Genomic DNA, 72,089 nt, shown 5'->3' on the forward strand with positions numbered 1-72,089 from the left:
TACATCTTCAGCTATAAAAATGTAATAAAAGAATAGACACGAACATCGATTACTGAAGATGCAGCAAAAACGGAGATCCTTAACGATGTCCATCATTACTTTTAACTTGTTAAAAGGATTAACCATCATAAAATATCTCTATATCCGAGACCCTAAACCATCAACAGACATTCCCAGCAATCAATTACCAACCCTCATAGAATTCACCACGATGAAAACAAACTTCATGTTCAACAACCACAACTATATTCAAACAAATGACCTAAACATGGACAACCCAGTATCACCAGTTCCAGCCAATATTTTTATGACACAAGTTGAAACACAAGCAGTTAACACAGCATTACATCCACCACTATACTGGTACAGATATGTTGACTACACAATTGCAGGATTCACATCTACAGAACACACACTTAATTTTTTCAATCACATTAACGCTATACATCCCAACATCAACTTCACATGTGAACAAGAAGAAAGCAATCAAATATCATTTCTTAACCTCAAAATTACAAGAACCGACACACAATTCAAAACAGAAATCCACCGAAAAATCACCCATACTGGACTATACATTCCTTGGGACTCAGCACATGAAACAAAACAAAAACTCAACATACTAAGAAACCAAATAAACACAGCCATAAAACTATGCTCACCAGATAAAATTAACGATGAATTAGACAAAATAAAACAATACTTCATCAACATCAATAAGTTTCCTCCACAAACCGGAGATAATATTATAGTTCTAATTCTTGTGTTATTTTTTATATTAAGAAACCATGGGGTTTTCCTCTATACGGTAAAACGTTTTCAAGCCTTCGTTTCAAAAAGGCTTTCTTTTTATATTTTTAATTCATGGTTTAACGTGCTTTATTTGTTTCACTTCAACCAAACCTATTACTTAACTTCATAGATAGATATACATCATGTATGCTAATATTTCGTTTTTAGCCTCAACATCATTATGAGAAACGTTGGCCTGTGTTTACCTGAGTCAAATAACAGGTATAATTATATCGTTGGTCTAGATTTACCTGAGTCAAATAACAGGTATAATTATATCGTTGGTCTAGGTTTACCTGAGTCAAATAGCAGGTATAATTATATCGTTGGTCTATGTTTACCTAAGTCAAATAACATGTATAATTATATCGTTGGTCTAGGTTTACCTGAGTCAAATAACAGGTATAATTATATCGTTGGTCTAGGTTTACCTGAGTCAAATAACAGGTATAATTATATCGTTGGTCTATGTTTACCTAAGTCAAATAACAGGTATAATTATATCGTTGGTCTAGGTTTACTTGAGTCAAATAACAGGTAAAATTATATCGTTGGTCTAGGTTTACCTGAGTCAAATAACAGGTATAATTATATCGTTGGTCTAGGTTTACCTGAGTCAAATAACAGGTATAATTATATTGTTGGTCTAGGTTTACTTGAGTCAAATAACAGGTAAAATTATATCGTTGGTCTAGGTTTACCTGAGTCAAATAACAGGTAAAATTATATCGTTGGTCTAGGTTTACCTGAGTCAAATAACAGGTATAATTATATCGTTGGTCTAGGTTTACTTGAGTCAAATAACAGGTAAAATTATATCGTTGGTCTAGGTTTACCTGAGTCAAATAACAGGTATAATTATATCGTTGGTCTAGGTTTACCTGAGTCAAATAACAGGTAAAATTATATCGTTGGTCTAGGTTTACCTGAGTCAAATAACAGGTAAAATTATATCGTTGGTCTAGGTTTACCTGAGTCAAATAACAGGTATAATTATATCGTTGGTCTAGGTTTACCTGAGTCAAATAACAGGTATAATTATATCGTTGGTCTAGGTTTACCTGAGTCAAATAGCAGGTATAATTATATCGTTGGTCTAGGTTTACCTGAGTCAAATAGCAGGTATAATTATATCGTTGGTCTATGTTTACCTAAGTCAAATAACAGGTATAATTATATCGTTGGTCTAGGTTTACTTGAGTCAAATAACAGGTAAAATTATATCGTTGGTCTAGGTTTACCTGAGTCAAATAACAGGTATAATTATATCGTTGGTCTAGGTTTACCTGAGTCAAATAACAGGTATAATTATATCGTTGGTCTAGGTTTACCTGAGTCAAATAACAGGTATAATTATATCGTTGGTCTAGGTTTACCTGAGTCAAATAACAGGTATAATTATATCGTTGGTCTAGGTTTACCTGAGTCAAATAACAGGTATAATTATATCGTTGGTCTAGGTTTACCTGAGTCAAATAACAGGTATAATTATATCGTTGGTCTAGGTTTACCTGAGTCAAATAGCAGGTATAATTATATCGTTGGTCTATGTTTACCTAAGTCAAATAACATGTATAATTATATCGTTGGTCTAGGTTTACCTGAGTCAAATAACAGGTATAATTATATCGTTGGTCTAGGTTTACCTGAGTCAAATAACAGGTATAATTATATCGTTGGTCTAGGTTTACCTGAGTCAAATAGCAGGTATAATTATATCGTTGGTCTATGTTTACCTAAGTCAAATAACATGTATAATTATATCGTTGGTCTAGGTTTACCTGAGTCAAATAACAGGTATAATTATATCGTTGGTCAATGTTTACCTGAGTCAAATAACAGGTATAATTATATCCTTGGTCTAGGTTTACCTGAGTCTGTTTAGACCAATGTTAACGCACTAAAAATGCATTTCGTGTAAAATTAAGGAGGATCTCTAAAGTAAAGTAAGAACTCAGTAATTTTTGGTAAGGAGTTTTGAATTACTTTAGTAAACGTGACAGAGATGCAATAAACCAACGTATTTAGCATTTCTGGTAACACACGCCACCAAAAGTTTCCTGCAACTCACCGCAGAAAATTACAGAAGTGTGACATGTAGGACTATGCTGTTTTATAGTAGCTATGTTGGGGTCCTCCGCGTGCTATTAATTCATAATAGAATGTTTTAAAACCTACCCATATCTTCAAACTGTAACACGTGAACAGCCAAGTAAGTGTCATATGCATAGGAATTTTCTGGATGGAAAATCCAAATACAATTGTATCTTCGAATACGATCTCCAGAAACCATCTCCTTCAATATGATGGTACCACCAGCGTCTCTTACCAGGCCACCACACTCTATGGAAAAATCACAGTATCAAAGTAACAGTTGCAGTCGAAGAACAGAACATGTTAGATGTAAACTTTTTTTCTGAGTTCAACTACCAGATTTATAAAACACAGATTTATGCTTCAATATAAAACGGTTTTGTTGTCTATTTAGAAGTAATTCAGACGTTACAGTTCATTCTCTAATGCTTACTTTGTTGTTCCACACACAAAGGGATAGGAAAACCATTGGGACTAAGGTATCTTTCTCTGATCATTATAAAGTGTCGTTCGTATAAATTGAGATCGGAGCCACCGACAGTGTACAACTGGTTTCATTCTAATTCTAACTGTGAGTATACCGTGCTACGACAAAGAAATACTAAAAACCAGTTTCCAATACTAAAGATTACCTATTGTGAATTCTGATTTGATGTTAGACATATACTACAAATTCTCTCTTAACTGAATGTTATCTGATATTATGTTATATTGCAGATTCGGTTTTATCTAATATTCCGTGAAAACTGATTTAATCTTACCTTACATTCAGGTTTAACTGTTTCTTATGAGGATTGTTATTTTATAAACAATTTCATAAACCCTACAGAATATAATCACAAGTTAATATCAACAATCTCACAAAGTTAATATTTCATAAACCCTACAGAATATAATCACAAGTTAATATCAACAATCTCACAAAGTTAATATTTCATAAACCCTACAGAATATAATCACAAGTTAATCTCTACCAATCTCACAAAGTTAATATTTCATAAACCTTACAGAATATAATCACAAGTTAATATCTACCAATCTCACAAAGTTAATATTTCATAAACCCTACAGAATATAATCACAAGTTAATATCTACCAATCTCACGAAGTTAATATTTCATAAACCCTACAGAATATAATCACAAGTTAATATCTACCAATCTCACAAAGTTAATATTTCATAAACCCTACAGAATATAATCACAAGTTAATATCTACCAATCTCACAAAGTTAATATTTCATAAACCTTACACAATATAATCACAAGTTAATATCTACCAATCTCACAAAGTTAATATTTCATAAACCCTACAGAATATAATCACAAGTTAATATCTACCAATCTCACAAAGTTAATATTTCATAAACCCTACAGAATATAATCACAAGTTAATATCTACCAATCTCACAAAGTTACAATTTCATAAACCCTACAGAATATAATCACAAGTTAATATTTCATAAACCCTAGAATATAATCACAAGTTAATATCTACCAATCTCACAAAGTTAATATTTCATGAACCCTACAGAATATAATCACAAGTTAATATCTACCAATCTCACAAAGTTAATATTTCATAAACCTTACAGAATATAATAACAAGTTAATATTTCGTATCTTTTATTTCTGGAAATAAGTTATTTTTGTAAAAAGTCAGTAAAGATAAGAACGAACCAGAGGACGTGTCTGTGATCCAGTCTTTCTTTGAAGCTGAAATAAAAGACATCTGTATCAATATTCAGACATAAAGTGAAGGTGATGACAATTTTAACATTTCTTTATTATTTAACTTGACTCACAGACCTTTAATTAAATAAAACAAAGTTAACCGTAAGGTATGATATCGCTCATTGGTATACAAAGATTCCTGAACATACAACCACATAATTAAAAAAAATGCATAAGTTGAAAGGGGAAAGTTTATATAGTTAATACTTTGATAAAGAAAAAGGTAATATTGTTTATACATTTATAGAGAAAGAGTTATATTGTTTATAAGCTGATCAAGAAAAGGTTATATTGTTTATACATTGATACAGAAAAGGTTATATTGCTCATGCGTTGATATAGGAGATTATCTTGTTTATTCACTAATAAAGAAAAGGTTCTTTTTGTTTATACGGTGATATAGAAATGTTTACGTTACTTTACTTGATGTATACAAAGGTTTACACTGTTAATACTAATTGTTCGTGAACATCATGCTCATGTATTTTCTTTTTTTTGTGATCTAAGATTTATGTTCTATGTTCTAGCTGAAAGGCCTTAAATCTCTTCTTAGCGAATTATCAACTTAATATTTCATATGCCTGATGAGAGATTGTGTTAAAACTTCAACAAAGCTATGTTTGAACACACATACGCCTGATGTGAGATTGTGTTAAAACTTCACCAATGCTATGTTTGAACACACATACGCCTGATGTGAGATTGTGTTAAAACTTCAACAATGCTATGTTTGAACACACATACGCCTGATGTGAGATTGTGTTAAAACTTCAACAATGCTATGTTTGAACACACATATGCCTGATGTGAGATTGTGTTAAAACTTCAACAATGCTATGTTTGAACACACATATGCCTGATGTGAGATTGTGTTAAAACTTCAACAAAGCTATGTTTGAACACACATACGCCTGATGTGAGATTGTGTTAAAACTTCAACAATGCTATGTTTGAACACACATATGCCTGATGTGAGATTGTGTTAAAACTTCAACAATGCTATGTTTGAACACACATACGCCTGATGTGAGATTGTGTTAAAACTTCAACAATGCTATGTTTGAACACACATATGCCTGATGTGAGATTGTGTTAAAACTTCAACAAGGCTGTGTTTGAACACACATACGCCTGATGTGAGATTGTGTTAAAACTTCAACAATGCTATGTTTGAACACACATATGTCTGATGTGAAATTGTGTTAAAACTTCAACAATGCTATGTTTGAACACACATATGTCTGATGTGAAATTGTGTTAAAACTTCAACAATGCTATGTTTGAACACACATATGCCTGATGTGAGATTGTGTTAAAACTTCAACAATGCTATGTTTGAACACACATACGCCTGATGTGAGATTGTGTTAAAACTTCAACAATGCTATGTTTGAACACACATATGCCTGATGTGAGATTGTGTTAAAACTTCAACAAGGCTGTGTTTGAACACACATACGCCTGATGTGAGATTGTGTTAAAACTTCAACAATGCTATGTTTGAACACACATATGTCTGATGTGAAATTGTGTTAAAACTTCAACAATGCTATGTTTGAACACACATATGTCTGATGTGAAATTGTGTTAAAACTTCAACAATGCTATGTTTGAACACACATATGCCTGATGTGAAATTGTGTTAAAACTTCACCAATGCTATGTTTGAACACACATACGCCTGATGTGAGATTGTGTTAAAACTTCACCAATGCTATGTTCGAACACACATATGTCTCTTGTGAGATTGTGTTAAAACTTCAACAATGCTATGTTTGAACACACATATGCCTGATGTGAGATTGTGTTAAAACTTCAACAATGCTATGTTCGAACACACATATGCCTGATGTGAGATTGTGTTAAAACTTTAACAATGCTATGTTTGAACACACATATGCCTGATGTGAGATTTTGTTAAAACTTCACCAATGCTATGTTTGAACACATATGCCTGATGTGAGATTGTGTTAAAACTTCACCAATGCTATATTTGAACACACATATGCCTGATGTGAGATTTTGTTAAAACTTCACCAATGCTATGTTTGAACACACATACGCCTGATGTGAGATTGTGTTGAAACTTCAACAATGCTATGTTTGAACAAACATATGTTTCATGTGAGATTGTGTTAAAACTTCAACAATGCTATGTTTGAACACACATACGCCTGATGTGAGATTGTGTTAAAACTTCAACAATGCTATGTTTGAACACACATATGTCTGATGTGAAATTGTGTTAAAACTTCAACAATGCTATGTTTGAACACACATATGCCTGATGTGAAATTGTGTTAAAACTTCACCAATGCTATGTTTGAACACACATACGCCTGATGTGAGATTGTGTTAAAACTTTAACAATGCTATGTTTGAACACACATATGCCTGATGTGAGATTTTGTTAAAACTTCACCAATGCTATGTTTGAACACATATGCCTGATGTGAGATTGTGTTAAAACTTCACCAATGCTATATTTGAACACACATATGCCTGATGTGAGATTTTGTTAAAACTTCACCAATGCTATGTTTGAACACACATACGCCTGATGTAAGATTGTGTTGAAACTTCAACAATGCTATGTTTGAACAAACATATGTTTCATGTGAGATTGTGTTAAAACTTCAACAATGCTATGTTTGAACACACATACGCCTGATGTGAGATTGTGTTAAAACTTCAACAATGCTGTGTTTTAACACACATACGCCTGATGTGAGATTGTGTTAAAACTTCAACAATGCTATGTTTGAACACACATACGCCTGATGTGAGATTGTGTTAAAATTTCACCAATGCTATGTTTGAACACACCTATGCCTGATGTGAGATTGTGTTAAAACTTCACCAATGCTATGTTTGAACACACATACGCCTGATGTAAGATTGTGTTGAAACTTCAACAATGCTATGTTTGAACAAACATATGTTTCATGTGAGATTGTGTTAAAACTTCAACAATGCTATGTTTGAACACACATACGCCTGATGTGAGATTGTGTTAAAACTTCAACAATGCTGTGTTTTAACACACATACGCCTGATGTGAGATTGTGTTAAAACTTCAACAATGCTATGTTCGAACACACATACGCCTGATGTGAGATTGTGTTAAAACTTCAACAATGCTATGTTTGAACACACATATGCCTGATGTGAGATTGTGTTAAAATTTCAACAACGCTATGTTTGAACACACATACGCCTGATGTGAGATTGTGTTAAACTTCAACAATGCTATGTTTGAACACACATATGTCTCATGTGAGATTGTGTTAAAACTTCAACAATGCTATGTTTGAACACACATATGCCTGATGAGATTGTGTTAAAACTTCAACAATGCTATGTTTGAACACACATACGCCTGATGTGAGATTGGGTTAAAACTTCAACAATGCTATGTTTTAACACACATACGCCTGATGTGAGATTGTGTTAAAACTTCAACAATGCTATGTTTGCACACACATATGCCTGATGTGAGATTGTGTTAAAACTTCAACAATGCTATGTTTGAACACAGATACGCCTGATGTGAGATTGTGTTAAAACTTCAACAATGCTATGTTTGAACACAGATACGCCTGATGTGAGATTGTGTTAAAACTTCAACAATGCTATGTTTGAACACAGATACGCCTGATGTGAAATTGTGTTAAAACTTCAACAATGCTATGTTTGAACACAGATACGCCTGATGTGAGATTGTGTTAAAACTTCAACAATGCTATGTTTGAACACAGATACGCCTGATGTGAGATTGTGTTAAAACTTCAACAATGCTATGTTTGAACACACATATGCCTGATGTGAGATTGTGTTAAAACTTCAACAATGCTATGTTTGAACACACATATGCCTGATGTGAGATTGTGTTAAAACTTCACCAATGCTATGTTTTAACACACATATGCCTGATGTGAGATTGTGTTAAAACTTCAACAATGCTATGTTTTAACACACATATGCCTGATGTGAGATTGTGTTAAAACTTCAACAATGCTATGTCACACACATATGCCTGATGTGAGATTTTGTTAAAACTTCAACAATGCTATGTTTGAACACATATGCCTGATGTGAGATTGGGTTAAAACTTCAACAATGCTATGTTTGAACACAGATACGCCTGATGTGAGATTGTGTTAAAACTTCACCAATGCTATGTTTGAACACACATACGCCTGATGTGAGATTGTGTTAAAACTTCAACAATGCTATGTTTGAACACACATACGCCTGATGTGAGATTGTGTTAAAACTTCAACAATGCTATGTTTGAACACACATATGCCTGATGTGAGATTGTGTTAAAACTTCAACAATGCTATGTTTGAACACACATATGCCTGATGTGAGATTGTGTTAAAACTTCAACAAAGCTATGTTTGAACACACATACGCCTGATGTGAGATTGTGTTAAAACTTCAACAAAGCTATGTTTGAACACACATACGCCTGATGTGAGATTGTGTTAAAACTTCAACAATGCTATGTTTGAACACACATACGCCTGATGTGAGATTGTGTTAAAACTTCAACAATGCTATGTTTGAACACACATACGCCTGATGTGAGATTGTGTTAAAACTTCAACAATGCTATGTTTGAACACACATATGCCTGATGTGAGATTGTGTTAAAACTTCAACAATGCTATGTTTGAACACACATATGCCTGATGTGAGATTGTGTTAAAACTTCAACAAAGCTATGTTTGAACACACATACGCCTGATGTGAGATTGTGTTAAAACTTCAACAATGCTATGTTTGAACACACATATGCCTGATGTGAGATTGTGTTAAAACTTCAACAATGCCATGTTTGAACACACATACGCCTGATGTGAGATTGTGTTAAAACTTCAACAATGCTATGTTTGAACACACATATGCCTGATGTGAGATTGTGTTAAAACTTCAACAAGGCTGTGTTTGAACACACATACGCCTGATGTGAGATTGTGTTAAAACTTCAACAATGCTATGTTTGAACACACATATGTCTGATGTGAAATTGTGTTAAAACTTCAACAATGCTATGTTTGAACACACATATGTCTGATGTGAAATTGTGTTAAAACTTCAACAATGCTATGTTTGAACACACATATGCCTGATGTGAGATTGTGTTAAAACTTCAACAATGCTATGTTTGAACACACATACGCCTGATGTGAGATTGTGTTAAAACTTCAACAATGCTATGTTTGAACACACATATGCCTGATGTGAGATTGTGTTAAAACTTCAACAAGGCTGTGTTTGAACACACATACGCCTGATGTGAGATTGTGTTAAAACTTCAACAATGCTATGTTTGAACACACATATGTCTGATGTGAAATTGTGTTAAAACTTCAACAATGCTATGTTTGAACACACATATGTCTGATGTGAAATTGTGTTAAAACTTCAACAATGCTATGTTTGAACACACATATGCCTGATGTGAAATTGTGTTAAAACTTCACCAATGCTATGTTTGAACACACATACGCCTGATGTGAGATTGTGTTAAAACTTCACCAATGCTATGTTCGAACACACATATGTCTCTTGTGAGATTGTGTTAAAACTTCAACAATGCTATGTTTGAACACACATATGCCTGATGTGAGATTGTGTTAAAACTTCAACAATGCTATGTTCGAACACACATATGCCTGATGTGAGATTGTGTTAAAACTTTAACAATGCTATGTTTGAACACACATATGCCTGATGTGAGATTTTGTTAAAACTTCACCAATGCTATGTTTGAACACATATGCCTGATGTGAGATTGTGTTAAAACTTCACCAATGCTATATTTGAACACACATATGCCTGATGTGAGATTTTGTTAAAACTTCACCAATGCTATGTTTGAACACACATACGCCTGATGTGAGATTGTGTTGAAACTTCAACAATGCTATGTTTGAACAAACATATGTTTCATGTGAGATTGTGTTAAAACTTCAACAATGCTATGTTTGAACACACATACGCCTGATGTGAGATTGTGTTAAAACTTCAACAATGCTATGTTTGAACACACATATGTCTGATGTGAAATTGTGTTAAAACTTCAACAATGCTATGTTTGAACACACATATGCCTGATGTGAAATTGTGTTAAAACTTCACCAATGCTATGTTTGAACACACATACGCCTGATGTGAGATTGTGTTAAAACTTTAACAATGCTATGTTTGAACACACATATGCCTGATGTGAGATTTTGTTAAAACTTCACCAATGCTATGTTTGAACACATATGCCTGATGTGAGATTGTGTTAAAACTTCACCAATGCTATATTTGAACACACATATGCCTGATGTGAGATTTTGTTAAAACTTCACCAATGCTATGTTTGAACACACATACGCCTGATGTAAGATTGTGTTGAAACTTCAACAATGCTATGTTTGAACAAACATATGTTTCATGTGAGATTGTGTTAAAACTTCAACAATGCTATGTTTGAACACACATACGCCTGATGTGAGATTGTGTTAAAACTTCAACAATGCTGTGTTTTAACACACATACGCCTGATGTGATTGTGTTAAAACTTCAACAATGCTATGTTTGAACACACATACGCCTGATGTGAGATTGTGTTAAAATTTCACCAATGCTATGTTTGAACACACCTATGCCTGATGTGAGATTGTGTTAAAACTTCACCAATGCTATGTTTGAACACACATACGCCTGATGTAAGATTGTGTTGAAACTTCAACAATGCTATGTTTGAACAAACATATGTTTCATGTGAGATTGTGTTAAAACTTCAACAATGCTATGTTTGAACACACATACGCCTGATGTGAGATTGTGTTAAAACTTCAACAATGCTGTGTTTTAACACACATACGCCTGATGTGAGATTGTGTTAAAACTTCAACAATGCTATGTTCGAACACACATACGCCTGATGTGAGATTGTGTTAAAACTTCAACAATGCTATGTTTGAACACACATATGCCTGATGTGAGATTGTGTTAAAATTTCAACAACGCTATGTTTGAACACACATACGCCTGATGTGAGATTGTGTTAAACTTCAACAATGCTATGTTTGAACACACATATGTCTCATGTGAGATTGTGTTAAAACTTCAACAATGCTATGTTTGAACACACATATGCCTGATGAGAGATTGTGTTAAAACTTCAACAATGCTATGTTTGAACACACATACGCCTGATGTGAGATTGGGTTAAAACTTCAACAATGCTATGTTTTAACACACATACGCCTGATGTGAGATTGTGTTAAAACTTCAACAATGCTATGTTTGCACACACATATGCCTGATGTGAGATTGTGTTAAAACTTCAACAATGCTATGTTTGAACACAGATACGCCTGATGTGAGATTGTGTTAAAACTTCAACAATGCTATGTTTGAACACAGATACGCCTGATGTGAGATTGTGTTAAAACTTCAACAATGCTATGTTTGAACACAGATACGCCTGATGTGAAATTGTGTTAAAACTTCAACAATGCTATGTTTGAACACAGATACGCCTGATGTGAGATTGTGTTAAAACTTCAACAATGCTATGTTTGAACACAGATACGCCTGATGTGAGATTGTGTTAAAACTTCAACAATGCTATGTTTGAACACACATATGCCTGATGTGAGATTGTGTTAAAACTTCAACAATGCTATGTTTGAACACACATATGCCTGATGTGAGATTGTGTTAAAACTTCACCAATGCTATGTTTTAACACACATATGCCTGATGTGAGATTGTGTTAAAACTTCAACAATGCTATGTTTTAACACACATATGCCTGATGTGAGATTGTGTTAAAACTTCAACAATGCTATGTCACACACATATGCCTGATGTGAGATTTTGTTAAAACTTCAACAATGCTATGTTTGAACACATATGCCTGATGTGAGATTGGGTTAAAACTTCAACAATGCTATGTTTGAACACAGATACGCCTGATGTGAGATTGTGTTAAAACTTCACCAATGCTATGTTTGAACACACATACGCCTGATGTGAGATTGTGTTAAAACTTCAACAATGCTATGTTTGAACACACATACGCCTGATGTGAGATTGTGTTAAAACTTCAACAATGCTATGTTTGAACACACATATGCCTGATGTGAGATTGTGTTAAAACTTCAACAATGCTATGTTTGAACACACATATGCCTGATGTGAGATTGTGTTAAAACTTCAACAAAGCTATGTTTGAACACACATACGCCTGATGTGAGATTGTGTTAAAACTTCAACAAAGCTATGTTTGAACACACATACGCCTGATGTGAGATTGTGTTAAAACTTCAACAATGCTATGTTTGAACACACATACGCCTGATGTGAGATTGTGTTAAAACTTCAACAATGCTATGTTTGAACACACATACGCCTGATGTGAGATTGTGTTAAAACTTCAACAATGCTATGTTTGAACACACATATGCCTGATGTGAGATTGTGTTAAAACTTCAACAATGCTATGTTTGAACACACATATGCCTGATGTGAGATTGTGTTAAAACTTCAACAAAGCTATGTTTGAACACACATACGCCTGATGTGAGATTGTGTTAAAACTTCAACAATGCTATGTTTGAACACACATATGCCTGATGTGAGATTGTGTTAAAACTTCAACAATGCCATGTTTGAACACACATACGCCTGATGTGAGATTGTGTTAAAACTTCAACAATGCTATGTTTGAACACACATATGCCTGATGTGAGATTGTGTTAAAACTTCAACAAGGCTGTGTTTGAACACACATACGCCTGATGTGAGATTGTGTTAAAACTTCAACAATGCTATGTTTGAACACACATATGTCTGATGTGAAATTGTGTTAAAACTTCAACAATGCTATGTTTGAACACACATATGTCTGATGTGAAATTGTGTTAAAACTTCAACAATGCTATGTTTGAACACACATATGCCTGATGTGAGATTGTGTTAAAACTTCAACAATGCTATGTTTGAACACACATACGCCTGATGTGAGATTGTGTTAAAACTTCAACAATGCTATGTTTGAACACACATATGCCTGATGTGAGATTGTGTTAAAACTTCAACAAGGCTGTGTTTGAACACACATACGCCTGATGTGAGATTGTGTTAAAACTTCAACAATGCTATGTTTGAACACACATATGTCTGATGTGAAATTGTGTTAAAACTTCAACAATGCTATGTTTGAACACACATATGTCTGATGTGAGAATTGTGTTAAAACTTCAACAATGCTATGTTTGAACACACATATGCCTGATGTGAAATTGTGTTAAAACTTCACCAATGCTATGTTTGAACACACATACGCCTGATGTGAGATTGTGTTAAAACTTCACCAATGCTATGTTCGAACACACATATGTCTCTTGTGAGATTGTGTTAAAACTTCAACAATGCTATGTTTGAACACACATATGCCTGATGTGAGATTGTGTTAAAACTTCAACAATGCTATGTTCGAACACACATATGCCTGATGTGAGATTGTGTTAAAACTTTAACAATGCTATGTTTGAACACACATATGCCTGATGTGAGATTTTGTTAAAACTTCACCAATGCTATGTTTGAACACATATGCCTGATGTGAGATTGTGTTAAAACTTCACCAATGCTATATTTGAACACACATATGCCTGATGTGAGATTTTGTTAAAACTTCACCAATGCTATGTTTGAACACACATACGCCTGATGTGAGATTGTGTTGAAACTTTAACAATGCTAGGTTTGAACAAACATATGTTTCATGTGAGATTGTGTTAAAACTTCAACAATGCTATGTTTGAACACACATACGCCTGATGTGAGATTGTGTTAAAACTTCAACAATGCTATGTTTGAACACACATATGTCTGATGTGAAATTGTGTTAAAACTTCAACAATGCTATGTTTGAACACACATATGCCTGATGTGAAATTGTGTTAAAACTTCACCAATGCTATGTTTGAACACACATACGCCTGATGTGAGATTGTGTTAAAACTTTAACAATGCTATGTTTGAACACACATATGCCTGATGTGAGATTTTGTTAAAACTTCACCAATGCTATGTTTGAACACATATGCCTGATGTGAGATTGTGTTAAAACTTCACCAATGCTATATTTGAACACACATATGCCTGATGTGAGATTTTGTTAAAACTTCACCAATGCTATGTTTGAACACACATACGCCTGATGTAAGATTGTGTTGAAACTTCAACAATGCTATGTTTGAACAAACATATGTTTCATGTGAGATTGTGTTAAAACTTCAACAATGCTATGTTTGAACACACATACGCCTGATGTGAGATTGTGTTAAAACTTCAACAATGCTGTGTTTTAACACACATACGCCTGATGTGAGATTGTGTTAAAACTTCAACAATGCTATGTTTGAACACACATACGCCTGATGTGAGATTGTGTTAAAATTTCACCAATGCTATGTTTGAACACACCTATGCCTGATGTGAGATTGTGTTAAAACTTCACCAATGCTATGTTTGAACACACATACGCCTGATGTAAGATTGTGTTGAAACTTCAACAATGCTATGTTTGAACAAACATATGTTTCATGTGAGATTGTGTTAAAACTTCAACAATGCTATGTTTGAACACACATACGCCTGATGTGAGATTGTGTTAAAACTTCAACAATGCTGTGTTTTAACACACATACGCCTGATGTGAGATTGTGTTAAAACTTCAACAATGCTATGTTCGAACACACATACGCCTGATGTGAGATTGTGTTAAAACTTCAACAATGCTATGTTTGAACACACATATGCCTGATGTGAGATTGTGTTAAAATTTCAACAACGCTATGTTTGAACACACATACGCCTGATGTGAGATTGTGTTAAACTTCAACAATGCTATGTTTGAACACACATATGTCTCATGTGAGATTGTGTTAAAACTTCAACAATGCTATGTTTGAACACACATATGCCTGATGTGAGATTGTGTTAAAACTTCAACAAAGCTATGTTTGAACACACATACGCCTGATGTGAGATTGTGTTAAAACTTCAACAAAGCTATGTTTGAACACACATACGCCTGATGTGAGATTGTGTTAAAACTTCAACAATGCTATGTTTGAACACACATACGCCTGATGTGAGATTGTGTTAAAACTTCAACAATGCTATGTTTGAACACACATACGCCTGATGTGAGATTGTGTTAAAACTTCAACAATGCTATGTTTGAACACACATATGCCTGATGTGAGATTGTGTTAAAACTTCAACAATGCTATGTTTGAACACACATATGCCTGATGTGAGATTGTGTTAAAACTTCAACAATGCTATGTTTGAACACACATACGCCTGATGTGAGATTGTGTTAAAACTTCAACAATGCTATGTTTGAACACACATATGCCTGATGTGAGATTGTGTTAAAACTTCAACAATGCCATGTTTGAACACACATACGCCTGATGTGAGATTGTGTTAAAACTTCAACAATGCTATGTTTGAACACACATATGCCTGATGTGAGATTGTGTTAAAACTTCAACAAGGCTGTGTTTGAACACACATACGCCTGATGTGAGATTGTGTTAAAACTTCAACAATGCTATGTTTGAACACACATATGTCTGATGTGAAATTGTGTTAAAACTTCAACAATGCTATGTTTGAACACACATATGTCTGATGTGAAATTGTGTTAAAACTTCAACAATGCTATGTTTGAACACACATATGCCTGATGTGAGATTGTGTTAAAACTTCAACAATGCTATGTTTGAACACACATACGCCTGATGTGAGATTGTGTTAAAACTTCAACAATGCTATGTTTGAACACACATATGCCTGATGTGAGATTGTGTTAAAACTTCAACAAGGCTGTGTTTGAACACACATACGCCTGATGTGAGATTGTGTTAAAACTTCAACAATGCTATGTTTGAACACACATATGTCTGATGTGAAATTGTGTTAAAACTTCAACAATGCTATGTTTGAACACACATATGTCTGATGTGAAATTGTGTTAAAACTTCAACAATGCTATGTTTGAACACACATATGCCTGATGTGAAATTGTGTTAAAACTTCACCAATGCTATGTTTGAACACACATACGCCTGATGTGAGATTGTGTTAAAACTTCACCAATGCTATGTTCGAACACACATATGTCTCTTGTGAGATTGTGTTAAAACTTCAACAATGCTATGTTTGAACACACATATGCCTGATGTGAGATTGTGTTAAAACTTCAACAATGCTATGTTCGAACACACATATGCCTGATGTGAGATTGTGTTAAAACTTTAACAATGCTATGTTTGAACACACATATGCCTGATGTGAGATTTTGTTAAAACTTCACCAATGCTATGTTTGAACACATATGCCTGATGTGAGATTGTGTTAAAACTTCACCAATGCTATATTTGAACACACATATGCCTGATGTGAGATTTTGTTAAAACTTCACCAATGCTATGTTTGAACACACATACGCCTGATGTGAGATTGTGTTGAAACTTCAACAATGCTATGTTTGAACAAACATATGTTTCATGTGAGATTGTGTTAAAACTTCAACAATGCTATGTTTGAACACACATACGCCTGATGTGAGATTGTGTTAAAACTTCAACAATGCTATGTTTGAACACACATATGTCTGATGTGAAATTGTGTTAAAACTTCAACAATGCTATGTTTGAACACACATATGCCTGATGTGAAATTGTGTTAAAACTTCACCAATGCTATGTTTGAACACACATACGCCTGATGTGAGATTGTGTTAAAACTTTAACAATGCTATGTTTGAACACACATATGCCTGATGTGAGATTTTGTTAAAACTTCACCAATGCTATGTTTGAACACATATGCCTGATGTGAGATTGTGTTAAAACTTCACCAATGCTATATTTGAACACACATATGCCTGATGTGAGATTTTGTTAAAACTTCACCAATGCTATGTTTGAACACACATACGCCTGATGTAAGATTGTGTTGAAACTTCAACAATGCTATGTTTGAACAAACATATGTTTCATGTGAGATTGTGTTAAAACTTCAACAATGCTATGTTTGAACACACATACGCCTGATGTGAGATTGTGTTAAAACTTCAACAATGCTGTGTTTTAACACACATACGCCTGATGTGAGATTGTGTTAAAACTTCAACAATGCTATGTTTGAACACACATACGCCTGATGTGAGATTGTGTTAAAATTTCACCAATGCTATGTTTGAACACACCTATGCCTGATGTGAGATTGTGTTAAAACTTCACCAATGCTATGTTTGAACACACATACGCCTGATGTAAGATTGTGTTGAAACTTCAACAATGCTATGTTTGAACAAACATATGTTTCATGTGAGATTGTGTTAAAACTTCAACAATGCTATGTTTGAACACACATACGCCTGATGTGAGATTGTGTTAAAACTTCAACAATGCTGTGTTTTAACACACATACGCCTGATGTGAGATTGTGTTAAAACTTCAACAATGCTATGTTCGAACACACATACGCCTGATGTGAGATTGTGTTAAAACTTCAACAATGCTATGTTTGAACACACATATGCCTGATGTGAGATTGTGTTAAAATTTCAACAACGCTATGTTTGAACACACATACGCCTGATGTGAGATTGTGTTAAACTTCAACAATGCTATGTTTGAACACACATATGTCTCATGTGAGATTGTGTTAAAACTTCAACAATGCTATGTTTGAACACACATATGCCTGATGAGAGATTGTGTTAAAACTTCAACAATGCTATGTTTGAACACACATACGCCTGATGTGAGATTGGGTTAAAACTTCAACAATGCTATGTTTTAACACACATACGCCTGATGTGAGATTGTGTTAAAACTTCAACAATGCTATGTTTGCACACACATATGCCTGATGTGAGATTGTGTTAAAACTTCAACAATGCTATGTTTGAACACAGATACGCCTGATGTGAGATTGTGTTAAAACTTCAACAATGCTATGTTTGAACACAGATACGCCTGATGTGAGATTGTGTTAAAACTTCAACAATGCTATGTTTGAACACAGATACGCCTGATGTGAAATTGTGTTAAAACTTCAACAATGCTATGTTTGAACACAGATACGCCTGATGTGAGATTGTGTTAAAACTTCAACAATGCTATGTTTGAACACAGATACGCCTGATGTGAGATTGTGTTAAAACTTCAACAATGCTATGTTTGAACACACATATGCCTGATGTGAGATTGTGTTAAAACTTCAACAATGCTATGTTTGAACACACATATGCCTGATGTGAGATTGTGTTAAAACTTCACCAATGCTATGTTTTAACACACATATGCCTGATGTGAGATTGTGTTAAAACTTCAACAATGCTATGTTTTAACACACATATGCCTGATGTGAGATTGTGTTAAAACTTCAACAATGCTATGTCACACACATATGCCTGATGTGAGATTTTGTTAAAACTTCAACAATGCTATGTTTGAACACATATGCCTGATGTGAGATTGTGTTAAAACTTCAACAATGCTATGTTTGAACACAGATACGCCTGATGTGAGATTGTGTTAAAACTTCAACAATGCTATGTTTGAACACAGATACGCCTGATGTGAGATTGTGTTAAAACTTTAACAATGCTATGTTTGAACACACATATGCCTGATGTGAGATTTTGTTAAAACTTCACCAATGCTATGTTTGAACACACATACGCCTGATGTGAGATTGTGTTAAAACTTCAACAATGCTATATTTAAACACACATATGCCTGATGTGAGATTTTGTTAAAACTTCACCAATGCTATGTTTGAACACACATACGCCTGATGTGAGATTGTGTTAAAACTTCAACAATGCTATGTTTGAACACACATACGCCTGATGTGAGATTGTGTTAAAACTTCACCAATGCTATGTTTGAACACACATATGCCTGATGTGAGATTTTGTTAAAACTTCAACAATGCTATGTTTGAACACATATGCCTGGTGTGAGATTGTGTTAAAACTTCACCAATGCTATGTTTGAACACACATACGCCTGATGTGAGATTGTGTTAAAACTTCACCAATGCTATGTTTGAACACACATATGCCTGATGTGAGATTTTGTTAAAACTTCAACAATGCTATATTTAAACACACATATGCCTGATGTGAGATTTTGTTAAAACTTCACCAATGCTATGTTTGAACACACATACGCCTGATGTGAGATTGTGTTAAAACTTCAACAATGCTATGTTTGAACACACATACGCCTGATGTGAGATTGTGTTAAAACTTCACCAATGCTATGTTTGAACACACATACGCCTGATGTGAGATTGTGTTAAAACTTCAACAATGCTATATTTAAACACACATATGCCTGATGTGAGATTTTGTTAAAACTTCACCAATGCTATGTTTGAACACACATACGCCTGATGTGAGATTGTGTTAAAACTTCACCAATGCTATGTTTGAACACACATATGCCTGATGTGAGATTTTGTTAAAACTTCACCAATGCTATGTTTGAACACACATATGCCTGATGTGAGATTTTGTTAAAACTTCAACAATGCTATGTTTGAACACACATACGCCTGATGTGAGATTGTGTTAAAACTTCACCAATGCTATGTTTGAACACACATACGCCTGATGTGAGATTGTGTTAAAACTTCACCAATGCTATGTTTGAACACATATATGCTTGATGTGAGATTGTGTTATACCTTCACCAATGCTATGTTTGAACACACATATGCCTGATGTGAGATTTTGTTAAAACTTCAACAATGCTATGTTTGAACACATATGCCTGATGTGAGATTTTGTTAAAACTTCAACAATGCTATATTTGAACACACATACGCCTGATGTGAGATTGTGTTAAAACTTCACCAATGCTATGTTTGAACACATATATGCTTGATGTGAGATTGTGTTATACCTTCACCAATGCTATGTTTGAACACAGATACGCCTGATGTGAGATTGTGTTAAAACTTCAACAATGCTATGTTTGAACACACATATGCCTGATGTGAGATTTTGTTAAAACTTCACCAATGCTATGTTTGAACACACATACGCCTGATGTGAGATTGTGTTAAAACTTCACCAATGCTATGTTTGAACACATATATGCTTGATGTGAGATTGTGTTATACCTTCACCAATGCTATGTTTAAACACACATATGAGACAGTTTATTCGTTTGGTAAATTTTGTGCAAAGATATTCGAGAACTATCTGCGCTGTCCAACCATAACTTAGAAGAGATAGACCAGTGTAACCAAAAACTATATAGGTTCACGACGCCCTTGGACAAAAATAAAAATCTAATAGTTGTGTTTATTTAGTAGTTAGGTCAAAAAAACTTAATAAGCATTTATGTCGTAGCAACTTAGTATCCGTTTGACAGAACAACACACGCATATTGAAAGTAAACACTAAGTTTTTATTACATTTTTTAATTACCCCAATTACTTAATTGGAAATGTTCGTCTGTATGGCACTGCACAGCTTCTAAAACTCTGGAATCAGATTGGTCACCGCTACCTTTATTTCCTGTTCCACACTGATTTTCGCGCGTTAATTCTTTTTATTACAGCAATGTCGCGAATGGAATAAGGGTTCGCTGAGTTTTAGCACTTAGCACTTCATCTTTTACTGATATCCAAAACTCAGTTAGTTTCATGTTGCCAAATTTTGTTTTCAAAGTATTGTCACAAGACAGCTCAATAAGATTTTCTTCTTCTGCAGAGGAACATTTAGATGGAGCCTTAGCCTTGAATGGGTCATGGGTCCATTTTCTTCTTCTGCAGAGGAACATTTAGATGGAGTCTTAGCCTTGAATGGGTCATGAGTCAATGCAACTTCTCCATATCTTCTGGAAAGTAATTTTAAAACCAGTCACTGAGCTGTGTTAGGTGATCCTCAAAAACAGATTTCAGTTCGTGGGTCAAATCAACTGGCAAAGTCTTTGCCACTATCTTCATTTATTTTTCCCCCATAGTAGTAATTTTTTCTGAAGGCTGAAACCTTCTCTGCGAGTTCCAGAATGTGCGTGTTGCTTCCCTGCAGAGAGAGATTCAACACATTCAGTTTTTTGAAGTGATTACATCCGGTGTGCTAATTTTGACAAAAAAAAACAGTATTTAAGAAATTCTTAGCACACTCATGTCCTACTTCTTCAAGATAAGATAAGAGTTCCTGGGGACAGTGCATTCCCAGGAGAGAGTCATTGCGAGCTACAGTAACACAACAAAGATGTGTGCTCAGATCCCGTATCTTCACACAGTTTTTATAAAGTTCACCACTTTCAACACACTCTCCAGGACTAGGTTCAGTGTAGGACTCAGATACTTTGACGCAAGGGTTTCCTTGTGGATCATGCAGTGGGTCCACACTGCATCAAGAGCTTTGCTTCTACGAGTGCCTGCAGTCCTCCATAACAGCCGAAAAATAGAGCGACCGCCATCGGTACAGATGCCAACGCACTTAAGTCCAGTTTAAGTTGTTTTCACACATAAAAGTGTCTCAAGGATCTTAAATACGTCTTGAGCCTTTGTACCTACAGTGATACCTTTACAAAAGAAAAGGTCTTGCACAATTTTATCACCATCCACGAACCGTGTGTAACAAATCAAATGAGCATCCTTGTTTACTATCCGTGGGCTTATCTAGCTGGTGTAACAAATCAAATGAACATCCTTGTTATTATCCGTGGGCTTATCTAGCTGGTGTAACAAATCAAATGAACATCCTTGTTATTATCCGTGGGCTTATCTAGCTGGTGTAACAAATCAAATGAACATCCTTGTTTACTATCCGTAGGCTTATCTAGCTGGTGTAACAAATCAAATGAACATCCTTGTTACTATCCGTAGGTTTATCTAGCTGGTGTAACAAATCAAATGAACATCCTTGTTACTATCCGTGGGCTTATCTAGCTGGTGTAACAAATCAAATGAACATCCTTTCTACTATCCGTGGGCTTATCTAGCTGGTGTAACAAATCAAATGAACATCCTTTCTACTATCCGTGGGCTTATTTAGCTGGTGTAACAAATCAAATGAACATTCTTGTTACTATCCGTGGGCTTATCTAGCTGGTGTAACAAATCAAATGAACATTCTTGTTACTATCCGTGGGCTTATTTAGCTGGTGTAACAAATCAAATGAACATCCTTGTTATCATCCGTGAGCTTATCTAGCTGGTGTAACAAATCAAATAAACATCCTTGTTATTATCCGTGGGCTTATCTAGCTGGTGTAACAAATCAAATGAACATCCTTGTTATTATCCGTGGGCTTATCTAGCTGTAACCCGAATTCCATCACTTTCATTTTTTTCAATTAGCTGATCGTTGAGGCCTCCGGATATGTATTGGACTCTGTGACTGATAGTATTATTGAATAAAAGCATTTCTGAAAGCAGTCTTCCTGAAGATTCACCAACCACAATGTTCATCATGTATTCTGCAGCCGGTAAAATCAGTTTCTGCGATTGTGTCAGGCTTTTTACATTTAGCGACTCCATATGCCACCTTGTGGGATATTAACAAAGCATTGCTTGATATTGATGCTTGTTTCAAAAATGTACCTTTTGGTACTTTCAATTCTTGTAACTTTCTGGTAAACTAATCGCTAGCTTTACTCACCAAGTTAGGATGATTGATCTGTAAGTAGCGTTTTAGTTAACTTGGAAGCACGCACTCTGCAGCCAAAACGTTTAGACATAAAACACAAAGCGGACATTCTTCATGATTGACATCTACCGAAGTAAAACCAACATATAGATAACTATCCTCATATTACCAATACTTCCGTCTCTTCACAACTTTGCCACTGGTCTGTGGTTTGCCATCCTTTTCCTCACTACCACACTTCTTATTAATGTTCAAAAATCTGTTTTTATGTACAAGGACTAAAAATCAACAAAATAATCCATTGAACTTCGTTAGATACTTGATCACAACACCTTCAGTTATTTCAATTACTGACGGACCCGGAGAGTCGACAAGTATTTATATATACAGAATCTAATAAACGACAAAGTTCGAGAAGTTACTGGCGTAGCCGAAAGTACAAGTACACAAAAACATATCTCAAACATACAAGAACGTCATCGAAGGAAATGTAGCGCGATCTACTGTTAAAACTGTGAACTACCTGGAGCTAGCAGTTCGCACGATGTCCGATAGATGTTCGAGAAGTTACTGGCGTAGCCAAAAGTACAAGTACACAAAAACATATCTCAAACATTCAAGAACGTCATCGAAAGAAATGTAGCGCGATCTACTGTTAAAACTGTGAACTACCTCGAGCTAGTAGTTCGCACGATGTCCGATAGATGTTTATATCGATGTGTTCCTCTCGAAAATTTGAAATTTCCCGCGGCGCGAAATTTGATAACTAATGTCAGATAGACTAGAGCCATACCCCACAAACTGTGGGGCAGTTATAAAACCTCCCTACCGTTAATTAAGTAATACAGTTTGTTTTCTTGTTTGTTTATTTGTTTTCGAATTTCGCACAAAGCTACTCGAGGGCTATCTGTGTTAGCCGTTCCTAATTTAGCAATGTAAGACTAGAGGGAAGGCAGCTAGTCATCACCACCCACCGCCAACTCTTGGGCTACTCTTTTACCAACGAATAGTGGGATTGACCGTCACATTATAACGCCCCCACGGCTGAAAGGGCGAGCATGTTTGGTGTGGTGGGGATGCGAACCCGCGATCCTCATATTACGAGTCGAATTTCTTAACACGATTGGCCATGCCGGGTCATATTTTCTGGGACATGTTCTCATTCTCCGGTTAGCTACAGCTACTACGCTGTAGGTAGGAATTTTATATCAACTGGACAATATAGTGGAAAAGCTCAAGTTCTGGCTTTTGTTCGATTCATGAAAGATGGAAAAATCGTAAACGTTTACTTATTTTGCAAAGATTTAAAAAGTATAGTGAAAAACATTTTCGAGTTGGTGAATGAAAACATTTTGCTCTTCAAATTACATTGGAATAACAGTGTCAGTGTTTGCACCGATGGCTGTCCTTCAATGCAAAAAAAAGAAGGGATTCGTCACTCTGGTGCGACAACAAAATCCAAATCCATTAGAATTGTTTACTGTATGAACAATGACTCTGTGAGTCATGCAGTGAACTAAATCCAAACATTAGGATTGTTCACTGCATGATTCACAGAGGCGCTTGCCTCCAAATATTTGCTGAAGGATTTGCAGTCTGTTATGAGTCAAGTTATTCAAGTGGTGAATTTCATCAAGTCTCGGCCACTTCAATCTCGACTTTTCTCTCTTCTCTGTGAGGCGATGGATTCAGACTACAAAAAGCTACTGTATCACACTGAAGTTCGATGGCTTTCGAAAGGACAGGGGTTAAAGCGTCTTGCCCAACTAAAAACTGAAGTAAATTCTTTCTTGGAGGTTGAGGAAGCAGGTTTTGAATTTTCTTTTCATGATGAGATCTAGTAGCTGAAGGTTCAATATCCCTCCGACTTGTTTGACAAATTAAATTCTCTGAACTTAAGTCTCCAAGGACCATCTGAAAACATTATTACTGCAACGTCCAAACTGAAGGCCTCCGATGAAAAGGTGAAGCTGTGGAAGAATAAGATCTCGAAAGGAGTCCTGGATTGTTTTCCTTCTGTTAACGAATGTTCGTCAAAGAAGAAAATTGTCCCTCAAATTTTGGACACATTAAGCGACCTCCAGTCCGCACTAAAGCATTACTTCCCGTCACTTGCTGTCGACGAATATATTCGGGTGACCTATCCATTCGGAATAGACAACAAATCTTACAACTGATGACGAAGAACAGCTCATTGATTTACGAAACGACAACCAGGTATTCCTAGTTCACGTCCCGTTACCTCAAAAACTCGCATCCCACTCAAATGCCACTATTCGATAATAGAAAAGTATTCCATGAGTTGGAAATGGTTTCTGATGCCTCACCTATAGACCATCACCTTTAATTAGGTTTAGCTAAGCGTGATAAAATGTTGCTGAGTTTTGCGCGAAAATTCAAAAACAAATTTAAATTAAACAAAATCTACAAAGGAAAAATGAAAGAAACTTTGAAACATACACTTGTAGATGCTATACTTTGCTCTGAAACCTGACTTAGGATTGTCGTCATTAGCATAAAATTTCATTTTTAGAACATGACCGTTAGATGATATTACTGGCGGTCGGGACTCATCTCCATTATAAGCGTGCAAAGTAGACCCATTGTTCTCCATCACCTAGACATAAATAAAATTACACTTAACTTTACATAACTGTAAGGGTGTAAGAAACATTTTTTAAACTATAAGTTGGAGTAATGTTGCTCGACGTGAAAAATTATAACTCTAGTTACAAAAAATAAAAACTTACTCCTTTAACATTAATGGTTAATGTACCTACCTGAACCAACAGGTGACAAAGACATAAGAAGAAAAACATGTTACAACATAACTAAACCTGCTGCATTACGTTATCTCGAATGCACTATTTGAGGACCAAGTTTAGAAATCTGTGTTACACACAAGAAAGGTTAGTCATTATAATTCATAGGGAAAACAAACTGGTAATGAAAACCATACAAAACAAGAAAGGTTAGATCCTTATTCAATACGAAAGACTACAACATCTAAAATGGATTAAATGAACAGAGAGATCTAAATAAATGTTAGGTCCTTACTTATCACGAACGATTACTATTTCTAAAATGGACTAAATGACCAGCGAGATCAAAAGAAATGTTAGATCCTTGCTTAACATGAAGATTTACTGTATCTTTCATCGGCTAACCGGTCACGAAGATCTGGGTACGAAAAGAAACGTTAACTTAATATCAGTGACTACCATATCTACTGCTAAAAGTATATATATTAACCTCAGTAAATGACCAGGTACAAAGTAGGAAGTTCAACAGCACCAGCTGGATAAAATCCTTCTTTATTACAATAAAGTATTAACCTCAATAACAGCCCGGGTAGAAAGTATGAAAACCAGTTGGATCAAACCCTTCTTTAATGTTATAATAAAATACTAACCTCAATAAACGACCAGGGTGAAAGCAGAAAATCCAAGAACACCACTTGAATCAAACCTTTCTTCTCCAGATTCTTAATAATATATTCAGCACTGTAATCGCTAGGATATCTATCAGGGAAAAACGGTGTCTCAATGTATCCTGCCATTCCAGATTCATATAACATGTCACTGCCTTCATACACGTAAATATTATCTGTAACAAGAAGTAGTTTCTAAGATATTAGTTTTAAAATGCGATTTTAAATTACATAATCACGTTTATTTAAAAATAATTTTAGGTTCAATATTTACTTCTAATAAAATTAAAACATAAACCTTTGGGTTATTTCATACAAGAACAATAATTATTTTGTTTTTGTATCTTTAAAACGTTTTGGGTTCGTGACATTAAATATAATATATTGTAATAGTATGTGTTTCACATATGTGTTAATTGCGAATTAATAATAACAGCAATAAATCTTATAAACATTATTTTTATAAATAGGTATAATTTAAAACTTTGTTTCAAACCCGTACGAAGTACAATAAAATCGGTGTGACGTCACACAAGTAAGTAATTAAAATAAACCGAATTCCTATAACGAATTAAAACGTGTACAACAGAAAACATGTACTAATTCACCTGTTAATCTGACCAACAGAAAACACGTACTGATTCACCTGTTAATCTGACCAACAGAAAACGTATTAATTCATCTGTTAATCTGACCAAAAGAAAGCATGTACTGATTCATCTGTTAATCTGACAAACAGAAACCATGTACTGATTCATCTATTAATATGACCAACAGAAACCATTAATGATTCATCTGTTAATCTGACCAACAAAAAACGTATTGATTCATCTGTTAATCTGACCAACAGAAACCATTACTGATTCATCTGTTAATTTGACCAAAAGAAACCATGTACTGATTCATCTGTTAATCTGACCAACAGAAAACGTATTGATTCATCTGTTAATGTGACCAACAGAAACCATTAATGATTCATCTGTTAATCTGACCAACAGAAAACATGTACTGATTCACCTGTTAATCTGACCAACAGAAACCATTACTGATTCATCTGTTAATCTGACCAACAGAAACCATGTACTGATTCATCTGTTAATCTGACCAACAGAAACCATTAATGATTCATCTGTTAATCTGACCAACAGAAACCATGTACTGATTCATCTGTTAATCTGACCAACAGAAACCATTAATGATTCATCTGTTAATCTGACCAACAGAAAACATGTACTGATTCATCTGTTAATCTGACCTACAGAAACCATGTACTGATTAATCTGTTAATCTGATCAACAGAAAACGTATTGATTCATCTGTTATTCTGACCAACAGAAACCATTACTGATGCATCTGTTAATCTGACCAACCGAAACCATTATTAATTCATCTGTTAATCTGACCAACAGAAACCATGTACGGATTCATCTGTTAATCTGACCTACAGAAAATATGTAGTGATTCATCTGTTCATCTGATCAACAGAAAACGTATTGATTCATATGTTAATCTGATCAACAGAAAACATGTACTGATTCATTTTTTAATCTAACCAACAGAAAACATGTACTGATTCATTTGTTAATCTGACCTACAAAAAACATGTACTGATTCATCTGTTAATCTAACCAACAGAAAACAGGTTAAAAACAGATGAATCAGCTAATCTGACCTACACAGAACTTAAGCTGATTCATCTGCTAATTTGACCTCTATAAAACATGTACTTTTATCCGTTAATGTGAGCAAAACCTAATTTAAAAACGATTTCCACTCTGCAACATTCTTGATGTAAAGAAAGTAAAAATTGTGAGATGTTATTTGTAATTTACAAATAAGGTTATTCTGAGTCAATTTCTGTTTTTGATAAGCAATAATGCATAACGTATCTGGAAATGCTTTACGAAGAGTGCAAAAAGTACTGTAATACATATTCTAACCAAATTATACTCTGCTTCTTTGTTATTTCATATGCATCACTCGCTCCCAGCTTAAAGTATGATTCTATTCAACAAGGTCGTGTAAATAAACATTTAAACTAAGATTGTTAAAAGAATAACTGTATTTCGATTTCTACAGAAAGTATTCTACCGACATTTGAGTTAAAATAATAAAGTGATAAACTACCTACCAGCAGCTTTAAGTTCTAACTTGAAGGCACCGGTGTGTGACAAACTGTAAAAGAAATCTATCACTAAAAGCTTCGACAAAGACTCGAAACCCGTGGATGGATGTGTACTGATTCCACAAAACGTCTGACGAGACTGTTTATAGTAAGGTTCATGAATTCGAATGTAATCACACCTGTTTCAAAGAAAGTTTAAACACATTTGAAACAGTTGTTGATACATTATTTTATCGCTGTAATGGCAAGATGAGTTACATAAAAAAACCAGTAAAGCTGTAGATAAATCTTGCCTCAAGAGCTCTTGTTGTGGTTGATCCAAAATCCCACCCTCCTTGTCTGTTGTCTTGTTAGCCAAAATAAGTCATATTTTCCAACAATATAAAACAGTTAAAAACTAACTGAAATTTAAATTATTTGGTCTATTACGAAGCAAAACCAATAACTTGTAACATTTGTTAATTTTAGATTAATATAGCTTAACACATTCTACGTTATCCTTGACCCTAATTCTGCCTCATCAATCTTCAACATATTCTATATTATTCGTTAACCCTTATACCACATCATGGCTCTTCAATACATTCTATATCATTTGTTATCCCTAATACTCAATAATGACTGTTCAACCCACGTATTCGTTAACTTTAACACTACAGTATGCATATATGACTCTTGAAATATCTATTTTCTTACCTGAATAAAATAAGTATAATCAACGTATTTTTAAAAATACTTATCGTCCTAAAATAGAACCTCATAAATATTTGTATAATTTTATTAACCTTCATACAGGATATGTTGTCAGCATAATTCGTCTTTCCGTTTCTAAAAGTATATATTAACCATAATAAATATCTCTTTACGTATGTTTTAAAGTTGTCTTTAATCGTGTAAAATATACATTTTCAACGGTATTGTGCTGTTTAGTGACAATAATATCGTGCGTTTTTTCATAATTTTCTGTAAGCATTGTTAACCCTAAAACAGAAAAAATATTTTCAAAATATCATAGTATTTGTTAACTCTAGTACACTATTTAAGCACTTTAATATTTGTTGATCGTGATACACGCCGTTTCAACTGTATCTACAGAACTCTTTAATCCTTATATAAACGCGCTGCTTAAACAGCGTCAACTAATTTTTTATGTATACCTACATAAGTATTTTCCATTTTTTTGCACTATTCAGTATTCTTCCTGTAGCTCTCCTTATTGTAAGTTGCTAAATTATTTGATGTTTATTTTACTGTAAGGTTAATCACTAACTCTCTATTTCTTTCTACATTAAAATAAAGAACAGCGTGTTCGATTGGCGAAAATGTTTTCGTTACACGTAAAGTACCAGTTCATAGAATGATTGTTTGTTTGGAATTTCGCACAAAGCTACTCGAGAGCTATCTGTGCTAGCCGTCCCTAATTTAGCAGTGTAAGACTAGAGGGAAGGCAGCTAGTCATCCCCACCCACCGCCAACTTGGGTTACTCTTTTACCAACGAAAAGTGGGATTGACCGTCACATTATAATGCCCCCACGGCTGGGAGGGCGAGCACGTTTAGCGCGACGTGGGCGCGAACCCGCGACCCTCGGAGTACCAGTCGCGCGCCTTACGCGCTTGGCCATGCCGGGCCTTCATATAATGAGAGTAAAAAAAAAACACACATACAGAACGTTAAAAGTAATGTTTTTTACTGATGAAACCCAAGTGTGCAGGGAAAGTATTATCAATAAATTATTCAATTAGAATTCGAACTTTCCTTGCTAATCAAAACTGATCAAAGCCATCACATGTAAGATTATTTTCTTTAGCATTTATAAATTGTGATCCATGGTAAATATTCGAAATCTTACTTAAATTTCGAGCGAGAGGAACATAACGACCGCCTAGTCGTTCGTACTCAGAAAGTTCACAATGTTACAAGCAAGTACGCCTACACCGCGATCAATAGACGTCCACTACTTGTTATTTTAATAGCTTTCCTCGGTTTTATTGATGACCTGACTTTAGCGCCACATCTCATTTTAAACCATGGAAGTTTTCTTTGTGCCTTATACTGATTGTCAGGCCTAAAGTACTTCAGCTGATATTTAATAACAACCTATGACTGAGTGTGAGGAACTATTTCAAAAAAACTTATTACTTTCGTATTTTTACAGGAACATGTAAAAAACGTTTCCATTTCATTAAATACAATATAATGAAGAGCTATGTTTTATCTGTTCAGTAATAACTATTACAGATAAACAAGTCTATGATTGGCCTAAACACTGCATACATTTCAGCCATTAGAGATAGTGATTACTCCCTGGTAGCGTGACAATTAGCTTGAGGCTCATAATACTAAAATCTCAGTGATGGCTACAAAACAAGTCTCAGGATGTTTCGACCTTCTTCGGTCATCGTCAGGTTCACAAAGCGATGACGATGACCGAAGAAGGTCGAAACGTTGTTCGCTTTTCTATGTAAAAGTGTTTTCTCAGCCCAAACGAGCCGTTTTTGCATATAAATTTTCTCAACAAGTGGGTTTCTCGTCATCACTGAAGTCTCAGGATGTAGTTTTATCCTTCAAAGCAAACACACGAATAAAAGTAATAGTATTTTCTACAGTTATACGTGGATGAAAATAACATTATTAAATAACCGAGTTGTAGGCTTATATCATGTATCAACCACTGTAAAAAAGGTATACATATTACTCACCTTCATCATCCTCAGATATTTCACTTATAACTGTGCTTAACGAAACAAAGAAAATTCACACTTGTGTTCAACAATAGATGTTTGTAAGAGCCAGGAAATAAATACATCTAAGTATTCTTCAGTTTTAGAAGTTTAAGTATCAATTTTTAGTCGTTGTGAAAAGACGACGCTAGAACAAAAATACAGGTAGAGATAAATATCTCACCAGCACGAGTCATCACTGCTACATGTTGGTAAGTTCAAATAATGGAAACTAATTACGAAGTGGCAGGACGGGCATGTAATTAGTTCCACGCTACACCGTTGTGGGGCGCTTTGTTGACTATTATTTGGGTGCCCTGTCTCACTGGATAAATTACCCATTGTAATGATGTCTCTTTGTCCTGCTTCAAAATATTGTTTTTTCCCATTCATCTGTTGACAGATATCTAAACAATATGAAAGATAAATTGAATTAGCACTTGTGCATATGTATACTATTATGTGCATATATATACTATTATGTGCATATATATACTATTAAAAGCAGTACAACGTTAAAATAATTTATTTAAAAATGGGAATAGCCTAAAATCTCTAAAACATGAACATGATTTGAAGGGTTAGTTCCTGTTTTTAATAGTGTTTATTGGGCAATAGATTTAATGTTCTACTCATCTTAGTTCTACAATGTAAAATATGTTTTACATTGTTTTACATAGTTGTTATAAATGACAATAGATAGAACACTACGTAACTGTTGAAAGTAATACATGATATAACAGGTAGATCATTTCTTAACATAATACAAGTTCTGTTTTATTATATACAAATAATATCAAATACATCATAATCATAAATAACAGAGGATCACTGAGATACGTCATTATTATAACTAACAGGGGGCATCACTGAGTTACATCATTATTATAACTAACAGGGGATCACTGAGGTACATCTTTATTATAAATAACAGGGGGTATCACTGAGGTATATCATTATTATAAATAACAGGGGGTATCACTGAGGTATATCATTATTATAACTAACAGGGGGCATCACTGAGTTACATCATTATTATAACTAACAGGGGATCACTAAGGTATATTTTATTATAAATAACAGGGGGTATCACTGACGTATATCATTATTATAACTAACAGGGGATCACTGAGTTACATCATTATTATAAATAATAGAGGATCACTGAGTTACATCATTATTATAAATAATAGAGGATCACTGAGGTATATCATTATTATAAATAACAAGGGGTATCACTGAGGTATATCATTATTATAAATAACAGGGGGTATCACTGAGGTATATCATTATTATAACTAACAGGGGATCACTGAGTTACATCATTATTATAATTAATAGAGGATCACTGAGGTATATCATTATTATAAATAACAGGGGATCACTGAGTTACATCATTATTATAAATAACAGGGGGTATCACTGAGGTATATCATAATTATAAATAATAGAGGATCACTGAGGTATATTATTATTATAAATAACAGGGTGTAACACTGAGGTATATAATTATTATAACTAACAGGAGATCACTGAGTTACATCATTATTATAAATAATAGAGGAACACTGAGGTACACCTTTATTATAAATAACAGGGGGTATCACTGAGGTATATCATTATTATAACTAACAGGGGATCACTGAGTTACATCATTATTATAAATAATAAAGGATCACTGAGGTATATCATTATTATAAATAACAGGGGGTATCACTGAGGTATATCATTATTATAAATAACAGGGGGTATCACTGAGGTATATCATTATTATAAATAATAAAGGATCACTGAGGTATATCATTATTATAAATAACAGGGGGTATCACTGAGGTATATCATTATTATAAATAATAGAGGATCACTGACATATATCATTATATATAATAGGGGCTCACTGACATACGCTATTATTATAAATAAAAGAGAATCACTGAGTTACATTATAAACAAATGCCCAATGATCTATAATATTATTAATAGGAAAAGGCGGAAGTTCTCAGAAGCATGACAATATAATGGAGATTTATTAAGCTGTGGCACTGTTAGAAACAAACTAGGCTCTCTGATTTACGTTATATTTAAACTAACAAATACGTAATGATAAATATATATATATATACTATTAAAAGGAGTACAACGTTAAAATAATTTATTTAAAAATGGGAATAGCTCTAAAATCTCTAAAACATGTACATGATTTGTAGGGCTAGTTCCTGTGATTATATATTATATATAAATATACAGGGTGTTCAGTTTTGTCTGTTAATTATTATATAAGTGCACAGTGAATTTCCGAACACCCTGTATACATCAAAAAATATTTCCAGTATTCTAATCATTTTAGAACTGACGGTAGTTGGCACAGATATATTATAAATAAAAATTGGACGTTCACTTCAAAGAATATATTAATTCATCAGACTTTATATTCTTACTCAGGACATTAATTTCAAGTTTTAGATTTAAAGTCCGATGATGCTCGTTAACATCTAATAGCCTTCCACGATAAAAAAAAACTCACTTTTTTCTGGTATTAACTTGCTGGGTACGAATAGTTGAATAAGCATCAAAGAATTCATAACCACAAAACCTGGATAAACAGAGATAGAGTGATGTTAAGGTTACAAACTGTTTCGCATAAAATATGTTTTAAAATGCTATTTTATCCACTTAATATGATAATGGAGTTAATGAAACATGACATTTTTATCACTGTCTTTCATTTGTAAAGTAATCAATCTATTTGTAAGGCTTGTTTGTTTGTTTTTTTTAATTCACGCAAAGCTATTCGAGGGCTATCTGCGCTAGCCGTCCCTAATTTAGCAGTGTAAGACTAGAGGGAAGGCAGCTAGTCATCACCATCCACCGCCAACTCTTGGGCTACTCTTTTACCAACGAATAGTGGGATTGACTGTAACATTATAACGTCCCACGGCTGAAAAGGCGAGCATATTTGCCTTAACCCACCTGGCCATCCATGCCGGGCCCCTTGTAAGGCCTATCACTGAAGCACTGGTGAGTAGTCCATACTAGGGGTCACTGTTTATTACAAATTAAAAATGGTCAAGCCAGTATGTTTTTGTTTTATTTTTTTAACTTCATTGAAACGTAATCCATTTATTATAAAAATAGAACTTAATTTTAACAAAAAGGCTTAAAATCACATTTAACTACAGTTGTTTTTGCACGTCTCCCGCATGGTTCATTGCATGTTTCAAATCACAGTGATGTAAAAATAGCTGTTCATAACTCCTGCCCAGTCTTTGTGTTAAAAAGTTATTTTCATGTTTCGAGGACCAGTGACTTCAGATAAACAAAGAGTAAGTCTTTATATACTAATTTCACACAATTTTTGTGTGAGATGTGTAGTTAAGTGATTAATAGCCATGTGATAAAACCTGAGTATGGTATGGTTCTTTTTTTACCTTAATTAATTTGTTAGTGTTAACAATCTATTTTTTCATACGCTATATTAGGCATTTAACTCAACAAAATATAGATTTGAGTTAAAATAACTGATCTGAACTAACTACAAAAGTTACACATTTTAAAGTCTGAAGTAACACACCTCGTAGCTTCGCACCCAGACAGAACATTTTTGTTACTGTACGTCAGTCCTACCTGAGGAAAGAAAAAAACATATAATTAATTCTAAAAACATAAATTATTCCTGATAGAGTTTTGGGTGTTGCGTAGCTTCAAGTCAGGTCCGTTCAAACAATAAACATCTCTTTCTTTTCGGCGTTATTTATATTATTAACAGGTGTTAATGTAGACATATATTGTGCTAAAGAACCTTCACAACAAAATTATATTTAGTTAAGTTTCAAAGACTTCTTCAGGAACACCCTTAACACCAAGTGACGGTGTGGCGAACAGTTTCACTACTTCTAGCAGATCGCCCATAGCAACAGGCAGCTGTTTTACCTGGTTACTCGTAGCAAGCTGTACAGCAGCTGTAGGCTTCACCTTGATATCGCTGTTTTCCACAAAACTTTGTACAATAACAATATTATTTTGCATTATTTTCTGGCTACTTAACAGCACTTTGCACAAATCCGTTTCATTTTGCACCTCTTGGCTGCTATAACAGCACTTTGCACATCATCAAATTTTATTTCACCTTTTGTGGCTACTTTAACAGCACTTTTACATTATCAGATTCTGCACTATTTCACGACTACTTTAACAGCACTTTTACATTATCAGATTCTGCACTATTTCACGACTACTTTTACAGCACTTTGTACATTATTAGATTCTGCACTATTTCACTACTACTTTTACAGCACTTTGTTCATTATCAGATTCTGCACTATTTCACGACTACTTTAACAGCACTTTGTACATTATCAGATTCTGCACTATTTCACTACTACTTTTACAGCACTTTGTACATTATCAGATTCTGCACTATTTCACGACTACTTTAACAGCACTTTGTACATTATCAGATTCTGCACTATTTCACGACTACTTTAACAGCACTTTGTACATTATCAGATTCTGCACTATTTCACGACTACTTTAACAGCACTTTGTACATTATCAGATTCTGCACTATTTCACGACTACTTTAACAGCACTTTGTATATTATCAGATTCTGCACTATTTCACGACTACTTTAACAGCACTTTGTACATTAACATTCTTATTTTACCTCTCACATGATGTTATTTTAAAAGCACTTGTTATCACACGTCCACACTGTCTTATGCTTATGTTTATCTTATTCATAAACTTCTTGTCATTCATTATTACCTTCTTTTCAATTAAATGTTCTCGACCCCAAACTTAGGTTTCTAGTTTCGATCCTTCCAATCCTCTGTCACATTATTCTGTTCCTTCTGATTATACAACTGCAAAGATAAAAGATAAAAATGTTATATTTTTCGCAAAGATTTTCAGTATCAGGTTTTCAAAAGAATTAGTTTTGGGTTCAGTGAAGTACAAATATCGTACTGAGAAAAACAGCTTGATTTGTTAAGAAAAAACACTCGTAGAATAACAATATTTTTTTTATAAAAACGAGTTCTAAAAACTGTAGTAGGATGGATTAAAAATCCAACTTTCCCTAATATAAAATCTACCGACTGTTTTGGAAAAACTACAACATAGGAACGTTTTTGGTGTCTAGCTACTATGCTTTTAGTCTAGTTTCTCAGTAAGACAACAAAAAATCTTACGGATTAACACAAAAGTCTGAGGGCTGATTCCCTAATGTGGCTTTGCTCTAAAACAAACAAACAAACCTCTAGTCTATCAGTTCTAAACTAAGAACGTCTAGCGCAGTTAACCCCTGTGTAATTTTGAGCGGATATCCGAAGCAAACTATATCTTAACATCAAAACTAAATACTCCATGCTGATGACACGTTAATTGAGTCTTACTGTTTCGGTCTAGTAAAGGAATCATTTATACAAAAAAGTATTATTTTTAGTGTTGAAATAATTTAAGAGAAGCCCCCAGTGGCACAGCGGCATGCCTACCGTCTTATATTGCTAAAATCCGGGTTTCGATACCCATGGTGGGCAGAGCACGAATAGCCCCTTGTGTAACTTTGTGCTTAACAACAAATAACAACAAATTTAAGAAGAATTGTTTATGGTATAACACAGTACTGTTCCTCAACACACAGATGAAAAACTCAGATGGACTGCAATGGTTAGAATTTGATTCCTGTTTACAAAAACGAAAACTGTCTGACAGAATATTTATTAATCATTTCTCTGGTATGTCAGTGTATGTATAACCACAACTATCTGGCTATAATTCTATTCCAGAACAGTTTTTGGTTTGTTTGTTATCTGCGCTAGTCGTCCCTAATTTAGCAGTATAAGACTAGATGGAAAGCAACTAGTCACCACCATCCACCTCCAGATAAACACAAGCGTATTATTTATACAGATTGAATATATTATGCCAAGTTACTATGAATTTACCGATAATCATCAATAACAGTGAAAGCATACTAACTATCTAGATCAGAACTTACAAACAATGTGTATAATGTTCTGTAACGAAAAAACTAAGAATAGGTAATGTTATAAGACACTTCACAAAATTCAAGCGTAAGTTTAAACTAGTCCTTAGGCTTTATACTAAGCTGACAAAACAAAGCAACATTTATAATTATAAAACAAATAATATTACTAATATAAACATGTAGGTACATCAAACATTGCAGGTCCGGCATGGCCAAGTGTGATAAGGCGTTTGACTCGTAATTCGAGGATCGCGGGTTCGAATTCGGTCGCATCAAACATGCTCGCCCTTTCAATCGTGGGGACTTTATAATGTGACGGTCAATCCCAGTATTCGTTGGTAAAGAGTAGCCCAAGAGTTGGCGGTGGATGGTGATGACTAGCTGCCTTCCCTCTAGTCTTACACTGATAAATTAGGGACGGCTAGCGCAGACAGTCCTCGAATAGCTTTGCGCTAAATTCATAAAACAAGCAAACATTGCAACTATTAATATTAACAAAACTAATTTACGAACAATGAAATATATTTTTCTTTGTTTGTTTTTTAATTTCGCGCAAAGCTACTCGAGGGCTATATGCGCTGGCCGTCCGTAATTTAGCAGTGTAAGACAAGAGGGAAGGCAGCTAGTCATCACACCCTACGCCATCTCTTGAACTACTCTTTTACCAACGAATAGTGGGATTGACCGTCATTATAACGCCCTCACGGCTGAAAGTGCGAGCATTTTTGTGCGATCAGAGTTCGAACCCGCGACGCTCAGATTACCACTCGAACACCTTAACCCACCTGGCCATGCCGAACATATATATTTCTTCTTACAAGGCACATAAAAGCTAGTTGAAAAGCTGGGATAACATTGGAGGGTTAAATGTATTTCTGTTAGTTTAAAATATAAACATTAATCATCTAGTACCAAAAACATAGTGTCTTGTATGATGATATAACTGGTGCGTTTTTAAAATTACCTTTTATTAATTAGTATATTTCCTTTCATAGTACAAATATTTTCTGTAGACAGAAAAAATGTATATATTTTCATGCATTAAGCTGTACTTTCAAGAAATCGTGATTAAATACTAGTTGTTAACAGAAAATCAACATAAACACCACAATTAAAATTTCAGTACTTAACACCCTTTAGGCCTAACAGTATTAATATAACTTATATTTTATTAAAACTTCAGTACTTAACACCCATTAGGCCTAACAGTATTAATATAAATTATATTTTATTAAAACTTCAGTACTTAACACCCATTAGGCCTAACAGTATTGATATAACTTATATTTTATTAAAACTTCAGTTCTTAACACCCATTAGGCCTAACAGTATTAATATAACTTATATTTTATTAAAACTTCAGTACTTAATACCCATTAGGCCTAACAGTATTGATATAACTTATATTGTATCGAGTTCGAAAGGCCTATAATTTATATGGCATTGATTTATTTCTTTTCATCAGCGACATACTTAAACATTTATTTATACCACAGCACATTATAACATATTGAAGGAACTTAATAAATTTTGATACTTTTTCTAAAGGAAAATTATTTAATAAATATAAAAACCAGTTCATTAAAGAAATTGAATCAACCAACGTTTGTCATAGTTTTTTAAATATGTATTAAACGATGCGTTGCTGAGAGTTTTATTAACAGTAGTAATAGTAAGTAATTTCCATTTTTATTACTTATTCGGTTTCATTACATGGTTGGTTTCGTTGTTTTTTTAACCTCTGAAGTATTTTAGTTTAATTTGATATAAACAAACCTCCGCGGTATTCACTCATTCGGTCACCCTACTGCGCAATGATCATGCGCAAATAGAAATTTCCATGGAAACCCAACGTTTAGGTGTGTATTTAAGCAATCACTGAACATCAGACAACTGTTTTTATGTACAAATGTCATGCAACCTGGCATGGTTGTGTGCATATAATTATTTTAACTCACACTCTGTTCCGTTATTGTGAACATTATTTTCTCAACAAAGTCAGTTAGTATTACGATAAGTAACATGATAGTGAATATAACTTAAAATGTTGAAATATCTAACACACAATTATGTACATGAAAGTATTGATTCGATATAGTTATCCCATACCCTAGAAGCCTAGACAATTAGAATATTTTGTCATGGAATTTTAATAAAGCCCAAAAAATTGAAAAAAAAAGTATTCCTGTGGGCTCTTCTAACATTTGCAAAATACTTAATAATATCTAGTTTAGTTATATTTTACTCATTGAAATGTAATTTAATGTATAACATGACAATAATATTAGGAATTCGCCATGTTTTCTCCAAGCTGACTCTAATTCACGATGTTTTCTCTAAGCTGACTCTATACACTTGCTCTACTGACAGAGTTTGTTCGCTGGAGAGACATATATACCTGTCAATCAATTTCTCAGCAGCATACGTTTGTTTGGTCTTTAATCTCAGTTCAGCTTTGAACTGGTTTATTATTACTTGCTTTTCTAATTGTTACCAGAAGTTGACGGTGAAAATACTTAAAAATTCCAAACACATGTTAAACATTATATAGAAAACAGCTACTTTCTTCATGTTTGTTGTAACGGATTTACTATTACATATTTATTTTAAGAGCTATGTTTGTTTCAGTTTAATAGATGTTTAGAAATGCATGTAACTTACATTGTTAAATGTGTCCTGCAAAAGTCCCGCTTACTCTGTAAATTTGTAGAAGATTCTCGAGAGTAAGAATCACAATGTACTACGTGTGTGTGTGTGAAATAGTAGTAACTGACAATATAATTGTCAACTGAAATTTTGAGAACCTCGTCTAATGATTATAAAAGGTAGCCATCGCAACACGCGGAGAGACAGTTCAATATTGCTGGGTTGTTACAGTTAGATACTATAAATCTCGGAAGCTATAACTGTGATAAACACTTACTAATAGGAAAACTACAGACATTTGACTAGAACGTTTATAGATTTCGAACATTACAAACTGTTTAACTTCATAGAATTAACTTCGGACGCTAACACTTCTCCTAGGACATTAAACATCTTACTTGGTGAAAAGTAAACCACGTAAGACCAACCAAATACAGAGCTACTTAGCTTCCCATCAAGTGAATCGTATCTGTGTATCAACACAGAATTAATTCGTTCATTGTAAACTGTAAATATAATATTCAGTTTCAAACCAGATAGAAGACTTAGTATTGTTGTAAGTTTGTAACCCTTTTGTATATAAATCATTATTTGTAATAACGGTTATTATAAATCGTATTATTGTATGTACATTAAAATATATTTATGTTAAATAATAATTGTGTGTATCAATCTTTTTAGCAAATATCATAAATTTGATACATATAACAAGTTAATTAGCTTCTAAATTTAAATTTCAGGCTAACTTAAATCATAATAATCTTAATTAATAGGAGACTCGTTCGCGACAAATCATAATACGTAATATTGCTTTTAAATTCAGTGTCAGTGAAAACCACCACTGGCCTTTAATAAAGCACATGAGCATGTCCCTCTGTTGGCAGTACGTACAGTTTGGTTTGTTTTGAATTTCGCGCAAAGCTACACAAGGGCTATTTGCGCTAGCCGTCCCTAATTTAGCAGTGTAAGACTAGAGGGAAGCCAGCTAGTCACCACCACCCACCGTCAACTCTTGAACTAATCTTTTACCAACGAATAGTAAGATTCACCGTCACATTATAACGCCTCCACGGCTGAGAGGGCGAACATGTTTGGTGCAACCGGGATTCGAACCCGCGACCCTCGGATTACGAGTCGAGTGCCTTAACCACCTGGCCATGCCGGGTAATTCTTACGTACGGTATGATGTTCAATACTAATTACGGATTTATGCAATATATTTTATACAACGTCTTAACATATGATTGATTTGTTTGTACTTAAATACAGAGTGCTCTGCCCGCTATGGCCGTCAAACCTGATTTTAGCGTCGTAAGACCTGCAGACTTTTCGCTGAGCTACCTACGAGGCCACTGGCACATAAATATAAGCACCTTCGAAACTAGTGCTATTTTCCGAAATACCCACAATACCTGTGCGCCTATGATAGGCAAGACTCTACTAAACGAGAACCGGGTAGTAATAAGCCTATTTGTTCTTCGGTTGCATTGCAAATTGAAACCATCACAGTGAAGTATATAACAAGACTCCTCACTTCATTATGTGAACTTACTCTATTTATTCCTTCATCTACTTTTCATCTCTTGTTTCACCACTTCCTATACCCTCAATACCCTCTCGTTGTCATCATAAGCATGGCGAGATTTCAAAAGCGCCCTTCATCATCTCTTGATATCTGTCTCCAGCCTTGATATCATCTTTGGACATCCTGAAAGGTCTTCAAGTGAAAATAATATTCTTTCTCTTCGTAGCTTTCTCCACCTTGACATTATCCGGACATTTTGTGTACGCTGTATTTTCTGTATTCTAGTGGATAATTAAGTCAACTCATTCAGAGGATAAAAAGGAAAACCTCCTTAACCTCCGGAACGATAGATCAACATACGAGGTACACATTTACCTCAGAAATATCGATATAATTACATTCACTTACGTGATGAAAACTAGTGATTAACTTGACTATATAATAATGTCAATTTATCATTTGAGTTTCTTCGTATATGACTGTATAAAAATTTGAGAGGTTTTTAATGTGTATGTGCAATACATGCTTGTTTGACCATTACGAAATCGGCTCTAGTTTAAATGCTTTTCTTGTATTTATATCCACCACGTGTTAACCGTCTGTTTTCAGTGCTCGTCCCTTCGCTTTACAAATCCTCTGTTCTTCATTCATTGATAATTGTTTCTATAACTTTACTTACTACAGAATAGAGGTTCCCAAACTTCTTCACTGTAGTGGTGGACTACCTCCCTTTGAAAACAACGTTTACCGTGTGTAACTGGTTTATCATATACGTATTTCCATCCTAATTGTAAGAAAAAAACAATGAAAATATACTTAAATACGGGATTTTTTTTTTTAAACGTACGTCTTACTTTAATTTGAAGGATGACAGTGATTTGCTTAAATGATTTCTGCGTTAGTGTCTGACAGTTTCGAACGAAGAACCGGTTCCAGATGTATCTTATTTCTATACTTTGATTTTATAAGCGTCAATAGCCCCTCGCTAGTACAGCGGTATGTCTCCGGATTTACAACGCTAAAATCAGGGGTTCGATTCCCCTCGGTGGGCCGAGCAGATAGTCGTTTGTGGCTTTGCTATACGAAAAACACACACACGCACATAAGCGTCAATGCGACTGTAAGTCAACTGTCTTATTTCTTGCGATCTGCAGGTAACGGTGCTAGGCGCCCAACGAATTTACATAATAAATTTATGTTAAATACAAATATTAATTTGGTATTTATGTATATATCAGTTTTATAATGTTTGAACCTTTTCTTCTAATCATTATTCTTTTAGTAATCGGTAATTTCATAAATTTGATGTATTTTACTGCGGAACCACTAGGGGGATACGGGACTACAGTTTAGGAAGCTCTACCGCACAAGAATATTTGTTTTTTTGTTTTTTTTTAATTTCACGCAAAGCTACACGAGGTCCACCTCGCTAGCCGTCCCTAATTTAGCAGTGTAAGACTAGAGGGAAGGTAGCTAGTCATCACCACCCAATGCCAACTCTTGGGCTACTCTTTTACCAACGAATAGTGCGATTAACCGTCACATAGTAACACCCCCACGGCTGAAAGGAAGAGCATGTTTGGTGGGACAGAAATTCGAACCAGTGACCCTCTGATTAAGGGGTTGAGCGCCTTAACAACCTGGCCAGGCCGGGCCCAGTACAAGAATAGTGCAGTTCATGTACAGTTGTAGATGACAAAAACGAAGCAGTACAATTCTCAACTGTTGAAGTGAAGAATGTAGTTCACAGGTTAGCAGATTATAGAATATTTAATACGGTTATATTTACAACAATAACGAAGTTCGTGACAGTAGTTGTAGATGCCAAACTTAATGTAGTTCAAGCCTCCAGTTAGATGTGACAACAATGACGTAGTTTGTTCGTAGCTACAGATACCAACAATGATACAGTGCATCCTTAGTTATAATAAAAATAATGACGCAATTCGTTCATAGTTATAGATAACAACAATGATATAGTTTGTTTGTAGTTACCTATGACAACAACGACGTAGTTCGTTCATGGTTGTATACAACAAGTATGAATCATTTGTGCATATTTCCAGGTGACAAAACTACGGTAAGGTATATCTCACAACAACGAAATTATTTTAAGTAAGTACATCTATGTATCAATCAGAAACTAAACATACGCAGTCTCTTACAAACACAAATATATAAAAAATAATAGAAAAAAATTACCTTGTTACTGAGACATCTCCTCTGACGTCATTATATTTAAAAAAGGCTTTTACCTGTATGGATAGGTCAAATGCTAATTATGTTTTTAGGAAATCAATATTTACTTCGATTCACAGTTATCAATACTTTTACATTATATAAAGACAAACTTTATTGATGGTGGTAGGAATTCAAAGGGTGATATATAAAATAAAAAAGGGTTTCCCTTGCAAGTCTTGCAGGAAAAGTTAGCTACCATCGGCTGTTAATCAAATACTGTAACACCTCTGTCGTCTGCTTAGATAGTTCTTACGGCATTTATCTAGGCAAGTGTGCAGCATTTAAACATTTAAACACCTAAATAAATGCACAATTATTAACAAGCAACCTTTTAATATGAACCCTCCCACAGATCTGAAAATCAAAATCCTTGTTTTGTTAAGCATTCACAACAACAGCTACTTGATTTGTTTACAGTTTTATATAACCACATCCGAAATATTGAAGCTTGGCTAAACTTTTGTTGAAATATCAGGTCATTCCATAGAAATCTTATTTTGAGTTGAATTTTGTTTATTTGTTTCCCTGATTAAGTACTTGAACTTCTGAAAAAACAATAGATATTTTTATATGGCTTACCTGTACAATGACATCACAAAGGAGCAACCGTTACCTTAACTCAACCAGGTGGAGAACCATCTGTGTAGCTTCTACCATTCGTTCACTATATTCACTAACGCTTGTGTAACGGTTTGCCCTGTCGTGCACCTGGTACAATGACGTAGTAGATGACGCGTTCATTACGTACCCCCTCACACTGTTGTAGTGAGGTTCACTAGATGGCGCTCACAACGCAAAAACGCAGTAGAAGGTGACTATTTCAGTACTTAATATATATTTTGTTTCTGTATATTCTTTTACATTCCATTTGTGTCATTACAATACTTTACTATTTCACAGAATTCTATGTTATTAACGTACCAACACAAATATATGTATTAACACTTTCAGTCCAGAAATATTTCGCACTTATTTCAAACTGATGAGGAGCTTATAACACTAAACACAAGATTGGGATAATTATTTTTAATACTCGTTGTGATAGTACATTAAGATTAACAACTACAAACAAGCGTCGATTTTTGTAATTGTTACTCTTAGTTACGAGGTTTGGTGTACAGAACACAGACAGATTGGTCATTACGCAGCTTTGTGTATAACCACAAATAAACTTCCAAAACCAAGAAAAGTAAAGTATGATACAAGAAAGGCAATAGTTAGGCCAATATTTAAGATTTGTTGCCTGAGACGATAGAAGGGAGAGAGAGGTGGGACAGAAGATGACGTCATAATTCTCCAAAACGACACCATATGGTGACTTGGACGAACTCTCGAATAAAACTTTTGAAACTAAGTTAACAAAACGAAGATCGTTTCTAACGTCTTAAAATCAGAATTTTTGTATATCATTATCACAAACACTAATTATAAGAGAATTGAATATGGTTGTATTTACCTAACCCTAAACATTAAAAAGCGACTATCATAACCTGAAGTCTCCCTGTTGGTACAGCAATAAATCTACAGATTTACAACACTAAAATCAGGAGTTCGATTTCCCTCGGCGTACTCAGCAGATAGCCGGATGTGGCTTTGCTATAATAAAACACACATAACCTTATATTCTCTATGTTATAAAAGCTGAATAAGTTTCAGAACAATGCTAAAACAGAGCAGAAGAAAAAAAATGTATTCCATCAAACCCGTGGTGATGCTTAGAATAGGAATGTCGTGTGTTATTAAATGAAACAATTCTTAATAAAGTATAACCAATGAATAAATAACTTTATTTAACGTAAATTAATAGTTTACATTTGAACTTAAAGTCATTGTTTCTTACGTTAGTTTTTGCTAGGATTTATCCTTCTTTCATTATCTTTCTTAGGCTCGGTATAGCCAGGTGGTTAAGGCACTCGACTCATAATCTGAAGGTCGCGGGTTCGAATCCCTCTCACACCAAACATGCTCGCCCCTTCAGCCGTAGGGGCATTATAATGTGACGGTCAATCATTCTATTCATTTGGAAAAGAGTAGGCCACCTCGTCTTATATTAATCCAGAACAGTCCCTGCTAAATTAGGGACAGCTAGCATAGATAGTCCTTGTGTATTGTCCTTGCGCGAAGCTCAAGCCAAACCTTACATACCTAGCAAGTTGTATGTAACCGTTAAATGCTTTCTTTATCCCTGTGGAAAACTACCACAGTACACCAGCCAGGAAAGCTAAAGTTAGTAGCTTGTTTAAATGCCTCATTTACTCAAAAGAGTAAGACCATACTGAAACAAAGCGTTAATCGGTAAACACGTAACGAAATTTAGTCATTTGTGTTCAAGCATGAGCGTTGTCAACATCTCCCACTGACACCTCCTGTGTTACATTGGGTAAAAACATGGCAAAGACTAAAAAGTCGACAGAGTTTGAACGTGGCAGAAAACTTCGCCGGCGTTGAGCTGAAGGTTTCGACGGGTTATCCGGCAAAACACCAGCCGATCGTTGAACCAGATTGAGGCCCTTACGGACACAGAATGCAGCTTAAGAACAAATAAGACGGTATCTACGAGAGAAAGACTTTAAAAACAATAAACGTATTCAAAGGCCACGCCTCCTTCTACACCACGAAACAGCTCGGTTAAACTTTGCTGAGAAGCACCAAACATGGGGCGTGGAAAAGTGGAAGAATGTTTTTTCTCTGATGAGAAAAAAATTAAACTGGATGGTCCGGATGGCTTCCAACGTTACTGACACGATAAGGATATCCCACTGGAGACATTTTCTACACGACACAGTGGAGGAGGTCCCATCGTGATCTGGGGTGCTTTCTCCTTCTATGGAACAATGGAGATTCAGGTTATACAGGGGCGTCAAACAGCAGCTGGCTACATTGGGATGTTGGAGAAAGCATCCTTATTGACTGAAGGCCATCGCTTGTGTGAAAATGACTGGATCTTTCAGCAGGACTACGCTGCAATCCACAATGCCCGCAAGACAAAGGACTTTTTCGTAGCGAATAACGTGATTCTTTTGGACCATCCAGCGTGTTCGCCCGAACTGAACCCCATTGAAAATGTTTGGGGGTGGATGGCAAGGGAAGTCTATAGAAATGGACGTCAATTCCAAACAGTACATGATCTTCGTGAAGCCATCTTCACCACTTGGAATAATATTCCAGCCAGCTTTTTGCAAACGCTTATATCAACCATTCCAAAGCGAATGTTTGCAGTTATTCGCAATGACGGCCGTGCAACTCACTACTGACACCTCTTGTTGGGCATTTCCTACCCTGTTTAGGACTTCTATTTGATATGGTCTTAAACTTTTGACCAGCTAGTATTTAGGCTAATTTCATAGTGCTCACATTTTCCCTATGAAATGCTAATAAAGTTTTTTATTTTTATTTTATCTTTTCTTATTTTCATCTTTTAAAGCTCTACTCAAATAAGTGGTTGAGTCTAACAATACAAAATGCATATTTTTTCTTTATGTTCATTGGCCTTAAGATTTTGGCTTGCAGTGTATGTCGCTGTTTTATGTTTATGTGTACTAAGGATTCTTATACAGGTGGTGCCTGTGACTTGTTGGTGATAAGTGTAAAAAATAAATGGACAGCATGCATCCACTTATTTCAAAATAATGTATTCAAAACAAGTCAAACGTGTGAATAAAAATTCCTTGCACTATGGATATCACAGTTTTACCTCAAACTCTAAATAGTTTTAGTTTTATTGTCAAAATTCCACTTAAGCTGATTCAGTTGCTTTATAATGAAATCCAGTTGACGAGGTAAGTTGTTTTTTATTTCCTTTATCACAATAGTATCAGGGGATAATTCACTTACAGTAACTTATGGGTTACCATAATTGTATCATGAACATCAAATAATTGCCTTCTTTTCGTCAAAGTCTATACAGATGGGATCAATTATTTAAAACACCCTTTGACAAGACAAATTATTCTCCTTATCTCTACTTAAATGTGAAACTCACTTTAAAATATTACATATTGAAGCTTATCACTCGCATAGCATCTTGTTTCACGTTTTATAACTTTTCTCTGACAAAACTTTTCTTTTACCTTACTTGACTTGCACTCATTTGGTCACCTACATTTATGCGTTGTTTACTGAGGTCTAGAACTTTCTGCAAAGTGAGAAAACAGTAATGATTTAATAATAAACAGATAAGTTAGCGAGAAAAATACTGAAGGTTCGAGAATCGTGACATCAACAATGTCAGTAAAGTCTCGAAAGAAATATAATTACAAACAATGTGAGACTCGCACACAGTTATGCAGCCAAACTAGTCATAACAATCACCTTTAAAATATTTACTTCTAACTCTCCTGCCATGAAAAAATAAATTAAGTCACCCTTATAGCATAGTAACACTTATATCAAACAGTCTTACGTGTCCAAATAATCCCCTCTTCAATAAAAATATTTATAATATACTTTGCATTAAACACAAAGACTATTGTAAGTTCGTACACTAAGGCTTAATAATCTAACCAAAGTTCATAGTTTCTTTGCTAGTCTCTCCTCTCATAGGACCTCCAGTAGGGCTTCACTTTGACGTAGTTATCTTGTCTTCATCTTGATATTGTGTTGCCTAATGTTTGTACTTCCTAATTTATCCATATACTGACACAGCACATCTTGTTCATCTTTCTTCTTCTGACAGTCAATTCTCCAATAGCAAGGTGGCTAGTGTAGTTGGCTCACAATCTGAGAGTTGCGGGTTCGAATCTCTGTCCCACCAATCATTCTCGCCCTTTGAGCATTGACAATATTATAATGCGATAGGAAATCCCACTATTCATTGTTAAAAGAGTTGGAGGTGGGTGGTGATGATTAGTTGCCATCTCTTTAGTCTTTTACTGCTAAATTAAGAATGGCTAGCACAGAGAACCTTCGTGTAGTTTTGTGCAAAATTCAAACCAAACCAGTTTTTCATTTGAACTACTTGTATATCTCATCTCCACTATCTTTATAGGGAATTCTGCTTCTATGAGGGACACATCTGCCACGTAAATCTGTACATCAATAGCTACATCTGTCAGGTCTTCTTGTACCTCAAAGTACCTCTTCAACAGGTTGGCGTGGTAGACCTTTATAAATTCACTTTATAATATTGACCACTTCCTGTACTGTGAAAGATGTCGGGTGGGCTTGTTGTTGGCTGTGGGTAGCAGAATCAAAACCTTCTATCCAGTCTCAAAATGTCAAACCTTGGCCTTCAAGTTATAGAAATGTTCCCGACTGCCTTTGATGAGATTAACTTAGGTCTGCCTAAGTAGTTTTTCGAGTCTCCTGTTTTGTAAATCTCTTTCTTACATGTCTTATTTCTGAATTTCACTTGGACACTGTCCCAATGTTTTTGTGGTTAACATTCTTCCTCTTGTTTTCCCTTCAGTTTAATTACATTTCGAATTCCACTTTTCGATACTTCAAGTGGCTTCACGTCCTGCTCGCTATTTTTCTCTTCAGTTCTTGACTGTATATCATTATTCTTTCTCTCTAGTTCCTCTAAATACCTACCACCTGGTGTGTCTCCCATCAACTAGTCACATATTGGTGCCTTGATGCAAATAACTTCAAAATCTCCCACGTGATTGGAGTATTACTTTTCTTCTCGCTGTCTCATCAACTAGTACACACAGGCAAATTCTGTCTGTCATCTCATAATCAGATACCAAACTGATTTTCACTGCTGCATTATTGCACCCACTCTGTCGTAGACCTTTCTCTTTTTGACCCCAACAGAGCCTTCACCTATTGACATATTGTAATTTATTGACACAGCTCAACACTTATAATACGCTCCAATCACTACTGGCACTGTTGATTTATTGACTAACTTCAGTTGACCATTATTCATGCGCTGGTCAATCATGGAAAGACACTTCCTTCTTGTTGGGAATCTGACAAGTTGTCTTAATTCTGAAACTTTGTGGAATGGACGGCAACTGCTTGTTGTGGAGACATAAGTGTAGAGGACAATGTTTCAAAAGTCTTCCGTCTTTCGTCTTCAGGTAAGGACCTCTCTCTAGTTCTTGTTATTGATTAACCTCTTTCTATCCATTTATCAAAACCTGTTAACGTATGTTATAATATAACTGCAACCTCTGTGTTATTTTCGTAACCAGTACACTTGTACGTAGACAGAGCTACTCAACCCAGCTGTCATTACCAGTCTATAATCCTAACTGGCTTGCCAGGGTTTTATGTATGTGTGAGATAAGGATTCTTGTACACTGCAAGTGTCTGTGTCTTGTTAGCAATAAATTTGAACAATAAACAAACAGCACCTATTCCACTTTTTTAAATAATATATTCAAAACAAGTTAAATGTATGCATAAAAATTCCCTACACTATGGCTATCACATTTCTCTTTTTCCTGTCAAAAATCCACTTAGACTTGTTCAATTGCTTTAAAATCCAATTGTCAAAACAAGTTGTTTTTTTTTGCTCTTATATTATCAGTGAATAATTCACTTACCCTACCTCGTGGGTTACCCCGGGTATATCCAACATTATAAAAACAGTCTAAAATGGCTTGAAATTGTTTAAGTCAGTCCTAGACTCCAGAGTATAGTGGGTGGGTGTCATACACACACTATTTTTAAGCAAATGCAATTTATTATACACCTACCTGCAATGTTGGCAGCCTTAAAAAACAGTGTTAGAGGGTTTGAATTTTTGTTATTTCACATCTGTGTTGAATACCGTTATGCAGTCCACTAACCTCCACTGCTTTCTGTAGGTTTTTGTTTGTTTCTTTTTAATTTCGCGTAATGCTACACAAGGGCTATCTGCGCTAGCTGTCCCTACTTTAGCAGTGTAAGACCAGATGGAAGGGAACTAGTCATCATCACCTATCGCCAACACTTGAGCTACTCTTTTACCAACAAATAGTAGGATTGTCCGTCACAATATAACGCCCTCAAAGCTAAGTGGGCGAGCATGTTTGGGGGTACAGGGATTCGGATCTGCGAACCTAAGATTACGAGTCGAGCGCCCTCACAACTTAGCCATGCGTGGCGTGTATTGTAAAAAAAAACACACTGCGCTGTACAAGAGTACAATTTAGAGAAAGTTTTTAAGAACCACCTGCTAGTTATATTTTGACTCGGGCTTTTGCCACCTATGTAAAAGTAGGCGACCAAAGGAGCGGTGGTACAAAGTACGCCTTTTCACGCACTTAAGAATACGGAAACACTCGAAAATAAACTTGAGTCTTAACCCTAACGATGCACTAACGTTGGACGCATGAACCGTACCAACTGTGAGGAAATATTGTATAGAGCCACACGTGCACAAGATGATCTGCACTATGTTCTGCAAGACTTCACCTGCGGCGTAGTTTTACCTGTAAGATGATCTGCACTATGATTTGCAAGACTTCACTTGTAGTGTAATTTCACCTGTAAGATGATCTGCACTATGTTCTTCAAGACTTCACCTGTAGCGTAGTTTTACCTGTAAGATGTTCTGCACTATATTCTGTAAGACTTCACCTGTAGTGTAGTTTACCTGTAAGATGATTTGCACTATGTTCTGCAAGACTTCACCTGTAGTGTAGTTTCACCTGTAAGATGAGCTGCACTATGTTCTTCAAGACTTCACCTGTAGTGTAGTTTCACCTGTAAGATGATCTGCACTATGTTCTTCAAGACTTCACCTGTAGTGTAGTTTACCTGTAAAATGATTTGCACTATGTTCTGCAAGACTTCACCTGTAGTGTAGTTTCACCTGTAAGATGAGCTGCACTATGTTCTGCAAGACTTCACCTGTAGTGTAGTTTCACCTGTAAGATGATCTGCACTATGTTCTGTAAGACTTCACCTGTAGTGTAGTTTTACCTGTAAGATGATCTCCACTATGTTCTGCAACTATTCACCTGCAGCTTAGTTTTACCTGTAAGATGATCTGCACTATGTTCTGCAAGACTTCACCTGTATCGTAGTTTTACCTGTAAGATGATCTGCACTATGTTCTGCAAGACTTCACCTGCGGCGTAGTTTTACCTGTAAGATGATTTGCACTATGTTCTGCAAGACTTCACCTGTAGTGTAGTTTCACCTGTAAGATGATCTGCACTATGTTCTCCAAGACTTCACCTGTAGCGTAGTTTTACCTGTAAGATGATCTGCACTTTGTTCTGCAAGACTTCACCTGTAGCCTAGTTTTACCTGTAAGATGATTTGCACTATGTTCTGCAAGACTTCACCTGTAGTGTAGTTTCACCTGTAAGATGATCTGCACTATGTTCTTCAAGACTTCACCTGTAGCGTAGTTTTACCTGTAAGATGATCTGCACTATGTTCTGTAAGACTTCACCTGTAGTGTAGATTTACCTGTAAGATGATCTGCACTTTGTTCTGCAAGACTTCACCTGTAGCCTAGTTTTACCTGTAAGATGATCTCCACTATGTTCTGCAACTATTCACCTGCAACGTAGTTTTACCTGTAAGATGATCTGCACTATGTTCTGCAAGACTTCACCTGTAGTGTAGTTTTACCTGTATGATGATCTACACTATGTTCTGCAAGACTTTACCTGCGGCGTAGTTTTACCTGTATGATGATCTGCACTTTGTTCTGCAAGACTTTACCTGTAGTGTAGTTTTACCTGTAAGATGATCTACACTATGTTCTGCAAGACTTGACGTGTAGTGTAGTTTTACCTGTATGATGATCTCCACTATGTTCTGCAACGTAGTTTTACCTGTAAGATGATCTGCACTATGTTCTGCAAGACTTCACCTGTAGCGTAGTTTTACCTGTAAGATGATCTGCACTATGTTTTGCAAGACTTCACCTGTATCGTAGTTTTACCTGTAAGATGATCTGCACTATGTTCTGCAAGACTTCACCTGTAGTGTAGTTTTACCTGTAAGATGATCTACACTATGTTCTGCAACTATTCACATGCAACGTAGTTTTACCTGTAAGATGATCTGCACTATATTCTGCAAGACTTCACCTGTAATGTAGTTTTACTTGTATGATGATCTGCACTTTGTTCTGCAAGACTTCACCTGTAGTGTAGTTTTACCTGTAAGATGATCTACACTATGTTCTGCAACTATTCACCTGCAACGTAGTTTTACCTGTAAGATGATCTGCACAATGTTCTGCAAGACTTCACCTGTAGTGTAGTTTTACCTGTAAGATGATCTGCACTATGTTCTGCAACTATTCACCTGCAGCTTAGTTTTACCTGTAAGATGATCTGCACTATGTTCTGCAAGACTTCACCTGTAGCGTAGTTTTACCTGTAAGATGATCTGCACTATGTTCTGCAAGACTTCACCTGTAGTGTAGTTTTACCTGTAAGATGATCTGCACTATGTTCTGCAACTATTCACCTGCAGCTTAGTTTTACCTGTAAGATGATCTGCACTATGTTCTGCAAGACTTCACCTGCGGCGTAGTTTTACCTGTAAGATGATCTGCACTATGTTCTGCAAGACTTCACCTGTAGTGTAGTTTTACCTGTAAGATGATCTGCACTATGTTCTGCAAGACTTCACCTGTAGTGTAGTTTTACCTGTAAGATGATCTGCACTTTGTTCTGCAAGACTTCATCTGTAGTGTAGTTTTACCTGTAAGATGATCTGCACTATGTTCTGCAAGACTTCACCTGTAGTGTAGTTTTACCTGTAAGATGATCTGCACTTTGTTCTGCAAGACTTCATCTGTAGTGTAGTTTTACCTGTAAGATGATCTACACTATGTTCTGCAAGACTTGACGTGTAGTGTAGTTTTACCTGTAAGATGATCTGCACTATGTTCTGCAACTATTCACCTGCAGCTTAGTTTTACCTGTAAGATGATCTGCACTATGTTCTGCAAGACTTCACCTGTAGTGTAGTTTTACCTGTAAGATGATCTGCACTATGTTCTGCAACTATTCACCTGCAGCTTAGTTTTACCTGTAAGATGATCTGCACTATGTTCTGCAAGACTTCACCTGCGACGTAGTTTTACCTGTATGATGATCTGCACTATGTTCTTCACGACTTCACCTGCGACGTAGTTTTACCTGTGAGATGATCTGCACTGTGTTCTGCAAGACTTGACGTGTAGTGTAGTTTTACTTGTAAGATGATCTACACTATGTTCTGCAAGACTTCACCTGCGGCGTAGTTTTACCTGTAAGATGATCTACACTATGTTCTGCAACTATTCACCTGCAGCTTAGTTTTACCTGTAAGATGATCTGCACTATGTTCTGCAAGACTTCACCTGCGGCGTAGTTTTACCTGTATGATGATCTGCACTATGTTCTTCACGACTTCACCTGCGACGTAGTTTTACCTCTATGATGATCTGCACTATGTTCTTCACGACTTCACCTGCGACGTAGTTTTACCTGTGAGATGATCTGCACTGTGTTCTGCAAGACTTGACGTGTAGTGTAGTTTTACTTGTAAGATGATCCACACTATGTTCTGCAAGACTTCACCTGCGGCGTAGTTTTACCTGTAAGATGATCTACACTATGTTCTGCAAGACTTCACCTGCGGCGTAGTTTTACCTGTATGATGATCTGCACTATGTTCTTCACGACTTCACCTGCGACGTAGTTTTACCTGTGAGATGATCTGCACTGTGTTCTGCAAGACTTGACGTGTAGTGTAGTTTTACTTGTAAGATGATCCACACTATGTTCTGCAAGACTTCACCTGCGGCGTAGTTTTACCTGTAAGATGATCTACACTATGTTCTGCAACTATTCACCTGCAACGTAGTTTTACCTGTAAGATGATCTGCACTATGTTCTGCAAGACTTCACCTGTAGTGTAGTTTTACCTGTAAGATGATCTGCACTATGTTCTGCAACTATTCACCTGCAGCTTAGTTTTACCTGTATGATGATCTGCACTATGTTCTTCACGACTTCACCTGCGACGTAGTTTTACCTGTGAGATGATCTGCACTGTGTTCTGCAAGACTTGACGTGTAGTGTAGTTTTACTTGTAAGATGATCTACACTATGTTCTGCAAGACTTCACCTGCGGCGTAGTTTTACCTGTAAGATGATCTACACTATGTTCTGCAACTATTCACCTGCAGCTTAGTTTTACCTGTAAGATGATCTGCACTATGTTCTGCAAGACTTCACCTGCGGCGTAGTTTTACCTGTATGATGATCTGCACTATGTTCTTCACGACTTCACCTGCGACGTAGTTTTACCCTATGATGATCTGCACTATGTTCTTCACGACTTCACCTGCGACGTAGTTTTACCTGTGAGATGATCTGCACTGTGTTCTGCAAGACTTGACGTGTAGTGTAGTTTTACTTGTAAGATGATCCACACTATGTTCTGCAAGACTTCACCTGCGGCGTAGTTTTACCTGTAAGATGATCTACACTATGTTCTGCAAGACTTCACCTGCGGCGTAGTTTTACCTGTAAGATGATCTACACTATGTTCTGCAAGACTTCACCTGTAGTGTAGTTTTACCTGTAAGATGATCTACACTATGTTCTGCAAGACTTGACGTGTAGTGTAGTTTTACCTGTATGATGATCTCCACTATGTTCTGCAACGTAGTTTTACCTGTAAGATGATCTGCACTATGTTCTGCAAGACTTCACCTGTAGCGTAGTTTTACCTGTAAGATGATCTGCACTATGTTTTGCAAGACTTCACCTGTATCGTAGTTTTACCTGTAAGATGATCTGCACTATGTTCTGCAAGACTTCACCTGTAGTGTAGTTTTACCTGTAAGATGATCTACACTATGTTCTGCAACTATTCACATGCAACGTAGTTTTACCTGTAAGATGATCTGCACTATATTCTGCAAGACTTCACCTGTAATGTAGTTTTACTTGTATGATGATCTGCACTTTGTTCTGCAAGACTTCACCTGTAGTGTAGTTTTACCTGTAAGATGATCTACACTATGTTCTGCAACTATTCACCTGCAACGTAGTTTTACCTGTAAGATGATCTGCACAATGTTCTGCAAGACTTCACCTGTAGTGTAGTTTTACCTGTAAGATGATCTGCACTATGTTCTGCAACTATTCACCTGCAGCTTAGTTTTACCTGTAAGATGATCTGCACTATGTTCTGCAAGACTTCACCTGTAGCGTAGTTTTACCTGTAAGATGATCTGCACTATGTTCTGCAAGACTTCACCTGTAGTGTAGTTTTACCTGTAAGATGATCTGCACTATGTTCTGCAACTATTCACCTGCAGCTTAGTTTTACCTGTAAGATGATCTGCACTATGTTCTGCAAGACTTCACCTGCGGCGTAGTTTTACCTGTAAGATGATCTGCACTATGTTCTGCAAGACTTCACCTGTAGTGTAGTTTTACCTGTAAGATGATCTGCACTATGTTCTGCAAGACTTCACCTGTAGTGTAGTTTTACCTGTAAGATGATCTGCACTTTGTTCTGCAAGACTTCATCTGTAGTGTAGTTTTACCTGTAAGATGATCTGCACTATGTTCTGCAAGACTTCACCTGTAGTGTAGTTTTACCTGTAAGATGATCTGCACTTTGTTCTGCAAGACTTCATCTGTAGTGTAGTTTTACCTGTAAGATGATCTACACTATGTTCTGCAAGACTTGACGTGTAGTGTAGTTTTACCTGTAAGATGATCTGCACTATGTTCTGCAACTATTCACCTGCAGCTTAGTTTTACCTGTAAGATGATCTGCACTATGTTCTGCAAGACTTCACCTGTAGTGTAGTTTTACCTGTAAGATGATCTGCACTATGTTCTGCAACTATTCACCTGCAGCTTAGTTTTACCTGTAAGATGATCTGCACTGTGTTCTGCAAGACTTGACGTGTAGTGTAGTTTTACTTGTAAGATGATCTACACTATGTTCTGCAAGACTTCACCTGCGGCGTAGTTTTACCTGTAAGATGATCTACACTATGTTCTGCAACTATTCACCTGCAGCTTAGTTTTACCTGTAAGATGATCTGCACTATGTTCTGCAAGACTTCACCTGCGGCGTAGTTTTACCTGTATGATGATCTGCACTATGTTCTTCACGACTTCACCTGCGACGTAGTTTTACCTCTATGATGATCTGCACTATGTTCTTCACGACTTCACCTGCGACGTAGTTTTACCTGTGAGATGATCTGCACTGTGTTCTGCAAGACTTGACGTGTAGTGTAGTTTTACTTGTAAGATGATCCACACTATGTTCTGCAAGACTTCACCTGCGGCGTAGTTTTACCTGTAAGATGATCTACACTATGTTCTGCAAGACTTCACCTGCGGCGTAGTTTTACCTGTATGATGATCTGCACTATGTTCTTCACGACTTCACCTGCGACGTAGTTTTACCTGTGAGATGATCTGCACTGTGTTCTGCAAGACTTGACGTGTAGTGTAGTTTTACTTGTAAGATGATCCACACTATGTTCTGCAAGACTTCACCTGCGGCGTAGTTTTACCTGTAAGATGATCTACACTATGTTCTGCAACTATTCACCTGCAACGTAGTTTTACCTGTAAGATGATCTGCACTATGTTCTGCAAGACTTCACCTGTAGTGTAGTTTTACCTGTAAGATGATCTGCACTATGTTCTGCAACTATTCACCTGCAGCTTAGTTTTACCTGTATGATGATCTGCACTATGTTCTTCACGACTTCACCTGCGACGTAGTTTTACCTGTGAGATGATCTGCACTGTGTTCTGCAAGACTTGACGTGTAGTGTAGTTTTACTTGTAAGATGATCTACACTATGTTCTGCAAGACTTCACCTGCGGCGTAGTTTTACCTGTAAGATGATCTACACTATGTTCTGCAACTATTCACCTGCAGCTTAGTTTTACCTGTAAGATGATCTGCACTATGTTCTGCAAGACTTCACCTGCGGCGTAGTTTTACCTGTATGATGATCTGCACTATGTTCTTCACGACTTCACCTGCGACGTAGTTTTACCTCTATGATGATCTGCACTATGTTCTTCACGACTTCACCTGCGACGTAGTTTTACCTGTGAGATGATCTGCACTGTGTTCTGCAAGACTTGACGTGTAGTGTAGTTTTACTTGTAAGATGATCCACACTATGTTCTGCAAGACTTCACCTGCGGCGTAGTTTTACCTGTAAGATGATCTACACTATGTTCTGCAAGACTTCACCTGCGGCGTAGTTTTACCTGTAAGATGATCTACACTATGTTCTGCAAGACTTCACCTGCGGCGTAGTTTTACCTGTATGATGATCTGCACTATGTTCTTCACGACTTCACCTGCGACGTAGTTTTACCTGTGAGATGATCTGCACTGTGTTCTGCAAGACTTGACGTGTAGTGTAGTTTTACTTGTAAGATGATCCACACTATGTTCTGCAAGACTTCACCTGCGGCGTAGTTTTACCTGTAAGATGATCTACACTATGTTCTGCAACTATTCACCTGCAACGTAGTTTTACCTGTAAGATGATCTGCACTATGTTCTGCAAGACTTCACCTGTAGTGTAGTTTTACCTGTAAGATGATCTGCACTATGTTCTGCAACTATTCACCTGCAGCTTAGTTTTACCTGTATGATGATCTGCACTATGTTCTTCACGACTTCACCTGCGACGTAGTTTTACCTGTGAGATGATCTGCACTGTGTTCTGCAAGACTTGACGTGTAGTGTAGTTTTACTTGTAAGATGATCTACACTATGTTCTGCAAGACTTCACCTGCGGCGTAGTTTTACCTGTAAGATGATCTACACTATGTTCTGCAACTATTCACCTGCAGCTTAGTTTTACCTGTAAGATGATCTGCACTATGTTCTGCAAGACTTCACCTGCGGCGTAGTTTTACCTGTATGATGATCTGCACTATGTTCTTCACGACTTCACCTGCGACGTAGTTTTACCTCTATGATGATCTGCACTATGTTCTTCACGACTTCACCTGCGACGTAGTTTTACCTGTGAGATGATCTGCACTGTGTTCTGCAAGACTTGACGTGTAGTGTAGTTTTACTTGTAAGATGATCCACACTATGTTCTGCAAGACTTCACCTGCGGCGTAGTTTTACCTGTAAGATGATCTACACTATGTTCTGCAAGACTTCACCTGCGGCGTAGTTTTACCTGTATGATGATCTGCACTATGTTCTTCACGACTTCACTTGCGACGTAGTTTTACCTGTGAGATGATCTGCACTGTGTTCTGCAAGACTTGACGTGAAGTGTAGTTTTACTTGTAAGATGATCCACACTATGTTCTGCAAGACTTCACCTGCGGCGTAGTTTTACCTGTAAGATGATCTACACTATGTTCTGCAAGACTTCACCTGTAGTGTAGTTTTACCTGTATGATGATCTACACTATGTTCTGCAAGACTTCACCTGTAGTGTAGTTTTACCTGTGAGATTATCTGCACTGTGTTCTGCAAAACTTGACCTGTAGTGTAGTTTTACCTGTAAGATGATCTGCACTGTGTTCTGTAAGACTTCACCTGTAGTGTAGTTTTACCTGTAAGATGATCTGCACTATGTTCTGCAAGACTTACCTGCGGCGTAGTTTTACCTGTATGATGATCTGCACTTTGTTCTGCAAGACTTCACCTGTAGTGTAGTTTTACCTGTAAGATGATCTACACTATGTTCTACAAGACTTGACGTGTAGTGTAGTTTTACCTGTATGATGATCTCCACTATGTTCTGCAACTATTCACCTGCAACGTAGTTTTACCTGTAAGATGATCTGCACTATGTTCTGCAAGACTTCACCTGTAGTGTAGTTTTACCTGTAAGATGATCTGCACTATGTTCTGCAACTATTCACCTGCAGCTTAGTTTTACCTGTAAGATGATCTGCACTATGTTCTGCAAGACTTCACCTGTAGCGTAGTTTTACCTGTAAGATGATCTGCACTATGTTCTGCAAGACTTCACCTGAAGTGTAGTTTTACCTGTAAGATGATCTGCACTTTGTTCTGCAAGACTTCATCTGTAGTGTAGTTTTACCTGTAAGATGATCTACACTATGTTCTGCAAGACTTGACGTGTAGTGTAGTTTACCTGTAAGATGATCTGCACTATGTTCTGCAAGACTTCACCTGTAGCGTAGTTTTACCTGTAAGATGATCTGCACTATGTTTTGCAAGACTTCACCTGTATCGTAGTTTTACCTGTAAGATGATCTGCACTATGTTCTGCAAGACTTCACCTGTAGTGTAGTTTTACCTGTAAGATGATCTACACTATGTTCTGCAACTATTCACATGCAACGTAGTTTTACCTGTAAGATGATCTGCACTATATTCTGCAAGACTTCACCTGTAATGTAGTTTTACTTGTATGATGATCTGCACTTTGTTCTGCAAGACTTCACCTGTAGTGTAGTTTTACCTGTAAGATGATCTACACTATGTTCTGCAACTATTCACCTGCAACGTAGTTTTACCTGTAAGATGATCTGCACAATGTTCTGCAAGACTTCACCTGTAGTGTAGTTTTACCTGTAAGATGATCTGCACTATGTTCTGCAACTATTCACCTGCAGCTTAGTTTTACCTGTAAGATGATCTGCACTATGTTCTGCAAGACTTCACCTGTAGCGTAGTTTTACCTGTAAGATGATCTGCACTATGTTCTGCAAGACTTCACCTGTAGTGTAGTTTTACCTGTAAGATGATCTGCACTATGTTCTGCAACTATTCACCTGCAGCTTAGTTTTACCTGTAAGATGATCTGCACTATGTTCTGCAAGACTTCACCTGCGGCGTAGTTTTACCTGTAAGATGATCTGCACTATGTTCTGCAAGACTTCACCTGTAGTGTAGTTTTACCTGTAAGATGATCTGCACTATGTTCTGCAAGACTTCACCTGTAGTGTAGTTTTACCTGTAAGATGATCTGCACTTTGTTCTGCAAGACTTCATCTGTAGTGTAGTTTTACCTGTAAGATGATCTGCACTATGTTCTGCAAGACTTCACCTGTAGTGTAGTTTTACCTGTAAGATGATCTGCACTTTGTTCTGCAAGACTTCATCTGTAGTGTAGTTTTACCTGTAAGATGATCTACACTATGTTCTGCAAGACTTGACGTGTAGTGTAGTTTTACCTGTAAGATGATCTGCACTATGTTCTGCAACTATTCACCTGCAGCTTAGTTTTACCTGTAAGATGATCTGCACTATGTTCTGCAAGACTTCACCTGTAGTGTAGTTTTACCTGTAAGATGATCTGCACTATGTTCTGCAACTATTCACCTGCAGCTTAGTTTTACCTGTAAGATGATCTGCACTATGTTCTGCAAGACTTCACCTGCGGCGTAGTTTTACCTGTATGATGATCTGCACTATGTTCTTCACGACTTCACCTGCGACGTAGTTTTACCTCTATGATGATCTGCACTATGTTCTTCACGACTTCACCTGCGACGTAGTTTTACCTGTGAGATGATCTGCACTGTGTTCTGCAAGACTTGACGTGTAGTGTAGTTTTACTTGTAAGATGATCCACACTATGTTCTGCAAGACTTCACCTGCGGCGTAGTTTTACCTGTAAGATGATCTACACTATGTTCTGCAAGACTTCACCTGCGGCGTAGTTTTACCTGTAAGATGATCTACACTATGTTCTGCAAGACTTCACCTGTAGTGTAGTTTTACCTGTAAGATGATCTACACTATGTTCTGCAAGACTTGACGTGTAGTGTAGTTTTACCTGTATGATGATCTCCACTATGTTCTGCAACGTAGTTTTACCTGTAAGATGATCTGCACTATGTTCTGCAAGACTTCACCTGTAGCGTAGTTTTACCTGTAAGATGATCTGCACTATGTTTTGCAAGACTTCACCTGTATCGTAGTTTTACCTGTAAGATGATCTGCACTATGTTCTGCAAGACTTCACCTGTAGTGTAGTTTTACCTGTAAGATGATCTACACTATGTTCTGCAACTATTCACATGCAACGTAGTTTTACCTGTAAGATGATCTGCACTATATTCTGCAAGACTTCACCTGTAATGTAGTTTTACTTGTATGATGATCTGCACTTTGTTCTGCAAGACTTCACCTGTAGTGTAGTTTTACCTGTAAGATGATCTACACTATGTTCTGCAACTATTCACCTGCAACGTAGTTTTACCTGTAAGATGATCTGCACAATGTTCTGCAAGACTTCACCTGTAGTGTAGTTTTACCTGTAAGATGATCTGCACTATGTTCTGCAACTATTCACCTGCAGCTTAGTTTTACCTGTAAGATGATCTGCACTATGTTCTGCAAGACTTCACCTGTAGCGTAGTTTTACCTGTAAGATGATCTGCACTATGTTCTGCAAGACTTCACCTGTAGTGTAGTTTTACCTGTAAGATGATCTGCACTATGTTCTGCAACTATTCACCTGCAGCTTAGTTTTACCTGTAAGATGATCTGCACTATGTTCTGCAAGACTTCACCTGCGGCGTAGTTTTACCTGTAAGATGATCTGCACTATGTTCTGCAAGACTTCACCTGTAGTGTAGTTTTACCTGTAAGATGATCTGCACTATGTTCTGCAAGACTTCACCTGTAGTGTAGTTTTACCTGTAAGATGATCTGCACTTTGTTCTGCAAGACTTCATCTGTAGTGTAGTTTTACCTGTAAGATGATCTGCACTATGTTCTGCAAGACTTCACCTGTAGTGTAGTTTTACCTGTAAGATGATCTGCACTTTGTTCTGCAAGACTTCATCTGTAGTGTAGTTTTACCTGTAAGATGATCTACACTATGTTCTGCAAGACTTGACGTGTAGTGTAGTTTTACCTGTAAGATGATCTGCACTATGTTCTGCAACTATTCACCTGCAGCTTAGTTTTACCTGTAAGATGATCTGCACTATGTTCTGCAAGACTTCACCTGTAGTGTAGTTTTACCTGTAAGATGATCTGCACTATGTTCTGCAACTATTCACCTGCAGCTTAGTTTTACCTGTAAGATGATCTGCACTATGTTCTGCAAGACTTCACCTGCGACGTAGTTTTACCTGTATGATGATCTGCACTATGTTCTTCACGACTTCACCTGCGACGTAGTTTTACCTGTGAGATGATCTGCACTGTGTTCTGCAAGACTTGACGTGTAGTGTAGTTTTACTTGTAAGATGATCTACACTATGTTCTGCAAGACTTCACCTGCGGCGTAGTTTTACCTGTAAGATGATCTACACTATGTTCTGCAACTATTCACCTGCAGCTTAGTTTTACCTGTAAGATGATCTGCACTATGTTCTGCAAGACTTCACCTGCGGCGTAGTTTTACCTGTATGATGATCTGCACTATGTTCTTCACGACTTCACCTGCGACGTAGTTTTACCTCTATGATGATCTGCACTATGTTCTTCACGACTTCACCTGCGACGTAGTTTTACCTGTGAGATGATCTGCACTGTGTTCTGCAAGACTTGACGTGTAGTGTAGTTTTACTTGTAAGATGATCCACACTATGTTCTGCAAGACTTCACCTGCGGCGTAGTTTTACCTGTAAGATGATCTACACTATGTTCTGCAAGACTTCACCTGCGGCGTAGTTTTACCTGTATGATGATCTGCACTATGTTCTTCACGACTTCACCTGCGACGTAGTTTTACCTGTGAGATGATCTGCACTGTGTTCTGCAAGACTTGACGTGTAGTGTAGTTTTACTTGTAAGATGATCCACACTATGTTCTGCAAGACTTCACCTGCGGCGTAGTTTTACCTGTAAGATGATCTACACTATGTTCTGCAACTATTCACCTGCAACGTAGTTTTACCTGTAAGATGATCTGCACTATGTTCTGCAAGACTTCACCTGTAGTGTAGTTTTACCTGTAAGATGATCTGCACTATGTTCTGCAACTATTCACCTGCAGCTTAGTTTTACCTGTATGATGATCTGCACTATGTTCTTCACGACTTCACCTGCGACGTAGTTTTACCTGTGAGATGATCTGCACTGTGTTCTGCAAGACTTGACGTGTAGTGTAGTTTTACTTGTAAGATGATCTACACTATGTTCTGCAAGACTTCACCTGCGGCGTAGTTTTACCTGTAAGATGATCTACACTATGTTCTGCAACTATTCACCTGCAGCTTAGTTTTACCTGTAAGATGATCTGCACTATGTTCTGCAAGACTTCACCTGCGGCGTAGTTTTACCTGTATGATGATCTGCACTATGTTCTTCACGACTTCACCTGCGACGTAGTTTTACCTCTATGATGATCTGCACTATGTTCTTCACGACTTCACCTGCGACGTAGTTTTACCTGTGAGATGATCTGCACTGTGTTCTGCAAGACTTGACGTGTAGTGTAGTTTTACTTGTAAGATGATCCACACTATGTTCTGCAAGACTTCACCTGCGGCGTAGTTTTACCTGTAAGATGATCTACACTATGTTCTGCAAGACTTCACCTGCGGCGTAGTTTTACCTGTAAGATGATCTACACTATGTTCTGCAAGACTTCACCTGCGGCGTAGTTTTACCTGTATGATGATCTGCACTATGTTCTTCACGACTTCACCTGCGACGTAGTTTTACCTGTGAGATGATCTGCACTGTGTTCTGCAAGACTTGACGTGTAGTGTAGTTTTACTTGTAAGATGATCCACACTATGTTCTGCAAGACTTCACCTGCGGCGTAGTTTTACCTGTAAGATGATCTACACTATGTTCTGCAACTATTCACCTGCAACGTAGTTTTACCTGTAAGATGATCTGCACTATGTTCTGCAAGACTTCACCTGTAGTGTAGTTTTACCTGTAAGATGATCTGCACTATGTTCTGCAACTATTCACCTGCAGCTTAGTTTTACCTGTATGATGATCTGCACTATGTTCTTCACGACTTCACCTGCGACGTAGTTTTACCTGTGAGATGATCTGCACTGTGTTCTGCAAGACTTGACGTGTAGTGTAGTTTTACTTGTAAGATGATCTACACTATGTTCTGCAAGACTTCACCTGCGGCGTAGTTTTACCTGTAAGATGATCTACACTATGTTCTGCAACTATTCACCTGCAGCTTAGTTTTACCTGTAAGATGATCTGCACTATGTTCTGCAAGACTTCACCTGCGGCGTAGTTTTACCTGTATGATGATCTGCACTATGTTCTTCACGACTTCACCTGCGACGTAGTTTTACCTCTATGATGATCTGCACTATGTTCTTCACGACTTCACCTGCGACGTAGTTTTACCTGTGAGATGATCTGCACTGTGTTCTGCAAGACTTGACGTGTAGTGTAGTTTTACTTGTAAGATGATCCACACTATGTTCTGCAAGACTTCACCTGCGGCGTAGTTTTACCTGTAAGATGATCTACACTATGTTCTGCAAGACTTCACCTGCGGCGTAGTTTTACCTGTATGATGATCTGCACTATGTTCTTCACGACTTCACCTGCGACGTAGTTTTACCTGTGAGATGATCTGCACTGTGTTCTGCAAGACTTGACGTGAAGTGTAGTTTTACTTGTAAGATGATCCACACTATGTTCTGCAAGACTTCACCTGCGGCGTAGTTTTACCTGTAAGATGATCTACACTATGTTCTGCAAGACTTCACCTGTAGTGTAGTTTTACCTGTAAGATGATCTACACTATGTTCTGCAAGACTTCACCTGTAGTGTAGTTTTACCTGTGAGATTATCTGCACTTTGTTCTGCAAAACTTGACCTGTAGTGTAGTTTTACCTGTAAGATGATCTGCACTGTGTTCTGTAAGACTTCACCTGTAGTGTAGTTTTACCTGTAAGATGATCTGCACTATGTTCTGCAAGACTTACCTGCGGCGTAGTTTTACCTGTATGATGATCTGCACTTTGTTCTGCAAGACTTCACCTGTAGTGTAGTTTTACCTGTAAGATGATCTACACTATGTTCTGCAAGACTTGACGTGTAGTGTAGTTTTACCTGTATGATGATCTCCACTATGTTCTGCAACTATTCACCTGCAACGTAGTTTTACCTGTAAGATGATCTGCACTATGTTCTGCAAGACTTCACCTGTAGTGTAGTTTTACCTGTAAGATGATCTGCACTATGTTCTGCAACTATTCACCTGCAGCTTAGTTTTACCTGTAAGATGATCTGCACTATGTTCTGCAAGACTTCACCTGTAGCGTAGTTTTACCTGTAAGATGATCTGCACTATGTTCTGCAAGACTTCACCTGAAGTGTAGTTTTACCTGTAAGATGATCTGCACTTTGTTCTGCAAGACTTCATCTGTAGTGTAGTTTTACCTGTAAGATGATCTACACTATGTTCTGCAAGACTTGACGTGTAGTGTAGTTTACCTGTAAGATGATCTGCACTATGTTCTGCAAGACTTCACCTGTAGCGTAGTTTTACCTGTAAGATGATCTGCACTATGTTTTGCAAGACTTCACCTGTATCGTAGTTTTACCTGTAAGATGATCTGCACTATGTTCTGCAAGACTTCACCTGTAGTGTAGTTTTACCTGTAAGATGATCTACACTATGTTCTGCAACTATTCACATGCAACGTAGTTTTACCTGTAAGATGATCTGCACTATATTCTGCAAGACTTCACCTGTAATGTAGTTTTACTTGTATGATGATCTGCACTTTGTTCTGCAAGACTTCACCTGTAGTGTAGTTTTACCTGTAAGATGATCTACACTATGTTCTGCAACTATTCACCTGCAACGTAGTTTTACCTGTAAGATGATCTGCACAATGTTCTGCAAGACTTCACCTGTAGTGTAGTTTTACCTGTAAGATGATCTGCACTATGTTCTGCAACTATTCACCTGCAGCTTAGTTTTACCTGTAAGATGATCTGCACTATGTTCTGCAAGACTTCACCTGTAGCGTAGTTTTACCTGTAAGATGATCTGCACTATGTTCTGCAAGACTTCACCTGTAGTGTAGTTTTACCTGTAAGATGATCTGCACTATGTTCTGCAACTATTCACCTGCAGCTTAGTTTTACCTGTAAGATGATCTGCACTATGTTCTGCAAGACTTCACCTGCGGCGTAGTTTTACCTGTAAGATGATCTGCACTATGTTCTGCAAGACTTCACCTGTAGTGTAGTTTTACCTGTAAGATGATCTGCACTATGTTCTGCAAGACTTCACCTGTAGTGTAGTTTTACCTGTAAGATGATCTGCACTTTGTTCTGCAAGACTTCATCTGTAGTGTAGTTTTACCTGTAAGATGATCTGCACTATGTTCTGCAAGACTTCACCTGTAGTGTAGTTTTACCTGTAAGATGATCTGCACTTTGTTCTGCAAGACTTCATCTGTAGTGTAGTTTTACCTGTAAGATGATCTACACTATGTTCTGCAAGACTTGACGTGTAGTGTAGTTTTACCTGTAAGATGATCTGCACTATGTTCTGCAACTATTCACCTGCAGCTTAGTTTTACCTGTAAGATGATCTGCACTATGTTCTGCAAGACTTCACCTGTAGTGTAGTTTTACCTGTAAGATGATCTGCACTATGTTCTGCAACTATTCACCTGCAGCTTAGTTTTACCTGTAAGATGATCTGCACTATGTTCTGCAAGACTTCACCTGCGACGTAGTTTTACCTGTATGATGATCTGCACTATGTTCTTCACGACTTCACCTGCGACGTAGTTTTACCTGTGAGATGATCTGCACTGTGTTCTGCAAGACTTGACGTGTAGTGTAGTTTTACTTGTAAGATGATCTACACTATGTTCTGCAAGACTTCACCTGCGGCGTAGTTTTACCTGTAAGATGATCTACACTATGTTCTGCAACTATTCACCTGCAGCTTAGTTTTACCTGTAAGATGATCTGCACTATGTTCTTCACGACTTCACCTGCGACGTAGTTTTACCTCTATGATGATCTGCACTATGTTCTTCACGACTTCACCTGCGACGTAGTTTTACCTGTGAGATGATCTGCACTGTGTTCTGCAAGACTTGACGTGTAGTGTAGTTTTACTTGTAAGATGATCCACACTATGTTCTGCAAGACTTCACCTGCGGCGTAGTTTTACCTGTAAGATGATCTACACTATGTTCTGCAAGACTTCACCTGCGGCGTAGTTTTACCTGTATGATGATCTGCACTATGTTCTTCACGACTTCACCTGTAGTGTAGTTTTACCTGTAAGATGATCTACACTATGTTCTACAAGACTTGACGTGTAGTGTAGTTTTACCTGTATGATGATCTCCACTATGTTCTGCAACTATTCACCTGCAACGTAGTTTTACCTGTAAGATGATCTGCACTATGTTCTGCAAGACTTCACCTGTAGTGTAGTTTTACCTGTAAGATGATCTGCACTATGTTCTGCAACTATTCACCTGCAGCTTAGTTTTACCTGTAAGATGATCTGCACTATGTTCTGCAAGACTTCACCTGTAGCGTAGTTTTACCTGTAAGATGATCTGCACTATGTTCTGCAAGACTTCACCTGAAGTGTAGTTTTACCTGTAAGATGATCTGCACTTTGTTCTGCAAGACTTCATCTGTAGTGTAGTTTTACCTGTAAGATGATCTACACTATGTTCTGCAAGACTTGACGTGTAGTGTAGTTTTACCTGTAAGATGATCTGCACTATGTTCTGCAACTATTCACCTGCAGCTTAGTTTTACCTGTAAGATGATCTGCACTATGTTCTGCAAGACTTCACCTGCGGCGTAGTTTTACCTGTAAGATGATCTGCACTATGTTCTGCAACTATTCACCTGCAGCTTAGTTTTACCTGTATGATGATCTGCACTATGTTCTTCACGACTTCACCTGCGACGTAGTTTTACCTGTAAGATGATCTGCACTATGTTCTGCAAGACTTCACCTGCGGCGTAGTTTTACCTGTATGATGATCTGCACTATGTTCTTCACGACTTCACCTGCGACGTAGTTTTACCTGTGAGATGATCTGCACTATGTTCTGCAAGACTTTTCCTGCGGCGTAGTTTTACCTGTATGATGATCTTCACTTTGTTCTGCAAGACTTCACCTGTAGTGTAGTTTTACCTGTAAGATGATCTACACTATGTTCTGCAAGACTTTATATGAAGTATCGAGCCATAACAGCCGAAATGCTGAAGAAGACCAGCAAATCGAACTTTGTTACGGCTTCGAAAATTGAAAATTAAGGTCAATGTTCAACAAAAAGTAAGTTTAATGTATGTGGCATAAATCTAGATGAAAATATAAGAACTAAGAACTATTGCCCCCCAGTGGATGTTACTCAAAGTAAAGCTAAGAGAATAAAATATAAAATAACTGAACAAAAAGTAAAATCTTCTGCTGTTGACAGTGAAACTGAGGCATTGTTAGACAATGAAGTAGTAACAAGTAGTAACGTAAACCACACTCTGGATATTGAAACTAACACTAATTCAGAACCAAACGAAACAAATTCTGACGACGAAGGCTTCACACTAGTGAAGACTAGAAGCCCGGAAAAAACAAGAAAAACGAACACTAGCAAACAAAGAAACACGCACAATAAAAAATATCAAAATTACCAAAAAACGCCATAATCATACAAGGCACACCAGGAAACTACAACCAACCACAACTAGCTAGAGAAATATTCAGGTGTAAACCTAAAATTAACATAACTAACATTAAGCGTCTATCTCGCGGAGGGATCCTCGTTCAAGGTCAGGACCCCGCTGACTTTAATAGTTTATTGAAAGAACGTCCTTTATAACAGTGAACATAATTATAGACTTACCTGGACCCAGACCAACACCCAAAGCTTTTGTAGTCAGGGAGTCGCACCATTCTATTGACATAGATATAAAGGATGAACTAACTGAACTAAACATTAAACACATTTCAGTTGAACGGATAATTTCTAATATAACCAAAATACCAACTAATCTGTTTAAATTAGTTGTGAACATAACTTAGCTAATAAACAATAGTATCACATTGTGGTATCACAAATACACAGTAGAACGAACCAAAACACCATCAGTGGTTGTAACACAGTGTTACCAGTGCTAAAGGTTTGGACAATGTAGCAGCAGGATGTCAAGCAACTGCGGGCTGTGTGGGCTGTGGAGAAACTCACCACATATCACAAGGCACCAAACAATACTTCAAAGCTGTAATTGTGGGGAAGGACACTCGGCAAATTACAAAGAATGACAAAAATACAAATCTATTAAAGCACACTTATACTAACTTAAAAATCCAAACACGAACAAGCCACAAACAAACAAAATCCAAGAACAATCAAAACCAACTACTACTCAAACACCAGAAAACGCAAATACACAAATAAACTCATATGCTGCAGTAGTCAAGAAAACATCACAGGAAAAACCATCAACAAGTCATGAAGATTTACTTAAAACAACTGAAGTCACACACTAACCAATGCCATTACTTCCACTTTCTGTGAAACAATGACAGAATACACTAATCCAAACAATGAAAACAATTTAATAGAAATAGTCATTAAAATAATTATGAAAAACATCCAAAAATACCTACCGCAAATGTTAACATGCATTATGAACTCAGTTAAAATGGATAAATTCACAGTATTACATATCAATATCCAGAGTGGTATTGCTTCCAACACCTCTCCCCGGTAAATTTGTACATCTGATAAAATCAAATTTAAATAATATTAATTAATAAAATATGCTAAGCCCACCTACGTAATAGACATAAAAAAGAAAAAGAAAAATATAAATGGACATTTTCCTGAAAAGGACCAGTCTAATGTTAACATTAATCCATAAAATTCAGTCAATTCCAACAATGCAATGGAGGGAGGAAGAGGTCTTGGTGCACCTGACCATCATGGATATAAAAATATAGAAACACCAGAGAAAATTGTTTGTAAGAGGAATCTTATCTGTCTCGGTTGATTCATCGGTTGCTTGGAAATAAACACAAAGCTACACAGTGAGCTATCTGTGCTCTGAACACCACGGGTATTGAAACCCGGTTTCTAGCGGTGAGAGTCCGCTGTACCACTGGGGGCATCTGTCTCGGTCGCTAATGGATCATTCATCCACATACATAAACAAAGCATGGTCTACAGCTGCTAGAAGATTTGTTTTGAATTTCGCGCGAAGCTCCACGAGGGCTATCTGTGCTCGTGTTTTTTAGCTGTGTAAGACAAAGTTCGATTTTGTTCCACTTTCAGTTTATGTGTACAAAACAAGAACAGAATTTCTCTTTGCAGAAAAACACACAAGAATTCGCGAAAAAATTTGTAGATTTACTGTTCACAATATAAATCCAAAATATTTGACAATCAATTTTATTTTCCTAAACAACTTTTCTTGAATTTAGCTGCTAAATTTTGACTTCGTGTTTTATAAGTGCTTCAAGTTGAACCCTAAGCTCCTTTAAATGTATCGATCTTTAATGTATTTAATCCAAAAGCATAATATTCTTTCAACTGCATTGTGCTATTTAACATGAATGTCGTTACGAAAACGACACTAAATAACTTCAAACTATTTAGAGCCATTCAATAAAAGGATATCAAGACGAGTCAAGAACCAGAAGACAAATAACCTTTAAATGTAGATCACACCCAGAACAAAGGTTCTGATAAAATCTTGTCCTAGGCACGTGATAATATTAAACCTCGACAGATATCAACTTACCAACATCAAAATGTATTTGTAGTTGTAAAATACAAGTATTAAAGTAAAAGAAATCAAAGAAGAGACGTTAGAAACCAACATTGAAATTGAAAAGAAATACAGAAATAATGGATATTTGTGTATTTTTCTTATAGCAAAGCCACATCGAGCTATCTGCTCAGCCCACCGAGGGAAATCGAACCCCTGATTTTAGCGTTGTAAATCCGAAGACATACCGCTGTACTAGCGGGGGCTACAGAAATAAACTTTTTTAATAAAGTCTTGAATTTCGCCATCAACCGCAAAAAAAAAAAAAAAAACCTATGTAGGTGATGGACTTTCCGAAAACAAGACTAGTGACTAATTACATATAAATAAACTGATAAAGGAAACCCCAGTGGAACCATGAACAAATCAGAATCTATATAATAAGGTTCTTCCTTAACATAAATGGTACCAAACGAGTCATCTCGGTTCTAGGACTTACATAAAAATAAGATTTTCGCCTGACC

General features: G+C 36.4%; 2 protein-coding genes across 4 annotated transcripts in view; both read right to left on the reverse strand.

Moving 5' to 3' along the window:
- Positions 1 to 4,595, reverse strand: part of LOC143231700 (uncharacterized) — a 12,230-nt gene extending 7,635 nt beyond the window's left edge. Inside the window, exons 1-2 of the mRNA XM_076466293.1 lie at positions 4,566 to 4,595; positions 2,971 to 3,135 (exon numbers count right to left, since the gene is read on the reverse strand). Coding sequence (XP_076322408.1) covers positions 2,971 to 3,085 — 115 coding nt within the window. The 5' untranslated portion in view covers positions 3,086 to 3,135; positions 4,566 to 4,595. The remainder of the gene's footprint in view (positions 1 to 2,970; positions 3,136 to 4,565) is intronic.
- A 21,066-nt stretch (positions 4,596 to 25,661) lies between these two features.
- On the reverse strand, positions 25,662 to 44,730 carry LOC143231431 (CUB domain-containing protein 2-like). Of its 3 annotated transcripts, none has more exons than XM_076465970.1 (8): positions 44,599 to 44,730; positions 36,383 to 36,480; positions 35,189 to 35,241; positions 34,142 to 34,210; positions 31,802 to 32,024; positions 28,902 to 29,074; positions 26,753 to 26,946; positions 25,664 to 25,957 (listed from the first exon to the last, which is right to left on the reverse strand). In XM_076465970.1, the coding sequence occupies exons 3-8, from the start codon at positions 35,214 to 35,216 to the stop codon at positions 25,754 to 25,756; spliced, it is 891 nt and encodes a 296-aa protein (XP_076322085.1). In that variant the 5' UTR covers positions 35,217 to 35,241; positions 36,383 to 36,480; positions 44,599 to 44,730; the 3' UTR covers positions 25,664 to 25,753. The 3 variants fall into 3 exon arrangements, with proteins under 3 accessions (XP_076322087.1, XP_076322085.1, XP_076322086.1); XM_076465971.1 differs by lacking the exon at positions 44,599 to 44,730 and adding an exon at positions 43,981 to 44,001; XM_076465972.1 differs by lacking the exon at positions 35,189 to 35,241 and having other exon boundaries at positions 25,662 to 25,957.
- Positions 44,731 to 72,089: the final 27,359 nt, after the last annotated feature.

Source organism: Tachypleus tridentatus, chromosome 11 (genome assembly GCF_004210375.1).
Source record: "Tachypleus tridentatus isolate NWPU-2018 chromosome 11, ASM421037v1, whole genome shotgun sequence".
NCBI lineage: Eukaryota > Metazoa > Arthropoda > Merostomata > Xiphosura > Limulidae > Tachypleus > Tachypleus tridentatus.

Coding starts and splice junctions, on each gene's coding strand:
- LOC143231431 (XM_076465970.1), bottom strand. CDS start 35,216: ATGTTCTGTCTGGGTGCGAAGCTACGAG. Junction 32,025..34,141: donor CAAGTTAATACCAGAAAAAA/GTGAGTTTTTTT, acceptor CATATTGTTTAG/ATATCTGTCAACAGATGAAT. Junction 26,947..28,901: donor GTTAGAACTTAAAGCTGCTG/GTAGGTAGTTTA, acceptor TTCTTGTTACAG/ATAATATTTACGTGTATGAA.